General features: G+C 31.2%; 5 protein-coding genes, 1 long non-coding RNA gene and 1 pseudogene across 8 annotated transcripts in view; 6 read left to right on the top strand and 1 right to left on the bottom strand.

Moving 5' to 3' along the window:
• Nucleotides 1-479, top strand: part of LOC114181111 — an 855-nt gene extending 376 nt beyond the window's left edge. The window contains exons 2-3 of the long non-coding RNA XR_003603752.1: nt 113-195; nt 287-479. This is a non-coding gene — a long non-coding RNA (uncharacterized LOC114181111). The remainder of the gene's footprint in view (nt 1-112; nt 196-286) is intronic.
• A 13815-nt stretch (nt 480-14294) lies between these two features.
• On the top strand, nt 14295-21915 carry LOC114181061. Of its 3 annotated transcripts, XM_028067385.1 has the most exons (10): nt 14296-14570; nt 14889-15001; nt 15263-16035; nt 16216-17381; nt 17816-18107; nt 18232-18450; nt 19024-19197; nt 19720-19920; nt 20020-20133; nt 21448-21915. In XM_028067385.1, exons 3-10 carry the CDS (start codon nt 15361-15363, stop codon nt 21781-21783), a joined length of 3177 nt encoding a protein of 1058 aa, XP_027923186.1. In that variant the 5' UTR covers nt 14296-14570; nt 14889-15001; nt 15263-15360; the 3' UTR covers nt 21784-21915. The 3 variants fall into 3 exon arrangements, with proteins under 3 accessions (XP_027923187.1, XP_027923186.1, XP_027923185.1); XM_028067386.1 differs by lacking the exon at nt 14889-15001 and having other exon boundaries at nt 14295-14570; nt 21500-21718; XM_028067384.1 differs by lacking the exon at nt 14889-15001 and having other exon boundaries at nt 14297-14570.
• A 1428-nt stretch (nt 21916-23343) lies between these two features.
• LOC114182441 (putative calcium-binding protein CML19) lies at nt 23344-24121 on the bottom strand. Its single transcript, XM_028069309.1, has one exon. It carries the CDS (start codon nt 23805-23807, stop codon nt 23382-23384), a length of 426 nt encoding a protein of 141 aa, XP_027925110.1. The 5' UTR covers nt 23808-24121; the 3' UTR covers nt 23344-23381.
• Nucleotides 24122-47183: 23062 nt separating this feature from the next.
• LOC114180508 (putative nuclease HARBI1) lies at nt 47184-48363 on the top strand. Its single transcript, XM_028066820.1, has 3 exons — nt 47184-47768; nt 47857-48082; nt 48155-48363. Exons 1-3 carry the CDS (start codon nt 47184-47186, stop codon nt 48361-48363), a joined length of 1020 nt encoding a protein of 339 aa, XP_027922621.1.
• An 8061-nt stretch (nt 48364-56424) lies between these two features.
• LOC114182313 (uncharacterized protein At3g27210-like) lies at nt 56425-59863 on the top strand. The gene is made up of 3 exons (XM_028069163.1): nt 56425-56827; nt 58673-58753; nt 59334-59863. Exons 1-3 carry the CDS (start codon nt 56653-56655, stop codon nt 59747-59749), a joined length of 672 nt encoding a protein of 223 aa, XP_027924964.1. The 5' UTR covers nt 56425-56652; the 3' UTR covers nt 59750-59863.
• A 2007-nt stretch (nt 59864-61870) lies between these two features.
• LOC114180506 lies at nt 61871-64440 on the top strand. Its single transcript, XM_028066819.1, has 13 exons — nt 61871-62011; nt 62095-62167; nt 62442-62517; nt 62611-62738; nt 62819-62918; nt 62997-63123; nt 63192-63349; nt 63453-63573; nt 63733-63831; nt 63906-63974; nt 64056-64124; nt 64195-64263; nt 64351-64440. Exons 1-13 carry the CDS (start codon nt 61871-61873, stop codon nt 64438-64440), a joined length of 1320 nt encoding a protein of 439 aa, XP_027922620.1.
• Nucleotides 64441-65841: 1401 nt separating this feature from the next.
• On the top strand, nt 65842-71800 carry LOC114180505 (annotated as a pseudogene).
• The last annotated feature ends 289 nt before the right edge of the window (nt 71801-72089 follow it).

The following is a 72089-nucleotide window of genomic DNA, read 5'->3' as shown; positions in this document are numbered from 1 at the left end:
TTATGTCGTATTACCTTGTAGGTGAGTTTAAAGTTGATTAAAATTGTTTTGCTATTGTTTGGCATTGTAGATATATTCATGATGTTAATTATTCTATTTTAATATTTTACAGGACAATTTGATAAAGGGGATTGAGGTGCACGGAGAAGAAATTGAAAAATAACTTGTCCTTTGAGGAAAACACTTTAATTCTGTGTTAGAATACAATTGATTAAAATTGTTTTGCTATTGTTTGGCATTGTAGATATATTCATGATGTTAATTATTCTATTTCAATATTTTACAGGACAATTTGATGAAGGGGATTGAGGTGCACAGAGAAGAAATTGAAAAATAACTTGTCCTTTGAGGAAAACACTTTGATTTTGTGTTAGAATACAATTGAATCATTCAAAGGGTGTGGTGAAACAATTTGTTCGAAGTCAAGATGAAGATGCACAAAAAAGAACACTTAATTTAGAAATAGAGTTATAAATGATCATATGTATTATATTTGGATTCATTAGTATATATTTATAGTGTATTTTTTTTTATCATTTAAAATGTAATTAATACTTTATATTTTAATATTTATATTTGATGTACATTTATTTTCTTTGTTATTTATTTTAACACTTTTCAATTATTTGTCTATTTATTATGATATGGAAGGAATGTGACAATTAAATATTAACATAATTTCTAATGATAATTATAAAAAATAATTAATAATTATAAAAATAATTCATAATTATCCTAAAATATTTGAATTAATAACATAATTTTAAAATATTGTCACAAATATAATAGTAATTGAGTATTAAGAGTGACAATTAATTGATATTATTATTATATATAAAATATATATTAGTGATTACTAATTTATCGTATATGTGTGATAGTGTCTTTTTGTCACTATTATATTAAATTACTATAGTGACAATTATTTTTACCACAATATAGTTTAATTTTAGTGATAGTGTATTTTTGTCACTATTATAAAAAATTATTAGTGATAATTATTTTTGTCACAATATACTTTAATTTTAGTGATAGTGTATTTTTGTCACTATAATAAAAAATTATTAGTGATAATTATTTTTGTCACAATATACTTTAATTTTAGTGATATATAAAAATATTGTCACAAGTACAATAGTAACAAAGTTATTAGTGACATCTTAATTATTGTCAGAAGATGATATTAGTGACATATTTATAATTTTTAGTGATGAATATTAGTATCACTATAGATACTTTTTCTTGTAGTGATTTTGATGTTTGTGTGGTGGTAGGTTAGCATCTTGGAGTTACCGCTCAATCTGGAGTTGAACGCAAAGGTATCGTTCTTCAGAGCTTCATCATTTGGGATTAAAGGAAAAACCCATCATTTTGGAGTATTTTGGGCTTAATCGTAAGTTTGCGAGTATTTTGGAGTTAAACCCATTGTTTCGAAGAAGAGAGTGGTGATTCTGATTTGTCTCTTCGAAGTCAGTGAGTAATCTAGTCTTCCTTTCTCTCAACCCACTTTGGTCTTCCTTTCTCCCAAGCTACTCCAGTTTTGTTTTTCTAATTCAATTTGTGTTGTTTCACTGTCTCAGTAGCAAGGAAAGTGATGTTGACGATGTACGGCGAGATGCCAAAGAGGAAATTGGCATACTAGGGCATATTTCTCTTTGTTTTTATTTTTTTAATCTTCCACTATTACTTCTTCTATCAATTTCATCTTTTTTCAATTGCATCCAACCCATTACAAATTACATGTAACTAAATTATTTTAGGAGCAAAGATGATTTATCTGACTATAACATCATATAAGTTATTAAATGTTTCAAAGACATGGAACCTAGTTTATCAGTAGGTATTTCAATCCAATTGTGTCAATCCATTTCATATATTCAGGTTATTAACCAACCTCGTGCCCACAAGTTCCAACTTTGTTTGATTCAAAGTTTTAATTATGGGAGGGAAATACTCATTGTTGTGGCATAGATGATTTTGAGACTGTCTCACCACTTTTTTTCTGCACTGGTTGTTGTGATTCACTTGTACCCTTCAAGATCGACTCATCCTTTTTGTGAGGATTTTCCTAATTCTTTGTGTGATTAAATGTTCTTGTAACATCAATTAGTTAAAATTAAAATATACTTTTTTTCTTGTTCTCATTCCATTTGTTCCTATTTTTTGGTCTTATTGTTTTTCACACCTCTTTTCGTTAATGAGGTCTGTTAACGTCTCCCATACGATACTTGGTTTTATATAGGTGATACCAAAGAATAATTCCATTTATTTTTTTATTACTTGTTGATTTTATACTTTCAAGTGGCAGAAAAAAAACAATATGAAAACTGAAGGAATCAACAATGAGGAAAAACTATTGTATCATTGGTTGCTCAAAATTAGAAAATACTTGTCTTTGTAAATTAACTGTCTAGTACTCTTATATGAGCTTTTGCAACATTGATTTTTCCTAATTTATTCTTGAACTTTTTTGTATGATGTTGAAACCATTGATTCAACTTGATTTTGTGTTATTAAATTATGTTGAGTCTGTCACATGCATTTTTAAGTAAACTTTCAAATGTAACATGATCACAAAGTTTAACCAATCTCCTTGAACGTTCAGTAGCTTAAAGTGTGTTTAGTTTGTTTAGTCTATTCAAACAAATACGACGGTTTTAACTACCGTAATTTACTTCAGAAAACTGCCCATTTTTACAATGTAATATATGGCAGTTGTTGCGGCGGTTCGACTAAAACTGCCATATTTTACTTTGTGGCGACGTGAATTATGGCGGTTTTTGAAACCACCACATATGTAAATTGTGGCAGTTAAAACCGCCGCATTTTACGAAAATAACTGTCAGAATTTACATTGTTTTTTGTAGTGACTATTGTTAGTGATAGAGTTCATTGTTGGTTGAATGTTCATTTTAATCGTAATTTGTTGCAGTTCACATTTTGTATATATATTTTTTCTGCATGTTTATATAATTATATATTGATATTGGTCGTGCCAAGTTAGATGGTGTGAAAGGACTGCAAATGAATGCTATCTAACTTGTGGGTGGAAAACCTTTTGCAAAGAGAAGAAGTTATTTGTTGGAGATGTTATAAGAATCGAGATTGACAAAGAAGATGACAAAGAAGTTATCCTCAGCAGAATTTGGAACCATTTTTTTTTTGTGATTTCTTATTTTTCTATTTTTTATTTGCCCTAGTATGTGTATGGTTTATGTTTATGAGGGATTAAAGTATCGTAGGGCATTAACATATGTTATGAAGTAATATATGCAACCTTTGTGGATTTAAAAGTCATTAATTATTGGATTTAGATGAAATAATGTTTGAACTTGTATAAGAAAATATGATATATTATAAAAAACATTATTTGATATCATATTTAACTATAATAACAACAATGTATTATTTGTTTTTGTATAAATAATAAATTAATAAAATTCTTGAATATGAAGTTGTAATATTATATATACTTGATTTATTTGTTGAACGTAATAATTATTGTGTTAATTATGTTGAAAGCAATATTTTAGTTAAAATAATTTATTCTATAATATATTTTGTTTATATAAAATAATATATTAAATATTGATTAATTTATTTTCTTTATGTTTTCTTTATACTTGTCCACTATCTTTGTCATAAATACAAACTTATTAATTTTTTTTTTTACTTTAATGTATATCCTTGAAAGCCACTTTAAAGTTTTCAGAATCAGAGTTGTATTTATTTACTATCCATGTCTTATCAATTAGATATAGTTGATTTTTCATTGTTAGTGATATCTATATTTTTGTGTATAGAATGATTGTAAGGCCCACTTACTTTACTACCTTTATTTTAAAGGACTGCCCCATATAAGTTGGGCCTAGGGCTGGCCCATAAGGAACCAAAGCCCCTAAACCAGCTGAAACACTTTCATTCTTCTCACTTTCAGAAAAATAGCCTCATTTCTCTTAGAACAGTAACGTTCCTCTTCTAGGGTTTGGGGTTCATCCAAGTTCAACTGAGTTCAACCCATTTCTTTCACTCACGTAAGTTACTTCCGATGCATACTCTTCTCTTTTAGTTTAATCTTCGTGCTTGCCGTTAGGGTTCCTCGTAATAATTGCGTGCTTCCTCTGTATTGAGATTTTCAGCTCTTAAATATGCTCTTGGAGCTGTCTTGTTCATTCGCGTAAGGGTCAGGGTCGTTTTGACTAGCTCTTTCAAGGTAAGGGAAGCTAGGGTTTATGTTTTTAAAGTTATTTTGCCGATTTTTGGTCTGTTGTATGTTTGTGATGCTTGAATGAGGTTTTTGGTCGAATAAAAATGTATGGTGTGCAAGTATGTTTGATTGATGTGGCGCTACTCTTTTTCTACACTGCACACTTTTCGTAAAATGAAGATTTCTACTACGTTAACCGTTGGATCGAGCTAAAATTTTAACAGCTGATCCTTAACACATAATTCTTGACTTTGACTGGTTGGATCTTTAATCGGAGCTTTGTAGTGAGAGCAGTTTTTATCGCATGGTCACTAAATTTGTGTTGTTGACAACACTACACACTTTTCGTAAAATGAAGATTTCTACTATTAGCCGTTGGATCGAGCTGAAATTTTAACAATTGATCCTTAACACATAATTATTGACTTTGACCGGTCGGATATTTAATCGGAGCTCTGTAGTGAGAGCAGCTTTTATTGCAAGGTCACTAAATTTGTGTTGTTGACAACACTGCACACTTTTCTTAAAATGAAAGTTACTACTTCGTTAACCGTTGGATCGAGCTGATATTTTAACAGCTGATCCTTAAAACATAGCTTTTGACTTTGACCGGTCCGATCTTGAATCATAGCTCTGTAGTGAGAGCAGTTTATATCGCAAGATCGTTGTAGTTTGGTTGTTTCTCTAATCTTCAATGGTTATTACTGGCTTGAATCTAATTGTTATATTAAAAGCATGTGATAAATGATTATGCATGAGTGATGTGATTCATGGATTGTGGATGATGGGTTTGGTATGAACTTGGCATGTGATTTAAATGAGATGGTTGGTATCAAGGAGACATGGTATTGATATGAAATACAAATATATATTCACTATTTGGGAAGGATGAGTTGGTATGGATTCAACATTTGGTTATGAATGAGAATGGGTTGTAAAGGTTGGCATGAGATATTGTGTATGGTAAACATTACTTGATTTATTGAACATGATTGGTCTATGGTCAGTGCGTAATTCCTTGAAATCTCTAGGTGGGATTTCAAGGTTGTGCTTTAGTGGTCGGGACGTAATTCCATGGCCCTTGTTAGTGGGTGTCCATGGTGGTGCCTCATCTATATAACTTGGTAAGGATTCAAGGTAAGGATTGCATCCTGACACTCTAAGGAGTCAGTTAGTCTCACTTAGAGCGGACTGACTCTTGTGGTGAGAGTAGTAGGAGGTCTGAAATTCATTAAGGGCTAATCTTGTGTGTGAGGGAATTGATTCATTGCAACACTTGTAACACTTGTAACACATAGCTCGGGGGTGAGCAGCTCGGGGTTGAGCAGAGGTATCCACCACAAGTGCGAGCATCCGCTGAATCCAACCAGATTATATGTATTCGGATGAGTCGAGTCGAGTCTTAGGGTATTGATTGGGAGGTCATAACATGCTTGGATGATGTATGTATATTGGACTGTGAAGGTATATCTGATTACATGATAAAATATTTTTGGCTCTAGCTTACCCTTTTGCTTGTTTGATTACCTTGTTTGTTGTTTTCTACCGTTGCGATGATCATCAATTTATTGATGGGAGCAGATGCGAGAGGTACTTGAGGTCAACAGAGAAGGGATGGTTCCGCTGCACAGTCTACCCGTGCTGGACTTCATGTCTCTTTGGGCTTTTCTTTAGGACGAAGGCCCGTCTATTGTATTGCCCCTAAGGCTTTATTTCGAATACTGGCTATCTCTTACTCCTTTAGGGTTGTAGGCATTGTAGTGAGCTTTAGTATTTCCTTTTAAGTACCTTGGATAACTGTAAGGAGTGACTTTATACTCCGCAACTTGGCTCTTTATATTATCCGGTGTAAGATTTCATTTAATTATGTTATTATTTAAATGGGATGTTAAAATGATATGATTACCCTTCCACTATTTCAATCTTTCACATACATAAAAAGAGTAATATCATAGTTTTTAAATAAAAAGTAAAATATTTTGTATTTTATTTATTAATAATGTTTGTAAAAAATATTTGAAATTGTTTTGAATGATAAGTTTAGATTAAATAAATAATTTATTAAATTTGAATGAATATATATATATATATATATATATATATATATATATATATATATATATATATATATATTAAAGTATATATAGAGTATATTACAAATATATGAAGATATTGATGGGGAAACAATATCACAAACAATATACCAGAGAATGCAGCAGATATAATTTCCCCTAACTTACAAGAATCTATGAGGAGCAATAATCAAAGAGCAGCAATAATAAATCACCAAAAGCACAAATAAAGGCACCAAGATTTTTAACGTGGAAAACCCCTCAAATCAAGGGTAAAAACCACTAGTCGTCCAGACCAAAGAAATAGCTTCACTATGATCAACAAGAGTACAAAAGAGTCTCAATCAATAGCACAAATTAGTGCCAACACCCAACCAAATAACAAAGCAACAAAGCTTTCAAATAGACAAGAACAAGAGAGGAAAACCTCTAAAAATCACTGCTGGAGTGCGAAATTAATATCTCCCAACTCAGACCTCGTATCAACGATCCAACCGATCAGAATGAAGAGCAATGAGTCTCGAACCTACTGTAAAAATTTCAGCGCGATGCAACGGTGAACGAACCCGCAGTGCCGAATTTACGGCGACAACTCTATGAAAAACGTGAACAGAATTTTTCCTCTACCTCTCCCTCTATGTGTTAGGGCTTTCAGTGTGTTCTGACTCTATTGTTCTGCCTCTCTCTTTATTTTATAGCCCCCTCTCCACTAGGTTAAATGAGACATGAACTTCTCAAGTTTTGGGCCTTTTCTCCACATAGGAAGGGAGTCCAATACCCAACAGATATAAATATTGATAAGACATGGATAATATATGAAGAATTGTTTTCAAGAAAGTATCCATATAATCTAAGAAAGCATGGCTAATATTACAAATTTTCTGTCATGCTATTCCACAAAATATAAATAAAAAACTATACATTTTTGTCATGTTAATTTAAAAAAAAATTGTTTATAAGACGGTTACTTGAGTAATTTAATATAAAGATTATAGTTAAAGATTAAAGTATCGACATATATAGCTTGACAATCAAATTAATTAAACATTCAAAATTTTCAAATATTATTGAGCAACATTCTAGCATTTAAAAATATGAAATTGTGAACATATATAATAGGAGTAGTAAATAATTATTAAAAAAATTAAAAGAAAATTTAAAAAAAAATTGTAAAAAAATGTTGGTTGGTTAAGTGGATCAACCCACCTTCAACCCGGCTCAAACCCGTTTAACCCGTGGGTTAAGTGAGTCGAGTTGAGTTCAACCCACTTTTGAAAAAAAATGAATTTTTCTCAACCCAACCCGGCTCAAACCCGTGACGAGCCGGATTGGCTTACGAGTTGAAACCCATTTTGACATCTCTATAGAATATATAGATATTGAGGTACAATTTATATTATTTGAAAGGTTAATATAATATTTAATCTATTTTTAGAAGTACATAAGTATAGGCTAGCACCCCGAAATGGAGGAGACAACGTGAAAGATTGAAAATGTAATTATAGTTTTTTTATTTTATTTTGTAGTTTAATGTTGTCTTTTAACTTTATTGAGTTAACGAAAAAAACTTAAATATTATATTATTTTAATAAGATTTTTTTTGTATTTTATTTATTGATAATATTTGCAATGTTATGAATTAATGGTCGTCCATTGATTTATACAATCACTAATATGATTGATAATCATATTATTCATTACTCTTTATGATGTAATATTTTGTATTTACTATTTGATTTTATATCCTTTCTGGGTTACCATATTGTACCTATAAATAGGACTCGTCCTATCAGTAATGAGACACACATAAAAACAGAAGTTGCTCCCTACTCTCTCATTCTCTATTCTTCCTCTCCTTTGTCTCTCTTATTACCTTTATTTTATAACACGTTATCAGCACGAGGGTTATCCAACTGAGCGTGAAGGCATATTTTTTTTTTTATTTTTCTCCCTAAGAACAACGCTCTATATTCCTTAACCGAGGTTCTTTCTAATCTTTTTCTCATTCACAAACTTTATCTCATTTTCAACAATTTCAGGTCCTCAAAGACGTTTGGGAATATATGTTGGATATGATTCTCCATCGATAATAAAATATCTTGAACCATCAACAGGTGACTTATTTACAGCTCGATTTGCTGATAGTCATTTTGATGAATCAATTTTTCCAACGTTAGGGGGAGAAAGAAAGAAACTGGAAAAAGATATTGGTTGGAATGAATTATCATTATCTCATCTTGATCCTCGTACAAAAGAGTGTGAACTAGAAGTTCAACGGATAATTCATTTACAAAAATTGGCCAACCAATTACCAGATGCTTTTACTGACACAAAAAGGGTAACTAAGTCGCATATACCCGCTGCTAATACTCCAATCAGAATTGATATTCCTGTTGGACAATCTAATATAGCAAATGAATCTCAAACACGCCTAAAGCGTGGTAGGCCTTTGGGTTCCAAAGATAAAAATCCTCGTGTGAGAAAAAGGGAAAAAAGGCAAGATGGCCTAATCGAGGGGGTAAAAGTCCCAAAAGATTCTTTTGACATAATCAATGATTCGGTTCCAGAAGAACCTCAGGTACCTGAAATTGTTGAAAATGATGAGATCTCAATAAATTATGTCATGAATCATAAAATATGGAATCGAAATAAAGTCAATATTGACGAGGTTTTTGCATATAATGTAGCAAAGGATGTCATAAGTGACAATGATGATCAAGAACCAATGACAATTGAAGATTGTCGGCAAAGAAATGATTGGCCAAAATGGAAAGATGCAATCCAAGCAGAATTAGATTCGCTTGCTAAACGAAAGGTTTTTGGACCTGTAGTTCGCACACCTGAGGGTGTAAAACCTATTGGGTACAGATGGGTTTTTGTACAAAAACGAAATGAGAATGGTGAAATTGTTAGATACAAAGCACGGTTAGTTGCTCAAGGTTTTTCACAAAGACCTGGTATTGATTTTGAGGAGACATATTCTCCAGTATTGGATGCAACAACATTTAGATATTTAATTAGCCTTGTTGCACAAGAAGGTTTGAATTTGCACCTCATGGATGTTGTTACAGCCTATTTGTATGGCTCTTTGGAAAATGATATTTATATGAAACTCCCTGAAGGATTTAATGTGCCCAACAAAGCAAATTCTAAAAAGGATTATTCAATAAAATTGAATAAGTCCCTTTATGGATTGAAACAATCAGGACGTATGTGGTATAACCGTCTAAGTGAGTACTTATTAAAGGAAGGGTATAAAAATGACCCTATTTGTCCTTGTATTTATATGAAAAGATCCGAGAATGAATTTGCCATAATTGCTGTTTATGTAGATGACATAAACATAGTTGGAACTCCTAATGAGCTCACAAAGGCAATTGATTGTTTAAAGAAAGAATTTGAGATGAAGGATCTTGGAAGGACAAAGTTTTGTTTGGGATTACAAATTGAGTATTTAAACAAAGGTGTTCTTGTACATCAAGAAGCTTATATAACGAAAGTGCTTAAAAAGTTCTATATGGACAAATCACATTCACTATGCACTCCAATGGTGGTGAGGTCATTAGATGTTGATAAAGACCCTTTTAGACCTCAAGAAAAAGATGAAGAACTACTTGGTCCTGAAGTACCATATCTTAGTGCTATAGGAGCACTAATGTATCTTGCTAATTATACTCGACCCGATATAGCATTTGCTGTAAATTTGTTAGCAAGATATAGTTCTTCACCTACAAGAAGACATTGGAATGGAGTAAAACAAATACTCCGTTACCTTAAAGGCACTATGAATATGGGCTTGTTTTACCCAAATGATTCAAAATTAGATCTAATGGGTTATGCAGATGCAGGTTATTTATCAGATCCTCATAATGGTCGATCACAAACAGGATATTTGTTCACATGTGGTGGCACAGCGATTTCATGGCGATCTGTGAAACAAACAATAACAGCAACATCGTCAAATCATGCAGAAATTTTAGCATTACATGAGGCAAGTCGTGAATGTGTTTGGTTAAGGTCTATAATTCAACATGTGCGACAAACTTGTGGTTTATCCTTGGGAAAAATGAAACCAACAACGATATATGAAGACAATAGTGCATGCATTGCTCAATTGAAAGAAGGATATATTAAAGGAGACAGAACAAAACATATTCTTCCAAAATTCTTTTTCACTCATGATCTTCAAAGAAATGGTGATGTAGAGATCCAAAAGATTCGCTCATGTGAAAATCTAGCAGATTTATTTACAAAGTCTTTGCCAAGGAGAACTTTTGAGCAATTGGTTCATAGGATTGGACTCCGCCATCTTAATGATGTAAGTTTACATGAGGGGGAGAAATTAGAAGATGCAAAGAACAATATTATATAGAATGATGTACTCTTTTTCCTTCACTAGGTTTTTATCCCAAAGGGTTTTTCCTAGTAAGGTTTTAACGAGGCACATTCTTTTATCAATGGACACCCAAGGGGGAGTGTTATGAATTAATGGTCGTCCATTGATTTATACAATCACTCATATGATTGATAATCATATTATTCATTACTCTTTATGATGTAATATTTTGTATTTACTATTTGATTTTATATCCTTTCTGGGTTACCATATTGTACCTATAAATAGGACTCGTCCTATCAGTAATGAGACACACATAAAAACAGAAGTTGCTCCCTACTCTCTCATTCTCTATTCTTCCTCTCCTTTGTCTCTCTTATTACCTTTATTTTATAACATGCAAAATATATTAGCAATTGTTGTAAACTAACAGTTATTTTTCTATTACAAGTTAGATTAAATAATTTATTTATTAAATTTGAATGTAAATATATAGAAAAGTATATATAGAGTATATAGATATCGGGATAAAGCTGATATTAATTTGAAAAGATAATATAATTTTTAATACGTTTTCAAAAGTAAATAATAGAGTAAAATTGTTGATAGTATAGGATAGGAAAGTACATAATCCAGAAAGATAGAAGTGAAGCATTATATAAATATTTACTCTACCACTGAATTGTCATTGTTAACGACAATACTATTTTCATATATTGAAAATAATATGTTTCAAAATATTTAATTTCTATCTAAATGGAGATCACCTCTTAAAAATACTATTATTTTTATTTATTTATTTTTTAATTTTTTTTTAAAATATTTTGGACGATGTTGGTTGATTAAATTTGAGTATAAAAATACACTAAATGGAGATAATTTCATACAAATCAATTGGATTTGGTGTTGTTAAATCAATAACCAATTATTAAGATTTGGATTATGTTTCTCTACAACGGAAGTACTTTCTTAAATGAAAGAATTATAAGATAATAGTACATGAACGACTACTTATTTAATGGATTAGACATTTGAATATGTAGTCATGATTTTTGGTAACGTGAAGTGAATAACTTTTCATTAAGTTGCCTTTTCACTTTGATTACGCATGATCATTGTTATCTTTGAAAAAAAATTTGGTTTTTGAATCTTTGAATCAAATCTTTTTTTCAGTATTGGATTCGGCTAGACTTTTGTAGTTCATTTTTTTTGAAGTTTGAAGTTTATTCTAAATTGAATTCGACTATTTTACATCTTAAAATTCCATTTTTATTTGGTGTAGTTTAATAAAAATGTAGAATAGATGATTTCACTTAAGATTAAAATTTTGGCTTGCAAGTATTTCAACAGGTAAGAAAATTGTTCTTTGTAGATTGCGATTCGTGGTGCTTTGTACTTTTGTAGTTAATTTTTTTTTTCAAAAGTAAATAATAGAGTAAAAGTTGTTGATACTACATGGTTGGAAAGTACATAATAGAGAAAGATTGAAAGATTGAAAACCTTCACAGGTACATTTGCAATGGGTTGTGGTCGTACAAAGGTGACTCCTATGAACAATATCTTAAATGGGTGGTCACAAATTCTAAATTGAGATTTGTTCTTCAAGATCTTGAAATTTTGCATTATATAAGTGCTCCCCTCCATGAGCTTGTCCTGCCATATTTCCATATCTTCCTTCTTAGTCATTGCAGGTATGACATCACCCTGAACTAAAAACACATAAAAATCATTATCATGTTATATCCTGGTATAATAAAAAAACTTGACCAAGTAAGTTAGCTTTTGATTCATAGGAATCATCTCCATGTGTCTTTTTGATCCAGAAGAATCCTTGTTTCCCACAATCCAGAGATCGATAATTCTGACAGCTAGTTTCAATGTTTCTTTATTTCCATCAATATCTTTGATCACATCAAGTTTCCTAGCCATATGCAAAAGCAATATATAGACATGAGATACATTATATAACTAATAAAAGAACAAACTTTGAACAAAAAAAAATCATCAAAGGTTGAAGCTTCAAGATAGAACCAAAAAAAAATCAAGAAAGGTTGAAACTTCAAAATAACAATATACAAAGAAAAACAAAGCAACCACAAATATAAGGTTGAAGCTTTCAACAAAATAAAACCAAGAAACATTGTTTGCAATAACATTGAACCAAAAAATTCCAGAAATGTAAGAAAAATACTATGATAAAAGGAAAGAACTAACTCTAAATCAAGAAAATATAAGAAAGCTTGCAAGTTCAAAATAAATATATACAAAGAAGATCAAAGCATCAACAAACGTAAGGTTGAAGCTTTCAACCAAAAAAAATCAAGAAATGTTGAAGCTTTAAAGCATGTTGAAGAAGAAATAAATTTCAACCAAAGAATATCACAACATCTATAAAAGGAACCGTTCAACCAAGAAAGGAATGAACTAACTTCCAAGCAAGAAGGAAGAAGATGGATATGAACGTAGGAGGTGAAAAGCTTTGAAGATTAAAGGAAGAAGATGAATATGGAAGAAGAAGGTGGAAAGAAGGATGAAGTGAATATATAGAGTATAAAAAGGAGTTAACATGTGTCAAGTGGAGAAGTAATGTGCAAAATTATGTAAAATGACCAAAAAAACCACAAAAATGGGCACTTGTCAAGAAAATAAGTTAGAGTATTGAAGGAATTTCATTAGGATTAAGTTTTCTTAGTTATATAGTATATAAAAAAAAGTCTTGTTATTAGAAAACCACTTTTGAACAACATTATTAAATACGTACCTTGAAATTCTTGCTTCTGAAATATATTTCAAATATTTATGTAACCTTTTTAAAATTGACTTATTTTAACAAAATTAAATTAAAATTATAAAAAATATTTAGAAAATTAGAAATAAAGACGTCCTTTTAGTTATATAAATTTTGTAATATGTTGGTTTATTGATACATAATTAATGAATCAATAAAATTAATTATTAAATAAATTATTAAAATAACTATGCCATTTAGAAAAATGCTAATAAAATGATGATGTTTCAAATTTTTTAATTTATCTTTTTGATATTTCAATATATATGGTTAAATATTTAATAAACTTTTAAAAATACAATAACAATAAAATGTGAAAGAAATTAGTTAACAATAACATTTATTCAGTTTCCTAGAGTTTTTGAAAGTTGTGCGCTTCGCTCATTGAACATTAATTTACGTAGAAACCACGCATGGAGTTGCGTGTTGGCGTGGCGTATTCTTCACGCGCCTTCATCTATGTTTTTTTTTTCATTGGTAGAGTAACTGATACCATTATGCATGATGTGTAACATCTATGTCAATCAACCATAACACTTACAATGTATATGATTTTTGTGATATTTACATGCCAACTACTAATAAAGATTATAAGTTCGATGGTGTATAAATTAAAAAAATTAAAATAAGTTCTATATTCTTATTTTATGTATAAGAAAATCATACTTCTTAAATATAAATAAATTTTAACTATTTTTGAGAAACATTAACTCAATCATACATACATACATATATAATCATTCTGGTGCAGTCCACATTAACTCAAACCAACGTTTGATGAGAAAGTCACTTGATTCTGGTAAGGCATCACCATCAGGGAGCATGATTTCACTAGTTTACACCAAACAATCCCTTTGATGAACCTTACCAAATGAATTACCATACAAAACTTTTAACTCTTTTTTAAACCACTTTACCATGGAAATTCTATCCTTTGCTTCGATGCTGCAATATTATATATGTTCCAGTGAGTTAGTGTGCTTCACAAGCAGCAACTAAAGCGAACCAGAAACAAGAGTGTCAGAACAAAATAGAAACAATAGAAAAAAGAAGAAGAAAGAAACTACATTCGTATATCTCATGGTCTCAGAAATATGGTCACCCCATTTCAGTTTTCTTGCAGATTTCTGATTCTTTCACTGTCTCTACCAACCACTGTTTTTCCAGGTAATTAAGGTCTACATTACACCACTGGGTCTTCTTTAATGCATTAGATTCAATGACTTTTATGTTGTGTATTTAACTTGTAACTGGAATCAGTGGTCCACATTATTAATTTTGTTCTTGGCTTTAGCTCTTTCCCATTTGTATCCTTTTGGTTTTTTGGGTGGCTCTCTGTAGCAGTTTATAAATTTGATCCTGAAGTGCACACTTCAGAGGGTGTTCTGTGTTGTTGCATTGAAGTTATGTCTTGTGAATTTATTATGATTTCTCAAGCTGGATTTTCTTGAGAGGGTTTGTGATTATTCTGCACATTCAACGTAGTTGAAGTTAAAGGTTCTTCTGGTGAGGATCCAAGACCTTGTGGTTAGGCATGGCAACAAAGAACAGTACACGTGTCGCAGTTCAAATGGATCTCCCCATTCATATTGCAGCTGGTTATTCTTTAATATCTTTTAAATTTTATCTGCAAAATTTTAATGACTTTTATGTTGTCATGTTCTGTATTTAATACCTGTAACTGGATTCAGGGGTCCACATTATTAGTTTTCTTCTTGGTTTTAGGTCCTTTCCATTTTGTACACCCTACTTTGTAAACATGATCCTTCTGAGTGATCACTTAAGAACTTCTCTGCATGTGTTTATTAACTAAATTCATACTTCACAAGCTGTTCTTGTTGCATTAAAACTATGTGCAGTTTGTGAAATCATTTTGAGTTCTCAAGCTGGATTTGCTTCAGAGTGCTGGTGATTGTTGTACTCATTAAACCAAATCAAATCCATCACCTTAGAAGCTATGGTTCTAGGCACGAGAGGAAAAAACAGAAAAGGTGTTACAGTTCAAATTGATTTCCTCATTCACATTCAGGAGATTAAGCCTTGGCCCCCATCACAATCTCTAAGATCCCTGCGATCCGTGTTGATAGAGTGGAAAAATGGTGAATGTGCATCAGGTTCTACTACTCTTGTTGCACCTTCTCTTGGTTCAGTTATAGGTGAAGGAAGAATCGAATTCAACAAGTCATTTAGGCTACATGTGACTTTGTTAAGAGATATGTCTGTAAGAAGTGGTGATTCTGATGTGTTCCAAAAGAATTGCTTGGAGTTCAACTTGTATGAGCCACGAAGAGATAGGACTATTAAGGGTCAGTTGTTGGGAACTGCAGTCATAGACTTGGCAGAATATGGGACACTCAAAGAGTCTTTGAGCACTAGTGTTCCTATGAACTGCAAGAGGAGTTACAGGAACACAGAACAGCCTCTTATGTTCCTTAAAATTCAGCCTTTTGATAGGAAACTGAAAGTTCTTAATAATGGTGGTGACTCAGTGTCAACACTCATGAATGAAGAATATGCTGAAGAAGCTGAAATTGCCTCTTTTACTGATGATGATGTCTCCTCACATTCATCTGCAGCTGCAGCTTCTCCTTCCCTTGATTCCAGAGGGTTTACCCCACTGAAATTGGGAAAGGTAATTGTTCAAGATTTCTTTTAATAGTGTTAGAAATGTAATATAAAATCATTATTGTAATATAACAATCATATTTTTCATCAGTAGTGTGATAAATTACTGTGGTTTTGTTATTTGTCATGTATGAATACATGAAGAAATTCCTCTTAAAGCAATATAGTAATTTCAACTGAATTGCAGAATGAACCAATGAGCAACACTGGTGTGAATGCCATGGAACATCCCTTGGCCTCTGAAACAAGGCTTGAAAACATGGATATGATGCAGCAAGATACACACAAGAAGCTTGAGAGGAGTTATTACATGTCACCATTGGATGCATCTTCTATTAGGAGTGTAGTAAATGATCATGCTTCTAGCTCTCCCATTCGAAATTCATTGTCAGTTAAAAAGTTTGCTGCTTCACCAAGTGCCAATACTTCATCATCTTCAATTTTTGAGGATTTGGACATAAATTCTAGGAGCAACACAAGAAGCAGTGGCTATGAAAGTTTGGATCAGAGTTTTCAAGAAAAGCTTGCTAACTACAGAAATATAGTTGCAGATGTTCAAAGAAACACAAACGGTAGTACTTTTGGCATTTATTCAAAACAAACATCATCTCAGGATAGAGCTCAATTCAGTGGCAAAAGTCCTGGCTATGAAAACTGTGATGAAACTGAATATGGTGACAAATATATAATGAAGGATAGTGGAGGTGATAAAATTCGCCATGGTTCTGTTGAGGACATAAGTGGAAATGAAAAATATGAATTGGATAGGCAAAACTGCATAGAGGATGAAAATTTTGAAGCACAAGATGCCAAGGATCAAGCCTCAATGGATAGCAATGCATATTCTTTTGGAGGGTCAAATATTGCTATGCAGGAAAATAATCTCAGAAGTGAAAGACTAAAGAACATCAAGTCTGTGAGGATACCAGCAGACTCTACCAAGAATACTGTATCTCCTGGTAGCCATCATCATGCTGAAGTAAATGAAAATGGCATTCTTGGCTATTCACAAAACAGTGGAGGGAACAGAAGCAATGAAAGAAGAGATTCTAAGATTCATACAAAGGAACCAAGAAATGGTACTTTAGATGGAAAAGTTGAGCAGTTGGAGAAGAAGATAAAGATGCTTGAAGGAGAGTTAAGAGAAGCTGCTGCAGTTGAGTCTGCTTTATATTCAGTAGTTTCTGAGCATGGAAACTCCACAAGTAAACTTCACGCCCCAGCACGGCGCCTTTCCAGGCTCTATCTTCATGCTTGTAAAGAAAATGTTCAAGGAAGAAGGGCTGGAGCAGCTAAAAGTTCTGTTTCAGGATTAGTACTTGTTACAAAGGCATGTGGAAATGATGTCCCAAGGTACATCTGAGCCATATTCTTACAGCATTCTGTTCTATGATTTTTCCAAATATCTTATCAGTTAGAACTAACACTGTGTGAGATGTTCATCAGTCCTAAGAATCACAAGCTGCACCTTCATCAAATGTTGTAATATCTTTTGTAAAACAAAATTGATTGTCGTTAATTTGTTAATTCAGCAAACAAGAAGTTGAGTCACAGATAATAGTTTCCTTTTACAAAAATGCCTTCTAAGATGAGAATGGACTAAAACTAAGCTTTATTTTAAAATAATGAAGTAGAAATCCTGCACAAAACTCTTAACTTAGAGGGGTTAGATTATTAATGTTTTGATTTGTTCAAGTGATGTTCTGATGAATTTTGTTGTCTATAATGGAAACTGTAGTTTCCCATGAACTGTGCCAGCTGCTTTACCTCTTCTTGTATAACTACAGGTTGACCTTTTGGCTGTCTAATAGTATAGCCTTGAGAACAATTATAAGCCGAACCGTCAAAGATCCTTCAAATCCTGTAAAATCTGGTAGGAGAAAGAAAACTGAGGAGGAGGGGTATGGTAACTTAACAGCTTCACTAAGGGTGAAGGGATTATACCCCAGAAAAAATGAAAATGCAGCATTAGGATATGGAGGTTTTGGTAACTGGGATGATCCTCAAGTACTTCTATTAGCATTGGAAAAGGTTGAAGCATGGATCTTCTCTCGCATTGTAGAATCTATCTGGTGGCAGGTAATGAACGCCTTGATCTTATCCTCCACTTGAACAATCCTACAAATGATATCTATTTGCTGATGATTAAGTATCACAAAATTCCATTGTAATCTAACATGAATCCTTCTTTGTCTATGCGCAGATTTTGATTCCACATATGCAACACACAAAGTTCAACAGCAAAGACGTGGTTTCAGACTCAAGAAAAAGCTACAGAAGGACTTCTAGCTCATGTGATCAAGAGCAGGGTAACTTGTCTCTATGTATTTGGAAGAATGCTTTTAGGGAAGCCTGTGAAAGGATCTGTCCTATTCGAGCTGGAGGGCATGAGTGTGGCTGTTTGCCTATGCTTTCTCGATTGGTCAGTCTAATTTAATAGTTTCCCAGTCTTTGTTTTGAAACAAAACCAAAGTTTTCATCATATTGCTTTTTGCACTTTGTTTACACCTTTCATGTGGTTTGGCTGTAGTTTGTAAGGTTTTATAGGCTTTGAAAGTTGTGATTGTACAGCAATCTGAAAACAAGTGCAGGATAAACAATAAGTGAAAAACATGTCTAAACCAAAGGTCCAAATTCTACTGAGGATAAAACACTTGTTTTCAATTTTGGATGAAGATTTTTATATATTTTCTTCAGACATTATTATCATCAATTCATGCTTCAAAATTTAACTATGAGAGAACTGTGTAATATTTGTACTAAAAACTATGGCAGTTATATGGTGTTGGAAAGTCTCACATCACCTGCCTCAATTCTTGAGATGCTACATGTATTTCTGTTGAACAATTTCACTTAATGTCAATTGATATCTCTGCATAATGTATTGATTCATATTACTATCTTAAGTTAATTACTTTGGTGGATGAAAAAAGTGCTTCTTCAGTTCTTAGAGAAGAACATGACATCAGAATGCTTTTCTGCTACTTAACTCTAGATAATGGAGCAATGTGTTGCGAGATTGGATGTGGCTATGTTCAATGCCATTCTTCGCGAATCTTCTGATGAAATACCAACTGATCCTGTATCTGATGCTGTCAGTGATCCCAAGGTTCTTCCCATTCCACCTGGGAAAATAAGCTTTGGAGCCGGTGCACAGCTAAAAACTGTGGTAACTTCTTAGTGTGTGTCTATCTATATCTTTGCATGCATGTGTTTCTTTCTATAAATGTATAAACTAATTTTAGTCTACAAAAAGATTCATTTAATTTGTTCTTCTCATTTTTTTCTTCCATATGTTCATGCAAGAGTTTGTCTAAATACACCCTTAATTCGTCCAACCAAGTTGCTTTTTTCTCTTATAAATGCTTTTGACACAAATGCAGCTTTTAAATTAGTCCATGAGCTTGACCTTTTGGTCCGGAATTACCTGAATAGTTGTTGAATTAGAGGGTGACTCTTTTGAAAATCTAAGAGTCTAAGTCCCGCCCTTAAATCCAACACTTATGGATTTGGGTTAGACTGGTAGATCCTTTTTGGATGAACTCAGATCTCATTAGTATTATATCTTTTTGATAAATCCTTTGGAAAGAACCATCATACTCTACATACCGAATACAATTTCACTGTACATTATTTTCTTGTCTTCATTGTTATAATCTTTACATTTATGTCACCAATTTATCACTATCAGATTGGGACCTGGTCAAGATGGTTGACTGACCTATTTGGCATGGATGATGATGATGATGACTCAATTGGAGATAAAGCTGAAACTGATAACAGTGAAGAAAAACAAAATGCATCCTTAAAGTCCTTCAGTCTTCTGAATGCTCTAAGTGACCTTCTGATGCTTCCTAAGGATATGCTGTTAAGTGCATCCATCAGGAATGAGGTTGTTTTGGCAATGAAATTGAACTTTTCTTCATGTAGTTAGTTGCTACCATGCTGTTATGTTTCAGTATTCATGCTGAAAGGATTCTTGTTTGTTAAGGTATGCCCTATGCTCAATGCAACACTTATGAAGAAGATTCTGCACAATTTTGTCCCAGATGAGCTTTGTCCTGATCCTGTTCCCTCTGATGTCTTTGAGGCTCTTGACTCAGAGGTTAGATATTCAAATTTTCACTTCAATTATTTTTTCCTTGTTATAGAAGATCTTCTTTTGAATATGATATAAAGATACAAGGATTGAACATGATATAAAAGACAATGATTTTGTTGAAAAATGGGTACTGTTATACATTGAGTAAAATATAATTATATTAGTATATTACTAATACTGTGTTAATTTACTCTTTTGGATTGACTTATTTTTTTTTGCTTATATTATTTATTTTTCTACTTTTAAAGAATATAGTTTATGTATTGATTTTACCTTGCCATATAATAACAAATTGACGACATATATGATAAGATTACCTTAAAGACTAAACTATCTTGTCGATTTGATTGATTACAAAAAAAATGGTTAATTTATATTTGTTTTAAATCTATAATAGTAGCTAATATTTTCTTTTTCTTTTAAATGTTTGTCAATATAATTAATGTTACTTTAGTTTAAAATAATTAACCTATAATACATCAAAGGTTTGTTGTTATAAAATGTAGACTTAATTAGTTTTAAGTCTCTCGTAAATTTACCAATTTTTAATTCAGTCTATATTAAGTTTTTTGAGTGATACAAAACATTTTTATACTTTTAATTTATCTTTGTGTTTTAATGATTCTTGTTAATCTAGAAATATGATTGTTAATTGGTCTTATCATCATTTTGTTTACTTATTTCCGCGTGTTATACAGGTTAGATTTTGTGATTAATATAAAAATAATATTATAGTTAATATAAAATAATAAATAAATTTTATTGTTCTCATTAAAAATATATTAGATAGTGGGATCATCGTGCTTCTTGATGATTTCCTTATCATCACTTATGAGTTTGTTTTTGTTGTTCAACGTGTTCTCAGTAATGAAAACAATAAAAATTGTCAATTATTTTATATTAACTACAATATTATTTTATATTAATTTTTTTAAAGGATAGAAAAAATAATAATAATAAGATAATATAACACTCACATCATCCGATAAAAAAATATGATAGAAACTCATTAAAAGGTATAATTTTGTCCAATAAAAAGACAAAAAAATTAATAAAATTCAATTGAAAAATACCCGATAACAAATTTGAAACTTAATTAAACCTAAAAGATAACAATCATTACTTTTAATTTTTGTCCTATAAATGAAAACGGAATATAATTAGACTAAAAGTCGTAATTTTTAATTGATTATGTAAGTACAGTTCAAGTTAAATCATTCTTATATTGATTTTTCATTGCTTATTTTGAAGTGTTGATGTTTAGCTGTTTGATGTGCAATGTGAATTTTTCTAAGTTTTGTTTGGAACTTGGCACAGAATGACATGGAAGATGGAAAAGAGGTTGTGAACAACTTTCCATGCATTGCAGGTCCCATTGTGTATTCACCTCCAACACCATCTTCCATTGCAAGCTTTGTTGGAGAGGTGGGAAGCAAATATCATCTAAGAAGAAACAGATCATCAATTGTTAGGAAGTCACATACCAGTGATGATGAGTTGGATGAATTGAAGTCCCCATTGTCTTCAATATTCTTGAGTGCTTCCTCATCCCCAAAACTTTCAACAAAATCAAGCTTCAAGATGAAACAAGTTAGCAACCAATCTCCTCTCAGATATGAACTCCTTAAGGATGTGTGGATCAAGAGTGAGTGAGTGTTCTTCTTGAAGAAAGATTCCACTCTTTCAAAGTGAGCTTCTATGTATGATGTGTATCAGCCTTGGAGTTCATTAGTTGCTTTTGTAATTAGAATTACAATTTTATCTTAATAACAAGATTGCTTTAAATATTTGTAAGGATTAGAGATTTGAAAATAGATCCAACCATGAATCAACTTAGCTTATCATGGGTTGTAGTCCGATTAGATTGGAAAAAATATATTTTTTAATTGTGGATTAAATTATATTCAACTTACTTCACTTATAAGTTAAACGAGTTTGAACAAGATTAAAGGTGAATTGATTGTAATGAAATATTGATGGCTCGAGGCAATGGAGTGGTGATCCGCGTCGTCGCCGACGTCCTTGGCCCGCCGGAATGGGTGCGGCGTTGATGAGGGTCATTGCCGGTGTTGGTTTCGTGCGGGAGAGAGAAATAAGAAACCCTCGTGGTTTCTCTTTGAGAAGAAAGGGGTTAGGGCTCACACACCCTTTTCATGTTATTGGATCTGCCCCCTTTGTTCTCCCTTTGCACCTCCCACCTTAGTAAGTTCAAAAAATAAAACTGAGGAGCATCAATCCGAGAAGTTCAAAAATTATGGTAAGATAAGATTTAGGTCACATAATAATCTAACATTATCTATTCAGGAACATTTTTTTTTATCTATTATTGTTATAAGAATTGTTGGATGTGATTAATATTCTTTTTCGGTTTAATTTTTTTATTATTATTAGTGTTATTTGTTTTAAAATTTTCTAACAACACACACTAAGTTGTGCAACATCATGTTTTTACTCTAATATTTGGTGTATGTACTTTTAATATTTGACTTTTGATTGATTGAGGTAGAAAGGAATTTTTTTTTTTTTTCTAAAGGATGTCAAATGTTAAAGTATATTTTTATTTTGTTGAAGCCAAAAGTATCAGCTTTCTTGAATGTGGGTGTTATATACTTTCATTCTGCAACCAATATAAAAAAAACAAATAACATAAAATTTCCTACAAATATCTGAACACCTGTTCGTTTAAGAAATGCTCGCTCTTTTAAATGAGTGACAGAGAAGATACCATTTTTTGAGCCAAATTGTTGGTGAAGCCTACCATTTCAATTTCAATGATCGTGCATAGAAATATAGACCAAGTTTTAACGCGTCCTAAAGAATAAATAACAAAAAATAAAATTTAGATTCTTTTTTACTGGATTCTTTTCACCAATTTTTATATTTTAAATTATATTAAAAAAATATTTAAAACACAGTATACTTTTAGTATTTAGCAAAAATAACACTAAAATATCTAAAAACAATAAAATAATCAAACATTTCCAATTTTTCTCGACATAAATATTTTTTTAACAATTAAATTTTAATATTCACAATAAGATTTCACAACTTGAAGTGACACTTTTAAATGATTTTCTATTTTATTTTTTTAATATTTCAAAATCAATTAAAAAATATAATTTTAAATTGTAAAAAGAAATTATTAAAATATGATTGTTGATTGAAAATCTGCCAACAAAAGGGTACCCCTACACATGTAAGTACTCACATATATGATGGCAGATGTTGTTTCTCATACATGAGAAAGCATTTTACAACATCATAACCCTAAATTCATCAAAACTAAGAACCCCATCCCCGTTAAGGTCAAATCTAGCTATCATAGTTTCACACTCATCTATGCTCTTGCACTCTCCTAATCTACCAAGCATTCTCATCAAACTCTTCGGTGTGATGCAATCACACCCCTCCATTTCATACATCTTAAAAGCTTCTCTCAGGTCTTTCACTTTCTCTTCTTCTTCTCCTTCCTCCACAAACCTCACAAAATCATCCAACCCCACCAACCCGTCCTTGTCCGAGTCCAGAACCTCCACCAAGGCCTCCGCCTCCGCCCACGACAGCTTCCCGCCGATCGCCTCCACGCACTGCCGCAACTCCGACGGTGATATTTTGCCGTCTCCGTTCTCGTCAAAGTGGTTGAAAACACGCACATACTGAGTCACCTTGTCCCTCATGTTACCAAAAAAGCAAGCCTTCAAATTATGATTCTCACCGCACTTTCCTTTGCAAGTAAATGCAGATACACTCGCTGTCAATTACTCTAAAAACGGTGAAGATCTATAAAATCGCGATAGAATTCTGAGCTTCACCACCGACAATACTTCAAATGTTTCAAAGGATAAAAGCTTAACAGAATTCAGAGCTTCAAAGACTTAAAATCGATGGAAACAAAAACCTTGATGAAATGATTATATAACAAGAAATGATAGCAGAGACTTGGGAAAAAACCTTGTGTATAGATGAAGAAGAAATTGAAAAATGGTATTGATGAGGGAATGGGGGATTGGGAAATTTATATATATGATTTAGAAGGGAAGATAATTTTGAGACGAGAGTTGACCTAATAACTTGTATGACCCGTTAAGAGCGCAACACCGTCGTGTATGGACCTGTTATGCATGGAAACTGTCAAAAATTCCACACCAGTTGACATTCAAACAGGGACAATATTTTTATATTTTAAAATTTTATACACCCATTTAATATTTTTTTTTATTACCTTTAATATTTTTTTTTACGAATAGAAATATTTACTTTTTTATAGTTATTTTATCGCGATTATAGTGCGAAATAACATTTTTCTTTACAGTAAAGACAAGAAATGGGAAAGAACGCACTGGAATCTTCCTGAAAAAGGCCCACTCGGGTAGAAATTTCTAGAACTGAAAAGCAGACCACAGAACACAGTTGACCGCATTTGGACCAGAAAATAGAGTTCACATGCAAATTATTGTTTTTTTTATAGTTATTCCGCCCACTTTTATTTTTAATGTGAATGAGAAAAAGTATAAAAACATGTGCTAAATTGATATATGTAAGTGGTAGGAAATTTAATTAATTCACTTCAATTAATCTAACTGCAACATGATTTTCATGAGGGTTGTGTAAGAAAGGATTATAGGTGTGATGTATTATATAAATGATTTGATGAGAAAAATAATATTTTTTGAAAAATAGCATTCAGATTCATGTGTTAAGTTTTGAAAAATGAGTATTCGGAGTTTCTTTATTTTCTAGAAACTTCTAGAGTATAAAAGCTTTTCCAATCGCGAAGTTGCTGCTACCAAAACCAGAAGAGGGGCTCCATCCATGTATACAGAACGTTCAATTATGTTTAAACTTAATTGTCAGTGAAACCTAATAAATTTGTTTAAAAATAATGATATTTTAACTACTAAATTTTAACAATTTTATCTTATAATATGAGGTGTTATTTTTTAAATAATTTTAAAATATTGAGAATAAAAAGATAAAAAACTAATAAATTACTAAAAAGATATCACCTAATGTTATAAGAAAAAGTTATCAAAATTTAGTAGTCAAAAAATATTTTTCTTATGATAAATAATATTTGATAATAAGTCTAAGTAAATTTTTTTATGTTGTTCTTGTTGTTGTCGGTGGAACCTAATAAATTTGTTTAAACTGATAAATAATATTTTATAATAATTCTATATAATAGTTGATAGTGTTTTTTTTAAAGACATGGGATATCGCATTTCAGTAATCTCCTTAAATTCTACAAGTTACATAAAAAATAAATCACTACTAAAATCTTCCATATTTTATGAAGATTTTTTATAAAACTTTGTAAAAAAGGTATTTCTTGCTATTTTTTTCTATAAATTTTTATCATTAGCTAATGTTTTCGTGAATAATTAGTTAACGTAAAATTTAAAAATTTGAAAATGTTTTTATGAAAAATATTTGCAATAGTACGTAATTTTTCCTGCAAATTTAAATTTCGTGAATAAATTTCGTATATATTTTCAATTCACAAATGTTGCTTGCAAAAAAAAATTATATGTAATTTTCTTGCGAAATTGAATTTGTAAATTTTTTTTTCTACTAATATTTTTGCAAAAAATTCCGCAAGGATTTTTTTATAATAAATTTTTAAAAATATGTAATTACAATTTGTGGTCTTGTGTTGTAGTCTTAGTTTTATATTTTTTTAAATGTAATTTTATCCAATTTTAAATTTTAAATATGCTTATATATTTTATATTTTATATTTTAATTAAATAAACTATTTTAATTATACCTTAAATGAATATGGCATAGTTAAGGTTGAATTGAAATAATGGAAAATAAATAAAATGGAGAAATTTTAAACTATAAAAACAATCATTACAAAAAAAACATGAATGAAATAAATAAAAAAATTGATTTAGCTTATTACTTTTGTAGTGTTGTAAGTATGATTGGATTATCATTAAAAAAGTTAAGTTTTGTTCACTAGAAAAATGAAATTTAGTCACCGATATTAGTCACCGAAATAATTTAGTCGCAAATTGTGAGTGAAATAGCCACCGATTTAGCGACTGAATAAATGTACAATAACTTTTATTCATATAACGACCGAAACAGCGACCGACTATTTTTAGTCTCTAAATATTATGTTTTAACCACCGATTTAGCGACCAAAATAAATCTTATTTTGTAAAATATATTTAATATGGTAATTAACCACCGAATATTTTTGGTCGCTAATTATTATTTGATATGTAATATTTTAGCCACAGATTTAGCGATCGAAATAAATTTTATTTTATAAAATATATTTAATATGATATTTAGCTACCGAATAATTTTTGTTGCTAAACATTATTTAATATGTAATATTTTAGCTACCGATTTAGCGACCAAATTAATTTTTATTTTATAAAATATATTTAATATGATATTTAGCCACCAAAATAATTTTGGTTGCTAAACATTATTTAATATGTAATGTTTTAGCCACTAATTTAGCGACCAAAATAATTTTTTTTTATTAAATATATTTAATATGATATTTAGCCACTGAATATTTTTTGTCGCTAAATATTCTTTATTATGTAATGTTTTAGCCACCCATTTAGCGACCAAAATAAATTTTATTTTATAAATATGTTAAATATATTAGTTAGTCACCGAATATTTTTCACTCACTAAAACATTATCCAGTATCTAATACTTTAGCCACCAATTTAGCCACCAAATAAAGTATTATATTATAAAATATTTTTAATATATTAAGTAGTCACTTAATATTTTCAATAGCTAAAATATTATTTATTTAATATAAATTATAATTAATTAAATTATGTATTTCTATATTTTGTCGAAACTTAAAGAAAAATAATATCCTACTTTAAAAAATACTCCACTACCATTAAAACCACTACCACCACGATCACCACCACTATCACTACCACTACCTTCACCATCACCACCAGATTTCTTTTCTCGTTGTCGTTTTGCCCTAATCGTTAATGTTTTGTCTCCTAACAGTTGTGAAGGTAACTAGGCTACGGTCACCCACAGTAGCGACGGTCACCCACGGCAGTCGTAACGTCGTGCTCCCTTCACTTCATAATTCTTTTTCTGTTTCTTCATTTTTCTTTGCTGCTTAATTGTGTTGATAGCTAAATATTGAACTCATATGCAATGTAATTTGATTGTTATAGTTTAGGAACACCATATTTTGTTTGCTCTCTTGCCTTAGGTAAATATGAATTTTATTTAAGTTTTGAATTAATTCTCACTAGTTTTGAATTTTGTAAATATTTTGGTTTAAATGGGCTAGACAAGTGACAGTTGGTTGATTCTTAGTATCTTGATGCTTAGTAAACAATTCACATTCACTGATTATTAAATAATTAATAATTAATCCATGATTATTATTTTCATTCTACATTCTTCAAAGTTTATATCATAATTTCTAAATTCCTTTTGCTTGATTATACTGAATGGAAAAAATTAAATGAAAATGTTAGTTTCAAATCCATGTTATAAAGATATACCTAGAATGAAGGTTGGTTTGTATCATATTCTAAAGTTTAATTGGTATATAATATTAATTAATATATGTTGGATTCTATAACTTGTTCCTTGTCACATTACAATTTAATCCATTATAAGAATTACATTGATTAGCTACCATAAACGAGAGTCCGCTAAAAATGGGACGCTATTAAGTGTCCCTTAAACCAACTCTATATGATATATAGTAATTAAAAAAATTAAAGTCACCAAAGTGGATGCTAAGCAGATTCTAAGAATTTAAAAACTAAAAAAATACAATAATAATGAGATAACGTGTACTGGAAAAACACATAAAAATATTAATATAATATTATGAATTAAATAATGTTAATGAGTAGATATATAATCGAAGCAGTTAATGGTAATCATTAATTAAATTCAAAGTAATTATGTGTGCGTTTAAATGATACAAACAATTTTTTTTTATTAAAAATAAAAAAATTGTGTCTAAAATTTATTTCGCCTGTGCCAAAATTTAGTTTTCCCTCCTTTTCAAATACTTTTCATGTTTTAAACTTTTTTTCCCTTTCACAGACTCTTCAATGCCCAGTTGCTCTTCGATCCTTAGTTTTTGTCTTTAATTTTTTTCCCTTTCACATACTCTTCAATTCCCTTTCACGAATGCCACACTCATGTTCCTTCAGAAAGAAAAAAAAATGACAGTTTAGAGCCACAAATTTCGGTCTCTCCATTTTCTTCAAGCCAGGTTAGTTTGGTTTGTGTTGGTGGTAGTGTGTGGTATGGGTTCTGGATTATTTTGAGAACAAGAAATATGCTCTGCTACTTTCCCACCGCACCATTCTTGCATACAACCATTGCTTCAAGTCTTTGCTATGCTCTGTAACACCACACACTGTCACTTTTCTTATTGTTGCTTATCTTTTTCACTTAAAGCCCATTTTTTTGTTTTCTGTTAGGTGATGTTAGAAGCATAGACGGACTGAAATTTTCGTATCTGAAATTTTGAGAATAGCACATTTTATGACTTTTGGAAATCTTTTTATAAGTTTGAATATTTTTTGTTTTACAAGTATGCTTGGTATTTTTAATTCTAAATATTGTTATTCATATGCTCATGCGTACTTGAGATTTTTGTTCTGCTCTATCTATGATAAACCGTGTTTGAATTTGAGATAGTATAGTTGAGCTCCTCATTCTTAGTTTTCTTAGTAACCTATTCATGTAACTCGACGTTAATTTGGATTAAACGTAACAAAACGATAATTAGTAATTTAACAGTTTTTAATTTTACTGGATATTTTAGTTTTTAAGTACTCTAAATATTTCGGTTTTTGCCTTATATATCTTATATAAAATGATTTTTCATAGGTCGTTATGTAATGTGTTAAGTTTTGAGTCACGACTCCTTAGTAGTTTTTCTTATTTTATTTACAACTAATTAGAAATTTTAATTAAAATATAATAACGCAGGTGCAAGGATTTTGCTATTTTTATAGCCTGGTGTTTGGGTGAAATAAGAACTAATTGTCATTACATTTTCCCCATGATGTTGTAGCTACTGCCCAAGGGGTGAAATCTGGCTACATGTCGAAAATGTAGCGACAAATGTATTATCATATTATCTAAAATCTCTTTTCACATTTTTTACGAATATAAAAATTCTTGAAAAAGTTATATTCAATTGTCACCTACCCTTATAGGAGAAATTCGTAGCCCATGAAAATGTTGTAGACTTTGTAGTAAATTGCTTACTAATATTTTGATATTTTATGGTTAATATTGAAATTAGTAATTGATATTTTGAAGACTTTTTTTATCATGTTTTGTTATGATGCCTAGTCGATGAAGGCATCACATTAAGCATCTTGGTATCCTAAGATGATGTCTGATCTGATCACGCTAGTTTGCGAGTTGGCTTTATTTGTTGGTCTTCTGGTGACTTGAAGAATGACAGTCTGATCTAATTAACAATAGCTTTATTGTCCAAATTTTCAAATTTTGTTTTATTCTTTCTAAAGTTATTATTTTTGTAAATTCTAAGGTTTTAAGGACATTATTTTTGTAAAGATAGTAAGTCATATCTTTACAATATAATTGATTTTTGTAAAGAGAACTTAATATAATAAATTCTCTATCAAAATTTAATTGATATATAATATTATTTAATATATATTGGACTCTCCTATCACTTTACAGTTTATTTGGAGAAGGTTGTTTGTGTGAGGTTTCACTAAGTTGCCTAGTCAAGACTTGGGGAAAAATAGAAGTAGAGACAACATTCAAGAGTTATGAACTTTAAGCAAAGGTGAGTTATTGAGTTAGCATTTTATCTTATTCTTGTTCAATTTAAATTTTAATTAAATGTTGTGATTTGAATATTGGTTTCACTCTTTTTTGTGTTAATTATATTTTATTACCTAATATTTGATTAGGTAATAAAATATTACATGTTATTTCATTTGTTTTTGTGTTAATTATATTTTATTACCTAATATTTTATTAGTTTATAAAATATTACATGTTATTTCATTTGTGATATTGTTAGGCACTTATTTACGTAAAATTTTAAAATAAATTATTGACTTTTAGGTTGTGGTAATTTTGCATTAATGGAAATCCCTGAAGGTAGAAAATGGATGTATAAAAAGATTGGATGCTAATAAACATTTGACAAATGAATTTAGAGAAGGAGTGTATGAGTTCCTACAATATGTTATTGGTCAAGAAAAGTTTGTAGAACAAGGTGAAATGTTAAGGTGTCCTTGTGTTAAATGTAGATGTAAAGTTTTCAAGTATGTGGATCAAGTTGGGTTGGATCTTTATGAAGAGGGATTCATGCCTAATTATTATTGGTGGACAGTTCATGGTGAAGAATTGCCACAATTCGCCCAAGTGGATGTTTAGAGTACCAATTATCGAACTTGTGAGCAACGAGATGAATTAGATCCTTTCCATCAAATGATCATGGATCATGTTGGACCCTCAAATGCCTATTGTATGCAAGAAGATGGTGTAATTGGATCAGAGTACATGAACGAAGACCTTGATCCTGAAACTCAAAAGTTCTTTGACATGCTTGTTGCTGCATAAGCATCCTTGTTGGAAGGATGTGAGAATCACTCAGAATTGTCGGCTTCATTGGAAGCTCTAAGCTTGAAATCCGATTACAATATGTCTGAAGGATGTTTCAATAGAATGGTCTAACTTATGAGGGAGACTATGCTAAAAGATCATCGAATGATTAATAATTTTTTTGAAGTTAAGAAGTCAGTTAAAAAATTGGGTTTGGGTTGTACGAAAATTGATTGTTGCCCAAAAGGATGCATGTTGTATTATAAGGAAAATTCTCATAAAAGTATAACTAATTTCTCTATTTGTGGAATGGATCGATATAAGACAATAACTAGGAGAGGAATTGAAAAGAAGATTGTTGTTAAAAAAATGTGGTACTTTCCTATTATCCCAAGACTAAAAAGGTTGTACTCTTCAATGGCCACTGCACCTCACATGAGATGGCATAGTGAGAATCAAAAGGACCTGTCTATTTTGTGTCATCCATCTGATGGGGAAGCTTGGAAACATTTTGATAGAATACGCCCAAAGTTTAGTCAAGACCCAAGAAATGTCAAATTAGGTTTATGTGCAAATGGGTTTAATCCTTTTGGTCAATATGGAAAAAGTTATTCTTGTTGGCCGGTTATACTAACTCCATACAATCTTCCACCTTCAATGTGCATGAAAAAAGAATTTATGCTTTTGACCGTCTTAATTCCAGGCCCTTCAAATCCAAAGCATAAGATTGATGTGTTTTTGCAACCACTTATAGATGAGTTATGCATCCTCTGGACTGAAGGGGTAATGACTTATGATGTGTCATTGAGGCAAAATTTCACAATGAAAGCTGCTTTGATATGGACAATCAATGATTTTCCAGCTTATGGTATGTTATCGGGTTGGATGACTTCGGGTAGACTCTCTTGCCCTATATGTATGGAAAGAACAAAGGCATTCTTTCTTAATCATAGCCACAAGATCTCCTATTTTGATTGTCATCGTCAATTCCTTTCACTTGACCATCCATTTAGAAAGGATAAAAAGATATTCAAGAAGAAGTTTGTTGAGAATTCCCCCCTCCTTTGCATTTGTCCAGCCTTGATATTTGGAATACGATTGCACAATTACCACTATGCACTGAATTACAAGAAGGGAATATTCATGAATATGGTATAAAACATAATTGGAAGAAACAAAGTATATTTTGGAGGTTGCCATATTGGAAAACTCAACTTTTACGTCATAATATTGATGTTATGCACACATAAAGAAATGTGTTCATGAATGTGTTTGACACTGTGATGGATATCAAAGGAAAAACTAAGGATACAAACAAGGCTCGATTGGATGTAGCAGAAATATGCAATCGAAAAGAACTAGAATTGAAAGACATTGGTCGTGAAAAACTTATCAAACCAAAGGCAGCATATGCATTCACCAAATCTCAAAGAGTATCTATTTGTAAATTGGTTAAAGAACTTATTCTTCCAGATGGATATGCTTCCAATTTAGGTAGATGTGTTGACCTTAATCAAGGAAAGTTACATGGGATGAAAAGTCACGACTGTCATGTTTTCATGCAACGATTGCTTCCAATTACATTTGACTCATTACCAAAACCAATTTGGAAAGTTGTTGTTGAGCTAAGTCTTTTCTTTAGAGAATTAACTTTCGCAACACTAAATGTTGAACACTTGAGAATTCTGGAAGAAAATATACTTGTGTTATTGTGTAAAATGGAACAAATATTTCCACCAAGCTTCTATGATTTCGTGGAACATCTTCCAATTCATCTTCCTTATGAGGCAAAAGTTGGTGGTCTAGTCCAATATCGTTGGATGTATCGATTTGAGAGGTATAAAATTACTAATCACTTTTTACAACATTTGTTGTTTATTCCTTCATATTTTAAGCAATCCAGTTTATATTCTTTATTAGGTTTTAACACTCTCTAAAAAAGAAAGTAAAAAACAAAGCTAGGGTGGAGGGCTCTATTTGTGAAGCTTACTTGGTGCATATAATAGGCATTTTTTAAGCAATCTAGTTTATATTCTTTATTAGGTTCTTACACTCTCCCATTTCTTCTACTCATCCAACAACTATGGAATCTACGCGTCCTACCTATGAAGGACCCCCACTTCCTATAGTGCAGGAGCATCATGCTGATCATTTTGTAGGAGAATCATCTCCAGTCACCTTTTCTACATAGCCTACTATGAATCAACATTCACCAATACAAGGGTCAGTTACAGCTGAGTATGAATCTGACAATGTTGTTGATCAAAGGTCGTGGCTTCATGCTGAAAAAGGAGAGTAAGTAAAATTTAATTTATTTGTTATTCTTCGATTTCATTATTTGCATCTACCATTTTGACAATATGTTTGAACATAGATTTACACCAGCAAATGGTCCTTCTACTATAATCTCACACATCATCAAGCAACAATTTGATGAACCTAGTCCCAATTGGAAGAAAATTCGAATTGAACTTCGAGACAGATGGTTTGGAGAGTTTAAGGTAATTCCAATTATGTTTATGTTTAAAATGTAATTTTATTATTCTACTATGTTTGTTTTCTAACTTATTTTTATGCAGAAAGAGTATAGGTGGGATCCTGAACAAGAATAAGCCATAAGATCAATTTTTGATACAAAAGGCTCACGTATTCTGAAAAATGCAAAGAACAAAGTTAGGACTGGTCAAGATAAAGGGACCTGGATTCCAACAGCTGTTCGAGCAACCTTAGACCTACATTGGAGTTCTACAAAATTCCAAAACAAAAAGTGTCGTTGCCAAGGCAAATCGAGTTGTTGAGAAGGGAGCCTCTGCATATTGTGGTGGTTCCATATCTACAGCAGCTCACTTTGAGAAAATGGTAATCTTATTATCTATTTATATTTTATATTTAATTTAAATACAATATATTAGACTTACGTATTCAATTTATGTTGTGCTTAAATATATATAGACTAAGGAGTTAGAACGACCACCAACTGCATGGGAAGTTGTAGAAAGAATAAAAAAATTAAAGACTGGAGAATGGGTCAATGATAAGACTCGTGACCTTGCGATATGTTTAAACTTTAACTTATAGTTTAACGTTTGTTACAAGTTTTCTTCACAATAATAACATTTTTTACTTCATTTCTAGGACAAATATAAGCAACGACGAGATGAAGCCCAACAAAATCAAATGCTTGAAGGATCATCTTCAGAGAACTCTCATGTTGCCTCCATTGATGACAATGAAATATACTTTACTATAGCTGGAGGTGGAAATAAAAAGAGTAATGTGTATGGACTTGGTGCATTGAGTAAAAGGTTTACTACTTCTATAGGTGCCTACTCTAGTACTAGTCAAACTCTAATAGTTCATCAAATAGAAGAAATGTGTGAAACTATTCAAAAATTAAATGTTGAACTTATGGTAAAGGATGCCAAGGAGAGGACACTTGAAGAAAAGATGGAACAATTGACGAAAAATCACGAGCAACAGAGTGAACGCATGCGCCAACAAGATGAGCAAATGCGTCAACAAAATGAGCAAATGAAACTTATTTTGCAGCACATCTAATTAAAGAGTCTTATGCAAACTACTCCTTCTGATCCTCCTAGTATTGATGATATAGTGGACTAGTCTTGGGATGGTGGACCATAGGATCATTAGTTATAATTTTAATTGTATGATGACTTCAAATTTGCTTACAACTATATCCATTTTTCTTTTTAGAAATGGTTCTTATGACTAGAATATGTTGGATCATGTAATAGATATACTTTTAATTTTTATATTAGTCTTTAATACATTATATATTTGATTTGATTATTTTTTAGTATAATTAAATGTTTAAATATTGTGTATAAGCAGGTAAAATTATGTATTCAAATGTAGCCATAAAAGATATTGTTGTTGATTTTTTTTTTGTCATTGATTTAGCCACTGAAATATATTTTTAGCTATACATTTCTAGTTTTTGCCACTGATTTAGCAACCAAAAAGAAATTTAATTAGAAAAAAACATCGTTCATTATTAGTGATCGAAAAAAAAATGGTAATTATTTTATCAAATTTGTGACCGAATTAGCGACCAAAACTAGTTTAAAATCATAGATTCTTTTTTTGTCGTTAGCGACAAGAAAAAAGGGTCGCTAAATTTTTAATACTAGCCACCGAATTAGCTACGAAATTTTTGGTGACTAAATTGGTCTCCAAAAGTTAAACGCAACCAATCCTTTTAGCAACCAATTAGCGACTATAATTTTGGTGGCTATTTTAGCGACCAAATATATATTCGGTCGGTAAGTGGTTTGCGACTAGGATTTTCGCCACTAGTTCTGTTTAGTCTCTATTTCGGTCGCTAAACGATTTGCAACCGATTTTTGGTCATTTAGCTACCAAAATGGGTGGCCATTGAAACACATTTTTTTTTGTAGTGGTTGAATGAAACTAAAACTTTGACGGATAATCATCAAAAGTTTTGCTTTGAATGCAAAACCACAATTTGGATCTCATTAATATTCAATAAAACACACACAAAAAAAAGTGTCAAACAAGTGAGAATGATTTCAACGTTCTTCAACCGCCTTTGGGTACTCATGCTAATCCAAACGCACTAAGTGTATGTTTCGATTTAAGTTGAAAAAGGTAAGTTTCCTTGAAAGGGAAATGTATAAGCATGTATGTTGTTGATTTGAATGTAACGACTGATTTAAACATTTTAACATTCAATGAAACTTAAACGTTCTTATGCTAAACAAATAGGTTCAATTTTCAAGAATTTTTAACTAACGTTTCAGATCTCAAATGTGAAAACAAACACAACCAAAGTCACTTTGGTTCAAAGAGAAAAATTGCACAAAAATACTAAAAATAAAAGCAAGAGCACGTTATTTGCATCAAAACAACACAATAGGCTTAGGCTTCAAATCAGTTCGATATTTGATACAACAACATTCCTAGATTTACAAAAAAGGGAACTTAATTCAAAATGCCACATAATTTCCCATTAGAAGTATGATTAAGAACAATTCTCAATTTATTCCATTCTGTTAACCTTTTCTCCCAACAATTTATGATCCAACTTGATGAAGGATTGACCCCAACCAAGGATGGAGGCACATGCTTAAGAAAACTAAGCATGTTTAGAAAGGAAGTTCACTAATCCTTCATCCCTTTCATTTGTGTTTGTTATTTTTGATTCCCTAAGTTGACTTAGTTGAATCAACTTTAGTTGACTTGTTGACCTTTGACTAGGTTTGACTTGTTGACTATAGTTGACTTCACTTAAGCCAACATGCTAATCTATGTTTATTTGCTTTGTAGGTTAATTAGGAGTAAGAAAAAATGCTAGGTGGCGCATGGTGATTAGGGAGCATAAATGATGTGGAGGAGAGAGTAAAGCAAAGGCATAAAGCATAAAGTAAAAGGCATAAAACAAGTGTACCTATGTACCTTTGGTCTCCTTTGTTTTTAGCACACTTTGGCCATATTTTGGAGACATATGAGACACATTCTTTGTCTCTTTTTGTGCTAGAACAAAATTAGCCTTGCACACACCATAGTTGGCTCTTTTGTCTCTCATTTTTGTAACCTTATTTGACCTAGTTTCTAGAAGCTAGGGTTAGGTTTTTGTAGAGACATCCTTAGGTATCTTTTATTTACTTAGAGGCCCCTAAACTCTTCTATATAAGGGGTGCTCCTAGACATGTAAAAGGGGTTGAACATTTTGAAGTAAAAACACTCTTGTGTTTTAACCATTTGTGAGAGTTTCCTCCCTACGGAGTGAATACTTTTAAGCCTTATCTTGCATAGCAAGTGACGGCACACATCCACTCATCTTCAAGGTTGTCATGGCTTCTAGCCTAGCCTTGTAGTGGCGTGCTTCTAACATTTTTACCATTTCTTTCCTATCCATTTTATGTTTTCTTCTTCCTTTAATTGTTCTTAGTTTTCTATGGTTTATGTGTTTTCCATTTCCTTTTTGTTTTGAATCAATCCATCATCTTCTTCTTTTGAGCTTTGTGAAAGGAACCTTCACATCTAGATAGCTTGCTATCTTAATGTCCAGTGGGGATTTCACTTAGCTTTCTTAATCAACTCACACCATATTCAATAATCTTAAAAAGGAACAAGATAATCCTTCATCACAACTTTTCAATGCCCTCTTCTAGATTAAATCCACCAATCCAATAACTTTCATCAGTCAACAACAATGAATCTTAACTGACAATATTAGTTGATGCTCGATGAAAAGTTTGACACTTATATCCATAAATTTGGGGACCATGAAAATGATAAAATTGACTAGGCATAGATATACTTGTATCTTCATTAATACTGCAAATGAATTTCAGAAGTATTTCAGAGAAATAACATACCCAGAAGCCCAAAATGAGAAGGTCATAATGATATGATGAGGGTTTTCTTAGATTGAACTCCTTTTTTTGGGCAAGTTGTGATGCAACACTGATCAAGCAAATAGGAGATCAAATTACCAAGCATTAACTTCATGGATGAACTTTATGGAGGTGAATAATACTTAACTTCATGGATGGTGTTAGGTCCAGTGTTGATCAGGTCTGTAGGCTTAAAATCGATTCGATCAAAATCGTTATATATCTCGATCATCTTACGCTTTGAAAAATTAAGACTAAAGAAACTATATTGTGTTAGACATAATACTTATTGAGCCAATAAACTTAAAGTTGATCAAATCTTTAAGATCAGCACTAATAGATGTATTAGGAAAATTATTAGGATGATTATACAGAAAAGATAAAATATCAAAATAATAAATGAGAGACATTAAAGAATATTTTATTGTAACAAATGAAAAGTTTTGAAATACTATGATTGGAATTTAGGAGATCTAAAGACAGAAGATGAAAAAGGTATTTGAGATGAGAAAAAGGAAGATGATTTTGAATGTTTTGGCTGAGGAATCTCCGTACCTCTGGCCAGAACAATAGATAAACTTTTCTTTTTCCTATAAATGCTTTTGCCTTCCAATCATACAAAATGGGATAAAATTCCGTGAATATTAAGTTCAACAAATGTCAAAAACAACATAGAAAGCTTAACTAAGGTTAAGAATTATATCTATTTGAAATTAACTAATATCAAAACTCAAATACCTGAACTTAACAATTTACAACATCATATATTATGTATGGCTCCCTATTTTTATCCCAAGGATCGAGAGAATGCATTATGAAAAAAAAATTCTTTTTGGAACGCATGAAATTTGCAAAATTTTATATCGAAAAAGTTATTCTAAAAGGTATTATATATATATATATATATATATATATATATATATATATATATATATATATATATATATATATATATATATATATATATATAATATCAGTCTTAAAAATCTCATTTCAGAAATTAAATTGTGAAAATCCTGTTTTAGAAATTATGTTCCAAAAGTCGAGAAAGATTTTTCTAGAAAATTTCCATAACAAAATAAAATTCAAAAATCATTTTTACAAAAGAGAGAATATTATTTTGAAAATTATGGTGGTGCGCCAAGAAATTATGAGACTGCAGGAGAAAAAAACCGAAATGAATCACATGCACTAACCAAAACTAACTGAAAAAAGGAATTTGGAATGGGCCTAATTCTGAACCAGTCCTCTCTCTTTTGGGGCTTTCTTCCTGTACTTCTAAAATTTATTCTGCACTTTCAAATGTTTTTTAAATCTTAAAAATACTTTTTTTTCATCATTTAAGTAAAGTTATGCAAATCACACTTTCAAAATTACTTATAGATATCGATTTCCAATAAAAGAATACTTCGAAATGTTAAATTATATTACTGGGTCGACTTCCAAAATATATATATCACCAGAAGTCAACTTTGAACATAAATGTATATATTTTTTTTTTCTTTTTTTTTAATTTAAATTATTATTTCTTATTTATTTTAGAAGTATTTTTATTTTATTTATATAATTAATATATATTATTTTCTATTTTATTTGAATTTTTTTAGTTTTATACAAAATTTAAATATTTAATTTTAATTTTATATTTTTAATTTTTTGTTATATATTTTTTATACTTTTAAATTTAAATTAGCTTTAATATAACTTATTAAAAAATTAATAAAAATATAATTTAAATATAATTTTAAAAAAATAAATTTTAAATTTAAGAAAGAAACGAAAAAAAATATACCATACCTATATATATCTCGGAAGTTGACTTCCATATATATATATATATATATATATATATATATATATATATATATATATATATATATATATATATATAATTATTTTTATTAATTATTTTTTAATTTTGCTTATTTTTAATTATTTTTATAATTATTTTATTTATGTGATTGATATATATTATTTTCTATTGTATTTGAATATTTTTTTTAATTCTATTTAAATTTTAAACTTTTTATTTTTATCTTTATTTTTTGTTATATATTTATATATTTTTAAATATAAATTTACCTCAATATTATTTGTTAAAAAATTAATAAAAATTAAAATTAAATATAATTAGAAATATAAACTTCAAACATTTTTAAAAAAATGAATATATATATATATATATATATATTTTTTTTTTTTTTGCATTTGGATATATATCGATTTTCAAAGGTCGACTTCTGTATATCTTCAGAATTCAGTTATATATTTTTCTTTTACATTTGGAATTTCAAAATTCTTTACTGGAAGTATCTTTATTAAAAGTCGACATCCAAATTCAATTTGAGATGCGATCTGCATTATTATGATTAAATGATAAAAAAGAAATTTGAAAATTTTTTGAAAATGCAGAAAAGATCTTGAAAGTGCAGAAGAAAAAATTCCCCTCTTTTTTCTTGGACCTAAGGTGGCCCATGTTGAAGTGGAGAGTGCAAAATGTCTCACTCCACATTGTTTAAGCATCATCCTTAAGAGAAATAAAAGAATTAAATAATTTTTTACTTCTACAACTTGTCCATATCAAAATTAGTACCTAAAAAATATTTATATCCAACGTTCAATAAAAAACTACTAATTTGATCTTAAAATAATTTTACTACGTGTTCGCGTTTAAATACCCTAATGAATGACACTTTTTAAATTAACATGTTGATATCATCATTTACTTAAAAACAGTTTTCTAAACTAAAATAAGATATTTATTAAATATTGAACAGAAAAAAAAAATTCTAGGAGTATTTTGAAGATATCAAGTCAAATACTAGCAGTTCATTAAAATTGTGAATATCAATAAATTTGACTTTTTAAGTTAAATCTGAAACTATTGAGACAAAGTAGTTACAATAATCTTTACAAAGCATATAATCATGGTTTAGTGATTTTTTTCACTAATTAAAAATCTCAATTATTGGTAGCGAAAAATGATTAATCTAAACTATATACTAATTCTTTATAAAGACGGTGTTAGAAGATGTTATTAACATTTTTTTTTCTGGCCTCTATAGTGTCACTTAGTCTTTTCATAATGAAATTGCTTTTTTAAGTAAGTTTCAATTTAAACTTTACATATGGAGAAACTGTGGATCCAAACTCCACACAAAAAAAGAAAAATATTTCCGAAGAGATATTATTCACTCTCAAAATAATTGAATAAAATAGTTAATCTAAATAAAATATATCCACACAAAAATGTCTAATGAGAATTCGAAGTAAATGCCAAGAGAACACCAACACTCTAACATGCTTGCCGACCATGTGTATGTTCTTCCAAATTGCCAATTGCTAATATGTCTTTTTCTTTTACGTGTCAATTATGGTTCCCAATCAATCAACACACACTCTATAAAAAATCAAACTGTGAATATCTTTGAACTGTTCAACTTCTTCCAAAAATGGTTTTCTTTCATTGTATAGTTTTAAGGTTTGAACTCCATTTTTATATGAAAAATATGCCTAAGGTTTGGATTTAGAACTTTATAATTTGAAACATTTAAATGTAATTGAATTCATTTGTATTTTTTAATATGAAATTTTAAATTTGTTAAATTTTGATTTTCCTATAAAGTATGAGAGAGAGGAAAAGAAGGAGGAAACAATAACGATGACAATGATGGTAGTGCCGAATGGAAGTGTCAACCACACAATAAAAGAAGAAGAAGAAAAAAAAAGAAGAAGAAGAAAAGGAAAAATCAAAAACAATTAACACAACAACAATGATAAAGGAAGAGAAGAAAACAGAGAGGAAGAAAAAGAAAATAAGGCAAAAGAAGAAGAAAAAAAAGATCAAATCGTAATATTTACCAACAACTAAAATTCGTGGGTAATTTCTGGCATATATTATATTGATTCTGTATCAATGAGTTTTGGTTTACATATAGATAATTACCATCAAATTTTTAGTTGATGAGTAATTATTGAAAGATAGATAAGATTCAAGAGTATTTTACTAACAAATGTTTTCCTGTTGATAAGTTGTCAATAATTTTGATTACAGTTAGATTTTAATAATTACGGATTGTTTGTTGATAAATTCATATTTTCTTAGTTTATTAATTTAATCATTTTAATTCTTGAATATTTAAAAAGTTACATAAATATGTGATTAAGTTTTATAGAATTATTGTGTTATTAGAATATCTTGTAGAACAATTATTGTGATTAGGCTATACAATTAGAGATTAATTTTATTTTTTTATATATTTAGAAAATAAATTAGTTTTTGCATGCTTTCAAAAACAAACTTTAGAGCATCTCACGTTTAAGAACCAAAATGATGATTTATTAATAAGATATAAGTAAGAAGACATGTAGATGTAAAGAGAGGGTGTGACTTTAACTGTATTTATCCCTATGTATGAAATAAAATTTATATCAATTTTGTCTGTATTTTTGTTTGTACAAAGTTAAATTTATGTATTCTTATTCTGGTTGGAAAATGGGTATACTTCTATATGTATGTTCTTGAACTTTCTTAAATATTAATTAAATATTTTTCTTAAAGGTTAAAATAAATAAAAAAACATGACAATGAATAGTATATTTATATAGTTGAAATCTTTTAACAATTATAACATCTATTCTTTTTGGTGTTGAGAAGAAAAATATTTCAAATATTTAAGTAAACTTTATATATATTAAATAAGCTGAAGAGTAAAATAAAAATTAGCAGATTATATAAAGAAAGAAGAGTTCTTCAAATAATATAAAACTATAAATTACCTAATTAATTAAAGATTTTCACTAGCACTGCAAACTGATATTTATTCAGACATTCCCAAGAAATACAAAATACAGATATTATAAAAAAGAAAAAAAAAATCAAATATGTATATGCCGTATAAACAATTTAATTCAATAAAGTTGATATTTTTGAAATACGTCGTAGAAAAGTCACAAAAGAAAGAATGTAATTGAGATTGTGATAGACAAAAGAAATATCTTAACTTATGAATAAATTTAATAAGACTTAATTAGTTTAATGGGACTAAATTAAAATAAATAGAGATATGTGGGATGTAAATTAAAACAAAAAGATACATGTAGAAACTAGATTGAAATAAAGATGATGATATTTTGTAGTGATATTGAAGTGGCAGACACTAGTACTGACAGTGTTACGTGTCATACCAAAAACTTGACATGTAAGATTTTTTTTTTAAATAATTAAAAATTAAAAAAATAATAAAAAAAATGAAAAAATCAACGTTGTTAATGATTTTTTTTTAAATAGATCTAATAGAAACATTACTTTTTTCAAAAATTAAGAGACATAATTGACACATTTTTAGAAACGAGTATCAAACTGACACACAATACACTCGGATAACAATTAATATCAAACAAATTAAATCATTTAATAAATATCGGCTAAGTACAACATTTAAAGAGGGAACGAAAATTTGTGAAACAAAGTAAAAATTATTCAAATGAAATGGAAAAAAGAAAAAAAATAATAGTGAAAACAAGAATTTTAGGGTACATAATAAACCAAGAGTGTGTTTAATAATTTAAAATAAAGTTAGAATATGAAAACGAAAATAATATAAATATATGCATATCCTAATTTAATTTAAAAATAGTGACTAGTAGCCCTAAGTATATAAGAGAGACATGATTTGCCATGAAAATTAAAACTGAGTGAAACATTTGTTGGGGCATTGAAGAGGGGGAATAAATGGTGGTGTAGGGTAAAGGTGTGCTTGCTGCTACATAGAACGGAATAAATTGAAAGTAACAGTGAAAGAGACAAATTGTAGGAGTTGTTTGATGAAGATGAATGGCACATTAATTGTAGCACTCAGAAGTTCGTGTCTATGATTTTCTGAGATACTGTTTGTTTACTCTACACGGCACACACCATTTATAATGCACCTTATCACCGACCTACTTAATGCATTCAGGCCACACCTCATGTATCATCATCGCAACCATAATTCATATAAGAAAACTTGTTACTATCAAAGTGTCACGCACATTTTTATAATTAGAAGCAATATTTATATCATTCTGAAAATATTTAAATGTATTTTATAATTTTTGCAATAATTGTTTTTAGAATTCTTTTAAAAAAATATACAAAAATGAGTTCTGAAATAAGGTGTTAGTCCTTTTTCTCACTCTATTATTGTGACGAATAATGGCAGATAGTCAATTGTCTTTTGTGATTAATGAGTCTAATGCGAAATAAAACATGATTTGATATGTCTGTTTCTATTTTTTGATTTATTTTTATAGAATTTGGTTAAATATTTAGTGTTGACAAAATATTGATTATATGTTTATTTTCTTTTACCCATACAAAATTGAGGAAAAGCAAAAATCATATTTTATGCGGATTAGGTTATCATTGTGCAAGCACAAAAGGGGCATGCGTATAATTTGGTTCTTATATTCAAGGATTTAGTTTGTTTTGATTTTTAATATTTAATTTTAATTTATTTTTATGAAAACATTTAATGTGGTTCCATTGTAAATTATAATATCTCGATTTAACATTTTAAAACTAATAAAAGATGACGCTTCATTATAATATTTAAGATAGACAATTCAGCGTATAAAATATATTAATACAATTTTACAAAAAATAAGACTATAAAAATATATTATCTATATATTTAAACTTAAACCAACTAACCCTATACAAAACTAATCAGTTACTAATACTCTTTCAGACCTTCCACAACTCTAATTGATAACTCTTTATCCATTACAAGTGTCTCTACACCTACAACTCCATATGCTCCCACCAAACAGGTAATCATCGCAAAAGAAAAGACAAACAAAACAAGAAGAAACAAAATACACAACAGGGTAAGCTAGTGTACAAAATAAATATTCATACACATATTTATATCATGCCAAAAACCTACAAACATGGTATATAACATATCTATATCTATAATCACAAAAGTAGTTGACACTAAACTCAATTATCTGGATATATGGCATAGATATAGGGTTCACTAAAGGTATGCACCTGTGATGGTTTATAAACTCCGCAGAGTACAAGACACAATGGGTCATCACCCAACCACACAAGGTAAATCCTTTTAACCTATGACCAAAGAACAAGTCCAAAGGTCAGGACCTCCTGCTACTCTCACCAATACCTCATTCTACTATATGTGAGTACGAATAATTATTAAAGTTTCAGGATACCTCCTTCCATACCCACTTATATCAAGGCATACATTAACAACATTAGGAATTTCCCTTGAAATCCTTCAAACTTCATCATGTATACTCACCACAACATATTATATTCAATTCATCAAAATGACAACCATAAACATACTTCAAATAAATAAACCACAAAAACACCCTAAAATAGTCAAATAAGAGAAACAAGCAAAATAGAGCAAATAATTCTATACATAAAGTACATCAAAACAATGACTACCATTTCCCTAACCACATAATTTAAAACAAAGATTCCACCAGTCAAAGTGAAGAATCATGTGTTTGGAATTAGCTATCAAAATTTCAACTCGATCTGATGGTTAACGAAGCAAAAATCTTAATTTTACCAAAAGGACACAGACTAGAAAAACAGGGTGGCGCCTGACACTGAAAAAGTGGCACCTAACACCCAGCCCTTGGAACCCACCTACTTTTAGCGCCCGGTGGTGCAAAAGTAGCATCCAACGACACCAAGTGATTGGCCTAACATCCGACGACACTATAACACTACACGACAATGTATTAGAAACAATAATTTGGGGGAAATTGATCCTGTGCAATTGACTAATTGAACACCTTTCCTTTAGTTTTTTGATTTCAAATGGTTTTAGAGAGATAAAAACTGATACCCAATCACTCAAAACATAGATAAAACTTTTTCCCAAATCAAGATCAAACACAAATCAAATATCAAACAGTTAAATAGACAACTCATCACTTCAACACACCACATCACAATTAACTACCAAGATGATTAGTTCATATCAAAATTCAATAGAATAACATACCATATCATATTTTTCACTACACACATCCATTATTCATATTACAATAAAGAACCCAATATTTCAAGAACTCAGACTAGCTTCCCTTACCTCGACAAAACCACTCTAAGACCGTGTTCTTATGGGGTTAAATACTGTATACGAGTGATAGCAAGCGATGAATTTACAGAATGTTTGTGTTCTTTTTCAACGATACAAAAGCGATCTAGAGCGATGATTTGCGGGATGAATGGGTTTCTCGCATCCCTCTGATAGGCAAAGATCAGAGAGTGATTAAGGGTCATTTTACATAATTACCCTCAGTATTTTATTTCAAATAAATTAACATGATTCAAATAAATTAACATGCTGCTGGGAGTCGTGGAATTCAAATGAAAAGAAGCACAGTCGAGATTCCTGATGCATGAACAGGATAAATTCCTGATGCATGAATAGTGTAGATTCCTGACTTGTTTTGACCGTTGAGCATCGTTGAGCATCTTCAATGCAGCATTGAATTGTCATTAATAAGTTCGAATAGTTGGTGTATTATATTTGTATGTATGGACTGGGAAGAACTCTGGGACTCTCGCGAACAATTTGCACTTCAGCAGGGGTGAGCTTCTTCCCTACCACTCCCATGCATGTTTTCTTTCTTTTTGTTGGTTTGAATACCACTATCATGCATCTTTCCTTTGTTTATCTTCGTTTGAATATTATGTTGCACTTTGTACCTTTCCACCACCGGTGGTTGTTGTTGAGATGAGGGACGGTGGCCACTGGTTGTTGAGAAGAGGGACGGTGGCCAGCACAAAGGAGGTTGACGGCTCGTGGGAGAGTTAACAGTGCAGGAGTTCAGTGTAGACGTAGTGGTGGATCCACATCTGTTTCTAGAATCGGATCTATTTTTGTGCTTTCAGAATGGAACTTATTAACATTTTTTGTATCCGATTCCAATTTCAAAATGGAACCTATTAACATTTTCTGGATCCCATTCTAATTTCAGAATGGAACCTGTTAAGAATTTTGTGGATCCGATTCAATTTCAGAATGGAACTGTTTACATTTTAGCATTGTTTAACCAGTTCTCTTTTCTTTTGAATCTATTTCACTTCACTGATCTGCTTTGTGTACTAGAAACTCATACTGATACACATTTTGGTTGGTGAACGGCTTCACGACAGCGGGAGGACGAGGAGCATCCTTGCTGGTGCAGCGGTGAGTTGAAGTGGGTTTTGAAGTTTGGACGTGGTGTAGCAGTAATTAAAGTTGGTTCGGAAGTGGTGAACTGGTGTGGGGTGAGTTAAATATTTACTTATATTAGAGTTTTTTTTTGTCTTGGTGTCCAATGCTTGAACGGGTTTGTTGTGGTTGGTGGTTATATAAGAAACACATGCTTTTATAAGAACTGATTCGTTGTGGTTGGTGGTAGCTGTAAGAAACACATGCATTTGATATATGTATATATATATAAGAAATGCTTCGTTTTGGTTTGTAGTTAGGTATACGAAAGTCATGCTTTTTTTATATAAGAAATGGTAAATATTTCAAAGTTGAGTACGGTAGAAGATAAAAACAGAGAATTAAATAGTTGAGTATTGAGTTAGTTGATATTGTATAAAAATATAATAATTAAGAATTGAAGAAGAAAACCATTACTTTACACAAATATAATAATTAAGAATGGAAGAAGAAAACCAAAGTAATTAATAGAGATCCGTGATTGAGGCCATATAAGAAGGGCATACCGTAACCATGATAAGAGCCAAATACGATTTCTCTTATATCATAATTGATGTGTCATCATTTTTATAGTAACAAGTCCCCTTCTATCTAGATTTTGAATCCTAAGCAAATTTAAATGAATTGGAAGGAGGTGCTTACTTCAATATTGCGTGTGTGGAACTTCATACTTGTAAATTAAGATGTATAAATTATATGTATTATGACTATGTGAAGTATGATTTGTTGTATGCATTTTACATGTGGGGTTCATAATTTGTTTTTTAACTTGATATGGTATATAACATGTATATTTATATATTATCTTTCTTTATATCTGTTTGTTTAGTAGTTGCTTATAATTTTTATTCGGGTAATTTAGATGGAAGAAGAATTAGATATGTCATTTTTCGATGTTGAAGATTTAGTAGATGATGTTGTCGGTGTCGACTTCAATATAGTTGCACAATTACATCGACAATTACAATTACGCACAGCCATAGCTGAGCTAACAATGTTATGCATTGTTGCGCATGCGTTGAATATATTGAACATATATTCTACGTCAAGAAATAGTATTACAGATTTTGTTCCAGACAGAGATCGTCGCCGAGAGCAGCTGATGTCTTACCTAGTGCATACAAATAGATGTCGCGACGTTATTTGGATGGGACCAGAGGCATTTATTAACCTATGTCAGCGCTTAAGGGAAACTGGGTTAGTGAAAGATGTTGTAAGGTGCACATTGGAGGAACAAGTTGCTAAGTTTCTGCACATCATTGGGCATAATGTCAAGAATCGTAGTGTGTCATTTTTCTTCTATCGTTCTGGCTCGACTATTAGCAGACATTTTCATAATGTGTTGGATGCAGTCTTAAGTTTGGAATCAGAGTTCTTAATTCAACCGTCCGGCACAGAGGTGCAAGATCATGTCTTGAACAATAGTCGATTCTACCCGTACTTCAAGGTATCATCGGCCATAATACTTTATATTTTTTTAGAGACTGATTAAAATTGAATAATTTTCATTAACAATTTTAATATAAATGATATAGGATTGCGTGGGGGCCATAGATGGAACTCATGTTCGGGTAAGGGTCCCTAGATCTGAGGCTCCCAGATATCGAGGAAGGAAGGATTGGCCAACTCAAAATGTCTTTGCCGCATGTGATTTTGATATGAAATTCACTTATGTGCTAGCAGGCTGGGAGGGGACAGCATCTAATTCCAGAATATTGAAAGATGCTCTTATTAGAGATGATCCTTTGATCATACCTGAAGGTTAATTTTGTATTTTTTTTATTACATTTAGGTCTTTGGTGAACGATAATTAAATTGTTATCATTACTGTAGGCAAATACTATCTCGGGGATGCTGGTTTTATGCTAAAAAAATCAATTCTGACTTCGTATAGAGGTGTAAGATATCACCTTAAAGAGTATGCACAAAGAGGGCCACAAAATCCACGCGAGCTTTTTAATCTTCGACATTCTTCTTTGAGAAATGTAATTGAGAGAACATTCGGAGTGTTGAAGAAACGATTTCCTATCATAGCAAGTTGAACTGAGCCTCATTACCCTTTGGAGACAATGACAGATATAGTTTTAGCATGTTGCATCCTCCATAATTTCCTACGAGGTTCTGATAATGATGAATATTTAATCGATGAGGTTGATCATGAATTGATGGAACATGCTAATGAAACAGGAAATGCTCAAGTGGACCGTGATGATGATTATAGGGTTGGTTGTAATATTAGAGATGATTCAGCACAACAAATGTGGTTTGATTACCAAAACAATTAGCTACATGTACTTTACTACGCACGTTTGATATGGATCCATTAAATAAAATATTGTTTGATTATGAACTATTACATTACCATTTTATCATGTGCCTTTGTTTGCTTTAGGTATCAACAGATGAATACGGGTAAGGGAACGTTCGCCGGTTCTTCTGTGGTTCCTCGAGAGTTCACCAAATGGACTGAGGAAATGGATGAAAAACTTCTAAATGCCATGATAGATGAAGCACAATTAGGCAACAGGGTTGACGGTAGTTGGACAACCCAAGCATACAATAACATGGTTCTACATGTTCATGAATCGGGGTTTACTACAGTTACAAAAAACAATGTGAAAAATAGACAAAAGGTCTTGAAAGAGAGATGGCGTGATGTGCATGATTTATTCTCTTCACTTAGTGGATTTGCATGGAATTCACTTTCAATGCGCTTTGAAGCAGAGGATGAAGTATGGTATGATTTGATAAAGGTAATTGAAATTGCATACAATAATGATCAAAAGATTATTATTTATTTATTTATTTATGGTCTTGTACTATAATTTCAGGCAAAGCCCACTGCAGCTAAATGGAAAGTTGCTACTATTAGGCACTACGACCTAATGGAGGAATTATGGGGAGCAGATCGAGCCACTGGAAGTGGCATCCGCACAGCACGTCAAGCACGACGTCAGCGTCAACAACAAAGGTTAGAAGTTGATCTTAATGATCAAATGGAATACGTGCCTGATCCACCGTTGTATGAAGGAGGTACTTACCCAACTCCACCATCACCGCCTACTATGGATGAGTACAGTCCTGGGCCAACTCAATCACAACCATCAGTTTCGTCTTGTGGGACCTCTTCGTCAAGAGGGTCCAAAAGAAAAGCACCAATGGTTGATTTGATGGACTCACAATTCGAGAAACTAACAACAAAGCTAGATGGGTTCATGGATGTCATGGGATCAGGTAACTCACATTTCGAAAACATATCACAGGCAACACAAAGGCAGATTGTTGCAATTGAGAAGCGCAATGAAATTCTTATTGAACAAGTTAGCATGATGAGGCGCATGACAAATTTCCAATATTCAGAGAGCGACATATGGGAGATGTTAGCCGCCATGAACATACCTGATGAAAATGTCATGGACCAATGTTATGATTTCCTCTGCGCAAATCCAGGGCATACAAAACGACTAATGGGCCTACCTTTGGGTCTACGATGGAATAAGTTAGTTAAGATGATGTGAGGGACTACTTGACTTAGTTCATGACATTGTTTGCTTAATTTGTGTATGAAAAATTGTTATGATCTTGTATGTTAATGACTATTTTTAAACCTTTATATTTGCAATAGTGCTTTTATTGTGCAAATAGTTTGTATGCTAAATTTAATTAACATTTATGTCTTGAAGTTTTTTTAGCATGGCGTCTTCCTCAACAAGATCCAGAAGCCGTAAGGGAAAAAATCAAGCAACAGACGAATTGAATGAATTGAAATTATTTTCATCTTGTATTATGTGTTTATCATTTTTATTTTAATTGATTCTTATGTGTGTTTAAATCAGATGGATTCCAAAATAATAGAGTTACTTAAGGAAGCAAATGCTCTTGATCGACAAATGCTTGCAACTACTAACCGCCAACTTGCAACTATTGAACGACGCAATGCACTACTTAATGACCAATACAACCTAATTCCTAGAACACCTTCAGCTCAATATAGAGGAGACCAAATTTCTGAGCTACTAAGAACCATGAACATTTCAGATGACAACTTATTAAGAGAGTGCTATGACTTTCTTTGTTCACATCCACTTCATACCCGACTTCTGATGGGGATGCCTGCAGAAAATCGTTGGAATAGGTTGCAAACTTATATGAGTAGAGAGGCTTGACTTTGATTGTATCACTCATCATATTGTATGTTGTCATGTGTGTACTTTTTTATATATTATGTTATGCTTGGAGTTGACTTTTTATTAATTTTATGGTTGGAAATGTTTTTTTTAATTAAAATATTAAATTTTCTAAATCAAATATAATTTAATATTATTTTTTTCAATAAATAAATATTTAAAATATTTTTATTTATGATAATAATATATGAGAAACTAATTATAACTTATCTAAATATCATTTTATTATACCTTTTTAACACCAAGGACAATTAGGTCATTCTACATTTTCATCTATTAAATTTTATTTTATTTTAGTCACATCAGTCAAATCTTTTACAAATTTTCACAAAAATCACTCTCAAATGTACTCCAATATCACCCCAAATCCATAAAAAAGAACAACATAAATATCACCTTCTAATCAACCCAAATCAATCCTCTCCCTCTCCCTCAAATCATCACCCACAAAAGAACACACCCTAAAGCTCTAAGACAACAACCACACTAAAGCTCTAAGACAAAAACCAACCTCCAACTTATAGGATACTCTATCTACACATAGAAATATCTCAAGAACAACTAGGACATATCGTTATGACATAAAACCTCACATGCAAGCGGGATAAGCCTTGCATGTAAGAAAAAGAAAAAGAAAACAAAGAAAAATAATTGAAACTTAACTTACACGAACAAAGAAACTAACTGGTCCAAATTGAAGAGTTTACTGTGATTATCACTCCTACAATCTCAAATCTTCAATCAGACAAACACAGGAGGAAAACCCTTAGAGAGAAGTCAAAGAACTCTAAAAAAGTAGTTATTAAAGAGATGATGCGTTTTAAAATAATAAAAGTCTTTTATAACAATTCAATTTATACTAAAACATTTTAATATTAAAATAATTGAGTCTCGTTATTCTTAAACCACTATCCCTTAATAATTGAGTCTCGTTATTCTTAAACATTTTAATATTAAATTGTCATAGAGCAACATAATTCCACCTGTTCCTTCCGTCACTGTGACACCACCGTCGAAATCAGTGGCAACCATATTGGCGACCACCATAAACACACAACCAAAATTGCCAGGAACAGTGTGCACCACCTGCAGAAAACCAAAACCAGCGAAATATAGGTGCGAAACCCTCGTGTGAAGAACACTACACATCGCGCCTGAGCCACTGTCACCTCCACCGTCACGAGAAGACGCAACCATCACTACGAATCATTTACCTGCAAATGAAACCAGAATCAGAAGCTGTAACACGAAGCGAGACTTGCAAAACCCAAACCAGAGGTTGTCTGTGTTGCGAAACCAGGCCGCCCCGATGAACCACCATGTTGCAAAGCAGACGTCGCCGGTCACCACGCTCACTGAAGCTGCTGCCATGAACGAAGAAGAGGGAGGTCGCGAACCGAAGCAGTGGCCGTAGAGGAGTTCGCAGAAGCAGATGCCGTCATCCTCGAGAGAGAGAGAGAGAGAAATTTGCGCAGAGAAAAAAGAGTTGGGAAGATGATGAATAGTGATTAGGGCTCGCGAATTGGGAATTTTAACAGACTTTATGGCCTCGGTTCAGTTAATAACCGAGGCCAAAAACCCATTTATTGCCTCGATCCTTAAAGACTCGAGGCCAAAAGCCTGATGTTGGTGGCATTTTTGAAAATTTGAAAGCTGATGTTGCCTTTATGGCCTCGGTACCGAGGCCAAAAGCCCATTTATTGCCTCGGTCCTTAAAGACCCAAGGCCAAAAGCCATTTTTGAAAATTTGAAAGCTGATGCTGCCTTATATGCTTCGGTTCAGTTGTAATTGGGGCCAAAAGTCCATTTACTGCACCGGTCGATAGAGACCCGAGATAATATAGTTGAACGAAATTGCAAAAATGTCATTGCCTCCTTATAGGCTTCGGTTCAGCTGCAACCGAGGCCTATAAGGCGAAGTAAAATGTCAAATCTACACTAGTGGAATCAATAATTATCTGACAATTTTTTCTATTATCACTTATTACTCCATCTTTCAATAATAAAGAATTTTCTTACCGTGAAGTATAGGCCTTAAATATGTGTTTAATTCTTCAATTTGACATGACTTTCTTCTTTAGTGTTTTAATTTCTTTTTTACAAAAATTAATCACAAAAAGGCAATATTGATATTTTGTGGTCCAATTGTTGATATTATTGCTTGAGTGACAAACATATGACATGCCAACAATTGTGAGTTGTGGATTAAATGTGCATTCCCTCATTTACTAAACCAATTTCTACATAATAAAGAGAAAAAAAATATTATTTTCCCATTTTCTCTTTTACCTAACCAAGTTCACTGTTGAGAAAAAACAAACCTATAATATATATTTGCGTTAACATTAGATTTAGCGAAGAATTTACAGAAATAAATGAAAAATAAAAAATAACATGGTAAATATTTCCAACACTATTTTTTTGTATTACCTTTTACATATTTTTATTACAAAAAGAAAAATCTATGCTAAAATTGAACGAGTGAAAATATATTTAAGGGTTAAATATATTTTTGGTCCCTTAACTTTTAGTGAATTAGAATTAGTCCATTTCGAAACTTTTATCCAATTTAATCATTCATCTTTTGAAATATGTGGATTTAGTCATTTTAATCAAATTTTATTAGGTTTAGTTGATGTTTCGTACGAATTTCAGGATTGTATTTAAGTTCTTTATACTGTTTGACATATTTTAACTTTAATGTTAAGTCAAATACTATTATGAAATGTCCTTGAAATATCAAATAAACTTAACAAAATTTGATTAAAAAGGATTAAATCCATGTATTTCGAAAGATGAAAGACTAAATTGGTCCAAAGTTTCGAAATTGACTAATTCTAAAATTCAATAAAAGTTAAGAGACAAAGAACATATTTAACCCTATATTTAAACTTAACATCTCTTCGGAAGAAAACCAACTTCGCATGAATTATTTCCTCGGAGGATGTACTTGATGTTTGTCTACTGTTGCATAATTACATATACCCTTTTAAATATATACTCTTCTTTATCTGCTAAGATTTAGTACAACTTATCCACAAATGAATACGTTGTTTACACCAATATAACTTATCATTCCACAATTGTGAATGAATTCAATAAATAATAGTATAAAAAAAATGTATTAATTAACAAGTGTCTTAGTATATAAATATTCCTCTTCTATCATATTTTTATCATTCTAAAGTGATTTGCCCCCTAGAATATCGACCATGAAAACTGGACGAATTTCCAAGTGTTAAATGGAGACAGAAGATCTGAAATTAAGTCAAAAAAATTCCAATTAGAGCGTTAATTAATCTCTAATCCTTCAAAGTTCACATAAAACAAAATTACGCGTAACTCACATGGAGAATATGTTATGCTGGCATTACATATATATAAATTGTGATTCAACCGAAATGATGAACTTTCTATAGAAGAGAGAGAATGGGAAATTTTTATGATTAGTTATGGACACTAATTCTGCATGATCAACGCGTGTGAAAAAATAATGTAACAAAGACTCGTTTTTAACGCTGAAATTGTGGGTCATTTGGTCAACGTGATGCTATGGCTGCCCCCAAAGAAAGGTTAAGCAACAACTATTGAATCTAACCTATAGCTGCCTCTATTTGACACATTTGCTTTTTAATAACTCTTTCCAATAAAATTATATTTAAATATGAAATATTTACCAACTACTATTTATTAGGAAAATTTGATTCATTATTATTTGTATAGAATCTCTTCTTATAATTAGTTGTGTGAAGTATGCTAATATTGGCCTAATTAATTACTACTACACATGAATGAATTAAGTTGAACTTTGCTATATAAATGTCTATAATTAAATAAACGATCATTACACATCAACCCCGTTCTTTTAATAACCATTTATCTGATTTTCCTTTTTTTACCTTTTTATTCTTTTTAAACCAAAACTTATATAAGTAGAAAGATTGTGACTCTCTAAAAATTTGTTTCCTATCCCTATTATTAATTAACATGATCCTTCCATAAAAAATAAATATAAAAGTAAATATCTCCACTAATCTCTCCTATAAAAACAACCATGCAGCAATCTAATAAAATAAATTTGAGTTGAGAAAGTGATTAAACTGAATAAAAGTCAAATAGTAATACAATCTTTTACAAATTAATTCATATAATTGAATAAAAAAACTTAATTCAAATTATAGCGGATGCAATTTAAAGTTTCAAGTAAACTTTTAACACACATGTTAAAGTGAAATTCAAAGTCTAAGTTTCAAAACACAAAAGTACATGTTTGGTCATTTGATATATATATATATATATATATATATATATATATATAATATATATATATATATATATATATATATATATATATATATATATATATATATATATATATATATATATATATATATATATATATATATATCGAGTAATACATTTGTGTGTTATGAAATTGTATGTACATATCATTCTTCACAAAATTATGTGGACCATGTTAGGAATCAAAATGTGAATTTAAATCGCACATTGGCTAGAAATGAGAAAGTAGAACACTATATAAGAATAAAAACTCATAAATCAATTGCCTTAATGTTTTGGGTTGAGAGTGATGTCAATTCCTTATGTAGTTGTGCTTAAGTCTCATTGATGTTATATCTTCTCAGTAATACCCCTCTATAGTCCCAACAAACCACATGGATTTAGAGATAATGTGTATATGTCCATTTTAGTTCTAAACCTTGATATATTTTTTTTGTGTTATCACATGCATGAGATTTTTTTTTTCACTCTTTCATTTGTTGTTTGTATTTTATTTCTTCGAGTGGAATGTTTTAATAGGTGAATATGATTTTGATGAAAAAAGAAGTTGTAACTAACCAAGTTAAGACTTCCTTTATTCTTTTTCTTTGAAATGCTCTAATTAGATTTGACATCAAGAAAAAGAGATTATTTACTTATTTTAATTTTGTTTTGAATAATTTTATTTTAGATTTTTTTTTATGATTTATATTATTAAGAACTTGTAAAGGCCTTTTTAGTACCAAAAAATATTTTACTTACAAATCCCGTTTCTTTATTTATGTGAGTTTTATTTAGACAAGTCTTACATGTCAATTATTTTATCCTCTATATTTCCACATTTCATTATATATTAATAAAAATATTCTATATAGAAGAATGTCACATTTAGTAAGATCAAAGCATACTCATTCATTCAACTAGTGTTTTTTCTTGTCATGTTTGTGTTTACTTTGAATTAGATGTTGAGTGTTTTGGGGTTTTTGTGTTATACATGTTTGTTAGATTTATTATATATTCATGAGTTTGTGTATCTAAACTTTTGAATTGTTGTTGTGAATTGTTGTTTAGTAATAAAGTCAAATGGCTTCATCAGACATACTCGTCTCGTTAGTTAATTTCCTTTAATTGTTTTTTGGTGTCTAGTGCAATGCATCACACACACATGAATAATTGAAATAATATATGAAAAATAGTATATTTCTTTTTATTTTGATAAAGTAAAGTATAAGTTGAATGTGTATAGTAAAAAGATTACTTGTAGTAAAATAATTTATTTTATATTTAATTTTCATAAACATATTTCTATAAATGTAATAACATTTCTTTCAATTTTACAATTTGTACTGTTTTTGTCATCATAAGAAAATATACCAGATGCATTTCTACAGTTACTCTTAATTTTGTTTTTGTTGTCTTGACGGTTTCTCCTATTCATAACTCTTGATGGTGGAAAAAATATTAAAACTATTTAGTAAAAGGAAAAGTAACTGCTAATCTTTATAAGATAAAAACCTAAAAAATTGTTCACTCTGAGAAGATGAAATCAATTGTTCATTTTCCCATGGGACCCATCCCTCAAAATCCACATCCATTGCCATAACACTCTTGATAGCATCACATAACACAACAAAATGTTGTTCACATAACTTCACTTTCAAGGCCAATCCTCTTTAACTTCCATTTTTCTCACTGCACACAACTTTTCCCTACCCTTTAAGTATAACACCAAAAACCCACGCATTTCCACACCCTTTGCACATACTTCTTCTCTTTCTATCTTTCAAGCAAGTGCAGAGCATTAACTCTGGTTTCGTGTCACCTAGGGACCGTGATGATCATAAAGTTTTCGTCTTTTCAGTGATGGGTTCGTGTTCTTCGCTCCCCAGAAAGGCTAACGCAGACATGAACCTCAAACTCTCGTTGGGTTCCAAATCTGAGAAGCTTGTGATTCCTCCATCACCCATTAAGGGACAGCCCCAAAATGGGGATTTTAAGTGGTCAACTGCTCGGTCAACGACCACCTTCACGGACTATGGTAAGCTCCTTTTTTTTTTTGTTTCTTCTGAATGTGTTTATAGGTTGTTTTTCTCTGTTTTGTGTCCAAAATTTTAAATCCGTTATTCTTGATGTTTGGGGGGATTGCCCGTAAAGGTGACACCATTGTGGCTACAGTGATTGTAAAAACCTTGATGTTGTGGTCAAAATTGCAGATGAAGACTATTCTCAACTTTCTCGTGACCTCTCTTACTATTAATATGTGAATGTTCCTGGGTATTTCGTTGAATGTGTGATCCTACGATTATTAATCTCTTGGTATATGTTTGAAAAAAAAAGTTTTTTTTTTCTCCTTTTACATTTCTTTTGACAAAGTTATCTGATCTTTTTTAGTGTTGTTGATGCTTGCTTTTATTGAAGCAGGGTTCTCTTTCATTCTTCTGCCCTTTCGTTTCTGGTGATCTGTTTTGCATCTTTGTTTGTGATTTTTGGTCCAATTGATTTATAAATTTAATTTAATTTCTGTTGTTGTACTTAGCTATGATTTGGTTATGATACCCAAGGGGAAAATTATTGGATCCTCTTTAGTCGGTTGCATCCTCCAATTGGAGGAAGACACGTGTTATAAATGGCCCCATCCATCTTTGTCGATTGTAATTATGCTGTGATGTCTCTCACTGGTTTCATGATTTGTATTGTATATATATGAATATGACTGGAGATTTCCAATTAAAAAAGTTTGAAGTTTTTTTTTTTTTTTTTTCATGTTCCAGAAATAGTGTATATTCAATGTGTATACATTATTGTTTATATGTTATGATAAATATAGAAAATTTCTGATTTATTTGATGAGCCGTTCTTACACCTTAATGTAATTGGGATAAATCATCATTGTTTTCTTGTTTGTTTTGATTGAGACATCCTTGGATAGTATTCTTTCTTCTCCTTCAATGTCTATACTGCATGAGAAATGTGACCAATATTTTTGGTGTACATGAATTTTCTGTTAGTTTACCGATTGAACATGATTTCTCTTTTTGCTAAACAATACTTTATCTTGCCAGATTCAATCTGGGGTTAGGATTAGGCTTACATTACAAAACATTATTTGCAAACAAGAATTATTGTGTATTTGTAAACAGGTTTTGGAATTTCATGCACCATGCTTATTTCAGGAACACTGCTGGTTGAATTTAACACATGCTTTTGTTGCTACTTGTTGATTTAATTTCATACATAGATACTTTTAGTTGTACGGGTTATTGTTTTGTGGTTGATGCTTATTACAAGTGACAGTGGTCACTGTCTTTGAATCTTTCAGACTTTTGGTAACAGCAACTATTTTTCTTACGGTGGAAAGAGATGAACACTAAAGTATTGGGTGTCCAAGAATTGTTTATCTGTCTTTTCTGATAAACTATACACTCTTCTGCTTTCTGTTGATCTGGATCTATGTTCCTGATTGTTGCTGACATGTTTTCTCATAAACGATTCTTGGTAACCAAGTTTGCTCGATCATACAATGTTAGCTTCTCTGTGTATTGTGACTGAAGTCCTAGATTATGTGATAAATTTGGATTCTCTGTTAGGTTTTTCTGTATTGTTCCCATGCCGTGACTTTAAAATATCTTGATGGACACTGATTCTGATATTTTAAAATATATTAGAAAGAAATTTAATATACCAACATCAGTGTATTTTTAGGACTACACAAAAAATCCAGTAGAGAATCTGGACTCATTACTTTATCCTTATGAATTATAAATCAATGAGGTGTTTGGGGGAATATGAGTTTGTTTCTTGGTGTTATTTCATTTGTTGAAATACTTTCTCATAGGTTTCATATCCATGTTTGCCATTCACAAGCCATTATTTTCCTGAATAGGCAGCAAAGAGGAAGCATATTTTGATTCCAAGCCCTGGTTAGACTCAGACTGTGAAGATGATTTCTATAGTGTCAATGGTGGTAAGGATTCCCTGCAACTCTCTTTCCTTTGGTGCTCTTTTCTGGCTGAATTAGTTTACTTGGTCATTTTGTTATGTGTAATTATGATATCAATGATGAGTAGAGAAAAATAATAGTGTATACACTTGTGAAAACAATTTCATATCTAACTGTTATATATTAGGTGTTTAATAACTCCTATAAAAGTCATACATGGTTGATAAAAGTGCATCAAAATTAATGTCATCATATTATATGCTGGTGAACATCACACTGTCATGATTTATAACATGACATTTAGTTTGTCATGGACATTGTATTATATCATAATCAGCCTTTTTGTAATGCAAGTTGATGAATGAAGAACTCATTGGTCATTATTAGAGATTCCACGTCATTTAGAGATAAGGACAATTTATAATATATAAGTCGATGCAAACCTCACTTTACAAATTTAGTTAGGTTTAAAATTCATTTCTTCATGGACAAGACAAATTTTGGATATGTTGTTTTACCATTTTCTTTGCAGTTTCTCTTTCACTTGATTTTCATTACTCTTTCCAACCACCTTCAGCTCTATTGTCTACTTCATTTTATGCAGACTTCACACCATCTAGAGGGACCACACCAGTTCACCACACTTTTGGGACCCCTTCTAGGAGTAGAATTCATGGTTCAATTTCTGTTGTTGAACCATCCCCAGAGAAGAAAAAGAAACTCTTGGAACTTTTTCGTGAAAGTGTGAAAGATGAGCAAGTTGATGATGGCCATGGACACAAAGCAATGAAACCAACCACACAACATGTCATGGCTAAATCTGCAAATTGCACTCCTTTTATCTCAGGGGCTAACTCTACTTGTAGTAGTGAAAGAATCATGAGTGAGGATCGTGCTTCCATTAGAGAGAAATCAGTTAAGTCTTTACAGTGGTGCATTCCGAGCTTGTCCTCATGCAGAAGCTTTAGGGAGAGAAGTAGGAAGACAAGTCCTGCAATCGAAGTAAATGGAAAACATTGAGTATGCTTGCAATCTGATGAACCAAACTGTCTTATGTGTTTAATTTATACTCACTATGCTAATGTAAAACAATTGTACACCAATGTTCAATAAAATTTTGTCATCTTATCTCCTCTTTTTGTTCATTAATAAATGATAATATGATAATATTTTACTTGATGTTTGTGTAAAACTGGTTTATGATGAAAGTGCATAGAAGTTGAACTCTTCTTTGATATCCCAGAAGTTAAAGTGGTTGGAATAAATTTTGATGTTCATCAATGTAAACACAAACAGAACATTTGCTGTAAATCGAGTTTTCTCTTCCCTGCAAGCAGTCCCACATCGAAGAGAACTGCTTCTTTGTGATTAGTTTTTTTCAATTTGGCAGTGTTGCTATATTAAGTTAATAATACTTTTAGTTGGGTTGTTGTGTTGTCTATAGGTGGTGTGGTGTGTAGGTCTGCCAAATAATACAGTTGTTTGGTTTCGTTGACCAGACTATTAATAATTTAAATGAATAATACAAAAAAATATTATTGGAGATAATATATATATATATATATATATATATATATATATATATATATATATATATATATATATATATATATATATATATACTATAAAAGTATGATATTTATAAAGGTTACTTTTAACGTTTAAAGACTGCTATGAATAATATTTTTACGAATTAAAATAGCCGTTAGAATTACATCACAAATATATAAAATGCGGGTATTTTTTCTTAAAGAAAACATTTTTTACTAACAATTGAAGAACGTTAGAGTTTACACATCTTTTTTATTATATTTTGATAACTAAAAATTTCGCAAAGTTATCATTTTATATTTATTGAGAAGTTTAAAACAGTAAAAATTGTTTATAATAATTTTTAAAAAATTTTAAAATTCCAAAAAAATACTTTTTAGTTATTTTTTCAATAATTTGATAAACAAAAATAAAATTATCTAGTAATTTATTTAAATTATTTTAGAAAACAATGATAATAACATTAATAATTTTATCATATTAAACTAATTGATAGTCTAATCTACTATATATCTAAAAAATTCTTAGTATAGGTAAATTACTGAATTGGACATCTTAACTTACTGACACGTGTCTCAAATAGAGGGTATTTTCGTCTTCTGGGTTATTTTTTTTTTTCGCTGAAAGCATTAATTGTTGATTGATGGTTGCTGACATACGAAAGCTTCTTCTTCAAGGCATTGCATTTGGCGGAGGCATTTCAATTTTTCTTCTTCCATGTTAGCTTTGTTCAAAAACATATTGCGTTTCTTTTTTGTTCTTCTTCGACACTTCATTGCATCTTCTTTCTTCTTCTCCATAGCCACGTAAGTTTAATTTGTTTTTTTGGTTGTTTATTTTTGTTGGTTGATGGTTGTTTCTTCTTCTTCTTCTTCTTCTTTTGCTTTCTTCTGCTTTCTTCTTCTTCTGCTGTTTATTTTTTATTGCTTTGTGATTATTGTTGTTGAAGGTTTGTAGAAGCTGTTTTGTTCTTCATACCAATGTAAGTTTTAATTTTTTTTTTGGCTGTTTTTTTTTGTTGGTTGATGGTTGTTTCTTCTTCTTCTTCTTCTTATGCTTTCTTTTGCTTTCTTCTTCTTCTTCTTCTTCTGCTGTTTATTTTTTATTTTTTATTTATTTTTGTTGTTGAAGGTTTGCAGAAGCCATTTACATCTTCATACCAACGTAAGCTTCCTTCTTCCTTTTTATTTTTTATTTTTTTGTTCTTACGTTAGCTTTGTTCAAACAGATTTTTGCTTTCTTTTTTCTTCTTCTTCGAGTTCATTGCATGTTCTTTGTTCTTCTTCATCTTTCTTCTTCTTCGTACCAACAATTGTTTAAGTTTAAAATTTTTTTGTTTGTGTTTTTTATTTTTTTGTGATTTTTGTTTTTGAAGGTTTGCAGAAGTCGTTTTCGTTGTAGTTATTTTTTTATCGTTTTTTTATAATTTTTTTGTTGTTGTTGTTGTTCTTTTTTTTGTTCTTCTTCTTACTCGGTGCACAAATTTTATTTGAAGCCGTTCTTCTTTTTTGTTCATCTGTTTTGTTATTTTGAAGTTGTATAGTTTTTTTTCCTGTAAAGTAGTTGACCTATTTTATTTTTATGTATTAGATGGCAAGGAAATTTGATATGATCAAGGATATTGATGGAAAAAGAGAGACTTTGAAACTTGTTGTCCGAATTGTGGATCTGTGGTTTGTTGAGTCATGGGATTCCAAACGAAATATGAAGATGATTCTAACAGATCAAAAGGTAATGTATGATTGTATTGTCATTGTATCAGTGTATTGTCTATGTGTATATATTTGATGTTTATGGATGATTTTGCTGGTCAGGGTGATGTTATCCCTGCTATGATTAAGAAGGAAGACATTGCTACGTGGGAAGACAAGCTAAAGGAGGGAGAAAGTTATATAATGCATAACTTCAAAATTCTTAACAACAGAGCTCAATATAGAGTTTGCGACCACCCCTTTAAGCTATTATTTATTGGAGCAACGTCTGTATGACGACAACCAATTGACAGTATTCCTGCAAAAGTTTGGAAGTTCAAGAGCATAAAGGATATCATTGATGGAAACTATTCTGCAGATTTGTTGGTTGGTAAGTTTTTTGTCCTTGATTCATATCTATTTGCTATTTTTTTGTTGTGTTTACTTACTGTTTTGTTTTTCCATTTTAGATGTCATTGGTGTGGTGGATAATGTGGAGGAGAAACCAAGTTCCAAAAATGTTGTGTTTGACCTAAAGGACTTGAGGTACAATTGATTGTAATGTTATTATTTGTCACAGATTAAGTTTATTATTTCATTTTAATGCTATTTTGAATTTGTTTTTTTTCTATATTGCAGTGGTGCGTCAATCTGTTGCACTCTTTGGGATTCATATTGTATGCGGTTGGTTAGTTATTGGAGGGAAAGTCATGAAACACCTTATCCGGCTATTATTCTTACTCAGGCAAAGATAAAGGCTGCCTCAGGTTTCATTGTATTTCGAAATGTTTGTTATATTTATTAGTCTACGTTATTTGGAAATTTATTTCAATTATTTTGTATATAGGTCCATGGCCGGTGTCATTGTCTAATTGTTGGAATGGATCGAAGTTGATTATGGGAGATGATATATCTGAACTGATTGAATTTAGGAAGGAATTTTCAAAGTAATAGTTTTATATTACGACTATGTTATTCTATAACTCTTTGTATTTGATAAGTACTAACTAATGTTTATTGTGTAGAACTACTGCTCATGAAATTTTTGAGGAGGGAAGCCAATATAGTGGATCTTCCCAGATTAGTCATGTTGATAGGTTTATGTATAAAACTGTTGTTAAGAGTGTTTTAGAGATCCTGACTGTGATAGAGGTAGTTTTGATTTTGTATACTTTTATAATTGATTTTTGTTATTATTAACCCTTCTTTTATTTTTGTAGGAGATTTCATGTGTTACTATTGCACATACACTTAAATTTAACTTAGGAAATGATGGATGGAGTTACTTGGTTTGTAACTTATGCGCAAAAAGAACATATGAAGTTGGTTCTTTTAAGTGTTTGAATTGTGATGGTTATAATGAGTATCCAAAAATGAGGTTAGTAATAGCTGTGTAGTCAAATTATCTTACTAATTAGTAATGAATGCTTAGTAGATTACGTATGTTATAATCTTATTTATGATTCAATATATGTTTTCAGGTACAAGCTTGAAATTCAAGTGACCGATGGAAAAAAGGTTGTTAACTTCATGCATTGGGACCAAGACTGCATCAATTTAATTGGTCTTTCTACTGGTGATTTGCGAAAGAAAATGATCAAGGTTGTACATGTTTACTTTTCCATTAGTAATATAATAGTGGCATAATAATACTCATTTCATTTCATCTTTGTTTTTCAAAATATATTAGGATGGTGAGGAGGATCCTAAATGTTTTCCAGAGGATCTAGACGTTCTTTTGGGTTGTCTTTGGCTTTCAAGGTCAAGCCACAAGGAAATAACCGACCTGCTTCAGTAATGAGAGTTTCAACTGATCATGAAATTATAGGTCACATTAGTAGTCTTCTTGGACAAACTCAGGTCGTAATTTTAATTGTTGTGTATTGATTATGTCATGTATTTTGAGATGGAACTAAACAAATCAAATTTTGTAGGTAATGGAAATTGTTGAAGCTAAGGAAAATTGTTCTGATGAATTAGAGCTTCATAAGGACAAGTCCATAGTGAGTACTTATTAAATTGGTTGATTTTATTAATACCCATTTTGATGTATTGTATGTTTTAATGTATATTGAGTAATGCAGGCAATTGAGGTTGGGAAACGTATGAGTGCCAGTGAGTCTGATGTCCATACTCATACTGGGAGTTCTTTAGTAAGTATTTTAAAGTCGGTCTGCTTTGTGGTGTGATCAAAATTTATAATTTTGAATGTTAAATTTTCAGGCAATGGAACTTGCTGAATGTGGTGATAATGCAGCATGCGACTTATCTGCTGATACTGATAGTTCATTAGTAAGTATATAAGTAGATACATTTAGTGTCTTAATTTTACTGGACAGTTTAAAGATGTAATTTGACTAAACATATGATTCATTGCAGATGTGCCTTTCTAGGACAGCTGATCTTGATCCGGATTATGTGTCACGCCCAGAAAAGATCTTTGTACTACCAGTAACAATGAAGACATAGAGTATATTCCAGAAAATTTCATGGATTTTGATCTTTTGGAGGACCTGCCATTAGCCCAATTGTCAGCTACAAAGACAATGAAGACTATTAAGAAGGAGAAATGATATTTAATTTATGAAAGCTATGGAAATTATTGTAGTAAATGTTGCTTAAGACTTTATGTTAGTTTCGTTAGAAATGTTTTGGCTCCTTCAAAGGCTACATTCGTTGATCCTGTTTTGATAAATTGTATTGGAGAACCTTCTTTAGTATTTTAAATAGTTTTGGTTGTGATTACGTAGAAGAAAGTTTGTACACTTTATGTATGTTGTGACCTTTAAATGTTTAATTCATTGATATATTTAGGGATCGTATTTAGCAATTCATAAATCATAACATGTATATTAATACTAAGCACTAAGCTCTATTATAAAAAAAATTGTAACCGTCGATACGTTTATGTATTTATAATCAGAATTCAACATGTATCCATTGTGTTAAGTATACTACCATGATACGCGTTGATACATGATCCTTAACATGTATATTAATTCGAACTTTTGTTACATTCCAACCTATGCATTCAGTTTAACATTTTCATATCTTTTTTATAACATGTTATCTGGATTGATTAGACATGCATTTAATAAAGATATGTAAAAGTTTATAGAGCAGTAGGATATCATAATTCATTAAAGCAATCATCAGACCGACATTTAATAAAGCCAAAAACGTGCAATAGTTAAAGTTGATGGTACGATATTATATTCCATTAAACCAATGAATTTGATAATTGTTTCCTGCGCTACAAGCAATGTGTAAGAGCAATGTGCATGTACAGTATTATATATAATATAATGAAATGTAATTGTATAAAGTTGGCAGATTAGACACATTAAGATGAAAAGACTTGCATTTAAGAACCCCAAATCATGCTTCCCTTTGACATGACTTTATAGCGGTGTTAATTTTGGCGGTAAAAATTTCACGATTCATCTATCCAATATCATGCAACTGCCAAAATCTTTAGATTAGCTTATGTTAAGACAACCTTTAATGGTTAAGCAGATGAGAATTTGGTAAATCAACTATGTTGTAAATGGTTGAAGCACAACATACTATTGTTATTCATTAATTGAAATTGTTTCATTTATCTGTTCACAAAGCAGTATTATGAACTATATCTGTAATGTTCTAAAAATTTCGTGTAGAAGTTTTTCTATCATCTTCAAATATAACCTTTATATATTATGCAAATGTTGTTATTTCTGAAATAATTATCATGTGTGTGCTATTTAATGTAGAATGATGGCCGATGAAAATAGAATGTGCAGTTCAAGTGCAAGAATAAAAAGAAAACTGATAATGTAGGAGAAGAGGATGAAAGCTACATACAAAATTCAGAAGTGCGTTGAAAACAAAATGTCAGATCGTACACCATTAGCTGATGTAACAACTTATTTTGTTAATCAAGATACATTGCATATGGAATCACAACTTCAATCTTCTGATATTAGATTCAGGAATGTTCAAAGAAATGTTACAGCCTCACGAAAGAAGCCTCAAAGTTTGCTTGACAAGTTTGAAAGCACTGTGAATAATGTGACTAACATAAGTCAAGGGAATATACCAAGTCAATCATTTGTATTGGAAGATGTTGATGAACTAGAATCAGATTCAGATAAGTCTGAATCGCTTGGTCAAACAATAGAAACTTATTTTGGAAATCAAATTAACAGTTCATCATTATTACTGATTTCATCATTATTAATTAAGCAGTCATTGATGAAGTACATGATAGGAACCATCAAAGCACGGAGGCTAATGCAAGATAAGTAATCTAAATAGTTTTTCATGAACATAATTGTTATGATATATGGGAAGTTGAACTAATAATTATATTAATTTCCAAATTGTATGCAGATATAGGAGATCCGATCTATGTTTGTCAGCATTGCGATGCATATATGTGGTATCAAGAACGCATTGGCAAATCTCATTATACGATTAATCCGAACTTTCAGCTATGTTGCTCAAATGGAAAAGTTGAATTGCCAATGTTGAAAAAACCTCGGATGAGCTAAGTCAACTTTTATTTCAATCAGATTCAAAACAGAGCAGAACTTATCAGAAGAATATTAGAACATACAACATGATATTTGCATTTACATCACCTGGAGCAAAAATTGACAATAAATACAACAATGGAGGTGGTCCACCAAATTTGAGAATCCAAGGACAATCATGCCACAAAATTGGTAGTCTTCTTCCACCAATTGGACAACAGCCAAAGTTTGCTCAATTATATATGGGTTAAATATGTTTTTGGTCCCTCAAGTTTGAGCGAAATTTGGGTTTAGTCCCTCGTCAAAACTTTTGACCAATTTAGTCCTTCATCTTCCAAAATGCGTGAATTTAATCCTTTTAACCAAATTTTGTTAAGTTTATCTGACATTTCAAGCGCATTTCATGATAATATTTAAATTATTTATACTGTTTGACACATTTTTGCTTCAATGTTAACTTAAATACTATCATGAAATGCGCTCGAAACGTCATATAAACTTAACAAAATTTGGTTAAAAGGACTAAATTCACGCATTTTGAAAGATGAAGGACTAAATTGGTCAAAAGTTTTGATGAGGGACTAATTCCAAATTTCGCTGAAATTTGAGGGACCAAAAACATATTTAACCCATTATATATTTATGATACTGAAAACAAGATACACAACAAAATTCAATCTCTGAGGTACAATTCATTTGTCTTAACAGTTGTTATTATATTATGTTGCATGTTTGTATTGATCTGAAATTCAATGTAGGAACAACAATGATATTGATGCTCAAATTGTTAGAACACTAACAAACATGCTAGATAAGTACAATGTGCAAGCTAAATCTTTTCGTATGGCAAGGGACAAATATGCGGAGCAGCCATGTCATGATCTTAAATTGAAACTTATTGCTGATAGGCAAAAAGATGGACGTATATACAACATCCCCACCGTTTTAGAGGTTGCTGCATTAACAGTAGGAGATGTTGACACTACATCTCCTAGGGATATTATTATGGAAAGCAGAACAGGAAAATTACAAAGAATAAACGAGTTGCACACAAGCTACTTGGGATATCAATATCCGCTGCTGTTTCTCTATGGTGAAGATGGATATAAGCATGATATTAGTCATCGTGATTCTTTGGCACTCAAACGTAACCGCTTAACAATTAGGGAATGATTTTGTTTCAGAATTCAAACCCGACAATGTGAGCCAATGACCATTCTTAGATCAAGAAGATTATTCCAACAATTTGTTGTAGATGGATATACAATGATTGAGTCTGAAAGACTATCATTCATCAGAAACAATCAGTCCAAGCTAAGGGTTGACAAATACAGTAACCTCTGCCAACCAAGCAATGATAGCTACACAGAAGCTTCACAGAAAGGAAAACGTTTTGTGCTTCCATCTAGCTTTGTTGGTGGTAGGAGATTTATGGATCAATATATTTTGATGGGATGACAATATGTGGTCATGTAGGATTCCCATATCTTTTTGTAACTTTTACTTGCAATCCAAAATGGCCAGAGATTTCTAGAATATTGAACCCTTTAAAATTAACTCCTTCAGATAGGCCAGATATCATTGCAAGAGTTTTCATAATCAAATTTGACCAACTATTATCAGATTTAACAAAGAACATATTGGGAAGGGTCATAGCATGTCTGTATACTTCATATACTTAACTATTTACTTATTTCATTTAATTGATTATTCTAATCATGTAACTGATCTGTGATTGCAGACATGTATAGTATTGAATTCCAGAAACGTGGTTTGCCACATGCTCATTTGTTGTTATTTTTGCATCCATCAAGCAAGTACCCGACAGCCATGGATATTGACAAAGTAATCTCAGCTGAAATACCATGTGCCAAAGAAGATGCAGAATTGTATAACTGTGTAAAAGAACATATGATTCACGGCCCATGTGGAATCTCTAAAACATCATCTCCATGCATGAAAAATGGATCATGTTCTCGATTTTATCCAAAGAAATTTGAAGATACTACAACAATTTCAGAAGATGGTTTTCCTCATTATCTTTGAAGAAACAATGGTCTTAGCATTCTGAAGAATGATATTGCACTAGACAACCGATTTGTGGTTCCTTACAATCCTACCATATTAGTCAAATATCATACACATGTCAATGTAGAATGGTATAACCGTTCTAATTCAATCAAGTACTTATTTAAGTACATCAATAAGGGCTATGATAGAATTACTGTTGCCATTGTTTCTAATGAGAAGCAAGGTTTTTCAACTGATATTCCAAGGGATGAAATCAAACAATATATTGATTGCAGATATATTTCTCCATGCGAAGCATGTTGGAGAATATTTTCATTTCCAATTCATGGAAGAAATCCAGTGTACTTCAAGGATGATGATGACATTGATGAAATCATGGCAAAACCGACAGTTAGGGAGTCCATGTTCACGAGTTGGATGGAGTGCAATAAGAAATATTCAGATGCAAGGGAACTAACATATCCACAATTTGTTACTAAGTATGTATATAATAAGAATCAAAGGTGTTGGAAACCAAGGAAAAAAGGAAATACCATTGGAAGACTTATTTGGGTTCCTCCAGCAACTGGTGAACTTTTCTACCTAAGGAGGATGCTAACAATTGTTAAAGGTCCAATATCCTACATAGATCTGCGAATTGTTGAAAACATAACTTATCCTACCTTTAGAGAAACATGTGAAGCTTCTGGATTTTTGGCAGATGATAGAGAATATGTCGAAGCTATCAAGGAAGACAATGAATGGGGATTTGGTGTCAGGTTTTACAGAGGGAGTTTCACTGGGGAGAACAACACCAATGAGATCTGAGCCTAAGCACATAAGACACTGACACCACTCTCAACCCAAAACCTTAAGGCAATGGGTTTATGGGTCTTGATTCTTATATAATGCTCTACTTTCTCAATTCTGGTCAATGTGGGACTTAGACTCACACTTGGATTCCTAACAATCTCCCCCTCAAGGGTAAGTCCCTTCAACCACATTGGTACACTCTCCCTCTAGCGGAGGCTGCCCAACCACGAGTACTAATTTTCTGCCCTTTTCTGTACTGCCGTTATTCTTAACGGGACACGCTTTACCTAACCAACACTGTCAAGAAGACTTTCGATACTAGGACCATATTGCACTCGTCTGAGCCGATATTAACCATCGGCTCTGATACCACTTGTCAGGATTTACAGAGGGGGTTTCACTGGGGAGAACAACACCAATGAGATATGAGCCTAACCACACAAGACACTGACACCACTCTCAACCCAAAACCTTAAGGCAATGGGTTTATTTGTAACTATGCTCATGTCAAATAGTATCAACAAACCTGAGGAGGTTTGGAAGAAAACATGGGAAATGCTTTCTGATGGAATTCTATATAATGAAAGAATTATTGCACGAAATCCAGGTGAAATAGTTTTTAAAAATATTAATGTCAATTTTGGATATGAAAGTATGTTAACTTAAGTTGTTTGTTGCAGGCCTCAACCTGAATTTGGAATTGTTGAAAAATTTGACTTTGATTGAAATTGAGAAGCTTTTACAGAACAATAGGAGATCATTAAAGGAATTTCCCTCCATGTCTTATCCTAATGATTTTGCAGTAAATTACTGTGGCAACCGATTAGTGTATGTTGAACTTGATTATAACAAGGATGATGAACTACGTATCTTTGAATCAAATTTTACAAGTATGACAGGTTAGTCATTTCTTCTAAATATTTTTGCAATACAAGTCATTGCAATTTATCTAAATTATTATTGATATGCAGATGAACAAAGACATATTTTCCAAAAGATTATAAATGCGGTGCATGATGAAAAATTGGGCATGTTCTTTTTATATGGATATGGAGGAACAAGAAAAACATTTATGTGGAACACATTATCTTCTGCTCTTCGTTCTGAAGGAAAAATAGTTCTAACAGTTGCATCAAGTGGTATAGCTTCTTTGTTATTGCCTGGAGGTAGAACAACTCATTCAAAATTTAAAATTCCAGTTCCAACACTTAAACACTCTGTCTGCAACATTACAAAAGGTAGTGAACTATCAGATTTGATGAAATTGGCCAACCTCATAATTTGGGATGAAGCACCAATGGCACACAAATTTTGTTTTGAGGCACTGGATCAAACTTTAAAAGATATCATGAAAGAACACAATAAATCAGATTTCGTTTTTGGTGGCTAAGTAATAGTATTTGAAGGGGATTTTAGACAAATTCTTCCTGTTATCCCTCGAGGAAGCAGATCTGATATTGTTCATGCAACTATCAACTCATCTTATCTTTGGGAGCATTGCCAGATCCTGAACTTGACCAAAAACATGCGACTGTTACAGCAGGGATTACACAGCTCTACTATTGCTGAAATTGAAGAGTTTTCTTCCTGGATAATCAAAATTGGTGATGGTTCACTGAATGAACCTAATGACGGCTTAGTAGATATAGAAATCCCTCCAAAATTTCTAATCAAGAACTACAAAGACCCTATCCAAGCTATAATCAATAGCACTTATCCACAACTACACCAAAAATTCAATGATGAGATGTTTTTGATATCAAGAGCTATTCTAGCCAATCGAATTGAAACAGTGGATGAAATCAATAAATCTGTTCTATATTCTATTCCAGGTGATGCTTCACTCATACTTATCATTTTTTCATACATTTGTCATATTTTAAAAGTCTAACAACTGTTATTCATAAAATTTAGGTGAAGTAAAAGAATACCTCAGTGCAGACTACATTGATACTTCAGATACCATGGACGTTGATGTATATGATGGTATTACACCAGAATTTTTAAATTCATTGGGAACATCAGGATTACCAAACCATAGTATAACACTCAAAGTTGGGACACCACTAATGCTTTTGAGAAATTTAGATCAATCTGAAGATCTCTGTAATGGAAGCAGATTAATAGTCACCAGACTAGCAAAGCATGTAATTAGTGCAAAAATTATAACTGGGAAAAACAAAGGAACAGAAGTTTACATCCCGCATATGTTTATGTCCCCATCTCAGTCACCGTGGCCATTCAAGATGATTAGAAGACAATTCCCAATCATGTTATCCTATGCTATGACCATAAACAAATCTCAAGGTCAATCTTTAGATTGTGTTGGATTGTATCTGCCTACACCAGTTTTTAGTCATGGTCAGTTATATGTTGCAGCTTCCAGAGTTAAAAGCAAGTCAGGATTAAAGATTTTAATTCATGACACCGAGAATAACCCTTTGACTGCTACCACAAATGTAGTTTTCAAAGAAGTTTTCAACAATGTGTAATGAACGATTACATACCTGATCTTTTTTTTGCTAAGCATGCATATGTGGAATAGTTACAGAGTAAGAATGCTTAACTGATGTGCTTAAATATGATGTTCTGGCGTAATGTATAAATTTTTTGTCACAATGCCTTGCAGTAATAAATGAAGATGTGGTACTTTGATGTTATCCCTTGCATTTATCATGTCTGAACTGACAATTACATTATGGTAAAATCGTATTGGGCATAGTGCATTAAATATGTAAACTGCCATACACCAACAAGAAAACAAGAATTAATTATATGCAG

This window comes from Vigna unguiculata, chromosome 4 (assembly GCF_004118075.2).
Source record: "Vigna unguiculata cultivar IT97K-499-35 chromosome 4, ASM411807v1, whole genome shotgun sequence".
Classification (NCBI taxonomy): domain Eukaryota; kingdom Viridiplantae; phylum Streptophyta; class Magnoliopsida; order Fabales; family Fabaceae; genus Vigna; species Vigna unguiculata.
Note: the sequence above shows the minus strand (reverse complement) of the source record. Positions and strands in the feature narration are given on the sequence as shown.

Excerpts from the sequence above, each read along its gene's own strand:
- LOC114180506 (XM_028066819.1), top strand. The coding sequence starts at position 61,871 with ATGGCAAGGAAATTTGATATGATCAAGGATATTGATGGAAAAAGAGAG. Across the intron at positions 63,832-63,905 it reads GTCTTCTTGGACAAACTCAG|GTAATGGAAATTGTTGAAGC; the intron begins GTCGTAATTTTA and ends CAAATTTTGTAG. Across the intron at positions 63,975-64,055 it reads TTCATAAGGACAAGTCCATA|GCAATTGAGGTTGGGAAACG; the intron begins GTGAGTACTTAT and ends TGAGTAATGCAG.
- LOC114182441 (XM_028069309.1), bottom strand. The coding sequence starts at position 23,807 with ATGAGGGACAAGGTGACTCAGTATGTGCGTGTTTTCAACCACTTTGAC.
- LOC114182313 (XM_028069163.1), top strand. The coding sequence starts at position 56,653 with ATGGGTTCGTGTTCTTCGCTCCCCAGAAAGGCTAACGCAGACATGAAC. Across the intron at positions 56,828-58,672 it reads GACCACCTTCACGGACTATG|GCAGCAAAGAGGAAGCATAT; the intron begins GTAAGCTCCTTT and ends TTTCCTGAATAG. Across the intron at positions 58,754-59,333 it reads TTTCTATAGTGTCAATGGTG|ACTTCACACCATCTAGAGGG; the intron begins GTAAGGATTCCC and ends CATTTTATGCAG.
- LOC114180508 (XM_028066820.1), top strand. The coding sequence starts at position 47,184 with ATGGAAGAAGAATTAGATATGTCATTTTTCGATGTTGAAGATTTAGTA. Across the intron at positions 47,769-47,856 it reads GATTCTACCCGTACTTCAAG|GATTGCGTGGGGGCCATAGA; the intron begins GTATCATCGGCC and ends TAAATGATATAG. Across the intron at positions 48,083-48,154 it reads TCCTTTGATCATACCTGAAG|GCAAATACTATCTCGGGGAT; the intron begins GTTAATTTTGTA and ends TCATTACTGTAG.
- LOC114181061 (XM_028067385.1), top strand. The coding sequence starts at position 15,361 with ATGGTTCTAGGCACGAGAGGAAAAAACAGAAAAGGTGTTACAGTTCAA. Across the intron at positions 19,198-19,719 it reads GTGCACAGCTAAAAACTGTG|ATTGGGACCTGGTCAAGATG; the intron begins GTAACTTCTTAG and ends TATCACTATCAG. Across the intron at positions 19,921-20,019 it reads GTGCATCCATCAGGAATGAG|GTATGCCCTATGCTCAATGC; the intron begins GTTGTTTTGGCA and ends TTGTTTGTTAAG.